The sequence below is a fragment of the Vigna unguiculata genome, chromosome 5, assembly GCF_037176805.1.
Source record: "Vigna unguiculata cultivar grain cowpea cultivar isolate G323 ecotype 2 chromosome 5, ASM3717680v1, whole genome shotgun sequence".
Classification (NCBI taxonomy): Eukaryota; Viridiplantae; Streptophyta; class Magnoliopsida; order Fabales; family Fabaceae; genus Vigna; species Vigna unguiculata.
The window spans coordinates 40,683,511-40,755,599 of NC_140796.1; the positions used below are offsets into that span (position 1 = coordinate 40,683,511).

General features: G+C 33.9%; 4 protein-coding genes and 1 non-coding gene across 6 annotated transcripts; 2 read left to right on the top strand and 3 right to left on the bottom strand.

The window, feature by feature from the left end:
* Window positions 1–7,294: 7,294 nt before the first annotated feature.
* NADK3 (NAD(H) kinase 3) lies at window positions 7,295–11,813 on the top strand. The gene is made up of 5 exons (XM_028070793.2): window positions 7,295–7,503; window positions 8,755–9,000; window positions 9,135–9,215; window positions 10,401–10,552; window positions 10,659–11,813. Exons 1-5 carry the CDS (start codon window positions 7,423–7,425, stop codon window positions 11,017–11,019), a joined length of 921 nt encoding a protein of 306 aa, XP_027926594.2. The 5' UTR covers window positions 7,295–7,422; the 3' UTR covers window positions 11,020–11,813.
* A 10,360-nt stretch (window positions 11,814–22,173) lies between these two features.
* On the top strand, window positions 22,174–25,994 carry LZF1 (light-regulated zinc finger protein 1). The gene is made up of 3 exons (XM_028070072.2): window positions 22,174–22,622; window positions 24,048–24,473; window positions 25,335–25,994. The coding sequence occupies exons 1-3, from the start codon at window positions 22,440–22,442 to the stop codon at window positions 25,602–25,604; spliced, it is 879 nt and encodes a 292-aa protein (XP_027925873.1). The 5' UTR covers window positions 22,174–22,439; the 3' UTR covers window positions 25,605–25,994.
* A 16,606-nt stretch (window positions 25,995–42,600) lies between these two features.
* On the bottom strand, window positions 42,601–47,460 carry LOC114186233 (integral membrane protein (Protein of unknown function DUF92, transmembrane)). 2 transcript variants are annotated; one of them, XM_028074270.2, is made up of 5 exons: window positions 46,908–47,458; window positions 46,185–46,438; window positions 45,428–45,551; window positions 43,625–43,729; window positions 42,601–43,298 (listed from the first exon to the last, which is right to left on the bottom strand). In XM_028074270.2, the coding sequence occupies exons 1-5, from the start codon at window positions 47,397–47,399 to the stop codon at window positions 43,206–43,208; spliced, it is 1,068 nt and encodes a 355-aa protein (XP_027930071.1). In that variant the 5' UTR covers window positions 47,400–47,458; the 3' UTR covers window positions 42,601–43,205. The 2 variants fall into 2 exon arrangements, with proteins under 2 accessions (XP_027930071.1, XP_085530235.1); XM_085674109.1 differs by lacking the exons at window positions 42,601–43,298; window positions 43,625–43,729 and adding an exon at window positions 43,740–43,885 and having other exon boundaries at window positions 46,908–47,460.
* A 9,975-nt stretch (window positions 47,461–57,435) lies between these two features.
* LOC146886435 (uncharacterized) lies at window positions 57,436–61,777 on the bottom strand. Its single transcript, XM_085672900.1, has 2 exons — window positions 61,291–61,777; window positions 57,436–58,476 (listed from the first exon to the last, which is right to left on the bottom strand). Exon 2 carries the CDS (start codon window positions 58,418–58,420, stop codon window positions 57,611–57,613), a length of 810 nt encoding a protein of 269 aa, XP_085529026.1. The 5' UTR covers window positions 58,421–58,476; window positions 61,291–61,777; the 3' UTR covers window positions 57,436–57,610.
* Window positions 61,778–62,818: 1,041 nt separating this feature from the next.
* LOC114186424 (small nucleolar RNA R71) lies at window positions 62,819–62,925 on the bottom strand. Its single transcript, XR_003605081.1, has one exon. It is a non-coding gene; the product is annotated as a small nucleolar RNA R71 (small nucleolar RNA).
* Window positions 62,926–72,089: the final 9,164 nt, after the last annotated feature.

Sequence of the window (72,089 nt, forward strand, 5' to 3'; positions counted from 1 at the left end):
TCTTGTATGTATATATATAGTACCCTATTCTTTGAAATAATACATCATAATTATTCTTTAAATCTTTTCTATATGGTATTAGAGCCAAACACAGACATCCTCTGCAATATAGGAAGCAGTGCTTCTTTATTTGAATATATCTGATGGCTCATTCCGGCAAAAATCAATCGGAGAAACTTGATTTTGGGACTTCCACTGCTACCCATATGCAAGAAGCTATTCCCAAGAGTCATAGTTCTACTATTGTCGAATTTGTGATCAAGTCAGGTATATCTAACTTTGCTCTTAATCTTTCTGTTCTTACTAGGGGTGGTGATTGGATAATTGATTCAGGTGTTGTCGATCATATGACTTGTGATCCACATAAATTTATTAATTTTTTCCCTAATTGTTCTAAAACTGCTATTATTAATGCCAATGGGATCTCATCTCCTATTGAAGGTGTAGATACTATATCCCTCTCTCCCTCCTTATCAATCTCTGATGTTTTATTTATTCCTACATTGAATTGTAATCTTCTCTCTGTCAGCAAGTTAACCAAATCACATTCTTGTGTTGCCTTATTTTATCCAACCCATTATTTTTTCTAGAACATCCATTCCGAGGAGAAGATTGGCAGTGGTAAAGAGAGAGAAGGACTGTATTATCTTGAAAATGTCTCACAACAAACCCATAAAGGAACGTTGGCTTGTCTTGCAAATGACCACATACACGATAAAAACAAAAAGGAAATTTAGTTATGGCATAGAAGATTGGGACATCCCTCTTTTGGTTATCTAAAAAAATTATTTCCATCACTATTTCATAAATGCAATATTTCTGATTTTATTTGTGAAACTTGTGTAATGGCAAAGAGTCACCGTGTTGTGTTTCCTTTAAGCAATAAAAAAACAGATTTTCCTTTTTCCTTAATCCACACAGATGTTTGGGGCCCTGCCCCACAATCTACACATAATGGGAAAAAATGGTTTATCAGTTTTGTTGATGATTGTACTCGAGTAACTTGGGTGTATTTGCTTTCATCATATGTGTGTAATGTGTTTCGTTCCTTTCATCATATGATAGTTACTCAATTTAATACACACATTAAGGTCATTCGATCAGACAATGAAGGAGAATATTTTAAGACTGAGTTAATTGAGTTCATGAACTCCAAAGGCATCTTACATCAAACTACATGTCCTTATTCACCACAACAAAATGGGGTGGCTGAGAGAAAAAATAGACATATATTAGAGGTGACAAGATCACTTTTGATAGATGGTAATGTCCCATCTCATTTATGGAGTGAGGCCGTGAGATCTGCAGTTTATTTGATTAATCGAACACCTTCTAGTGTGCTTAACTTTCGTAGGCCTTTAGATGTGTTGTCTGATCATTGTATCCTTCCTTCCATAGTCTCTTTATCGCCTCATATTTTTGGATGTGTTATATATGTTCACTTACACCCATATCAACGTACAAAACTTGAACAACGAGCTTTAAAATGTGTTTTTGTTAGGTATAGATCAACTAAAAAAGGCTATTGTGCTTACCATCCACCATCAAAGAAATTTTATATTTCTATGGATGTGACATTTAATGAGCATAGTTTTTTTTATATTGATTCTACACTTTAGGGAGGCAATGAAAGTGAAGTGCATAATCATGATGTTAGTATATTTGATATCCTAGATACAAAATTATACTGTAAAGATAAATTATCGTATGAGGATCATTCTGTAAGAAGTGAGCCAATCCTAAATATGGAAACTTCTCCTTTGGATAATACAGTGTCTTCTGATCCTAACCAATTGGCTCAATCTTCTTCACAGGTTCGGCTTGACTCTTTAGAGGTACCTTCTGATCCTATCTCTGATAATACTAATGTACTTGAAACTAATCATGAAATTGTTTCTCTTGATTATACCCTTGATAATACTAATTTAGATGAAACCGATCATGAAATTGATCATTGTCTGCATGAGACCACCAACACACCAAACATTGAGTCTACTATTGTCCAGTATAATCTTCCACCCCGTTCTAACCGTGGTCAACCTCCAACTAAATATGAACCAGACCTCCAAGCCAAAGTTAAATATCCCATTAGTAAATATGTGTCATCTCATAGGTTATCCCAGTCATATGCATCATCCTATCATTGATAATACTAATTTAGACAAAATCGATCATGAAATTGATCCTTGTCTGCATGAGACCACCAACACACCAAACATTGAGTTTACTACTGTCCAGTATAATCTTCCACCTCGTTCTAACCGTGGTCAATCTCCAGCTAAATATGAACCAGACCTCCAAGCCAAAGTTAAATATCCCACTAGTAAATATGTGTCATCTCACAGGTTATCCCAGTCATATGCACCATTTGTATCTCAATTATCTTCAATTTCTATTCCTAGTAATATACAGGAAGCTTTAGCAGATCCTAGATGGACCAAAGCAATGGTTGATGAGATGGCAGCTTTAGAAAAAAATAACACTTGGGATATTGTGTCCTTACCAAGAAGGAAGAAGATTGTGGGCTGCAAATGGGTATTTACAATTAAGCATAGAGCTGATGGAACTATTGAGAGATATAAAGCACGACTTGTGGCTAAAGGTTACACTCAATCTTATGGTGTAGATTACCAAGAAACGTTCGCACCAGTAGCCAAGCTCAGTACTGTGAGAATACATCGGTCACTAGCAGCAAACCAAGATTGGCCTCTTCTACCATTTGATGTGAAAAATGCTTTCCTACATGGAGAAATTTCAGAAGAAATTTATATGGATTCTCCACCAGGTATGACAGATTCAATTGGAATGAAGGTTTACAAATTAAAGAAGGCTCTATATGGATTAAAACAATCCCCAAAAGCATGGTTTGGAAGGTTTACCAAGTTTATGAAGGCTTTGGCTATAGAGCTAGTAACTCTAATCACACCTTATTTTTGAAGAGAGGAAAAGGAAGAATTACAGCTTTGATTATATATGTAGATGACATGATTGTTACAGGAAATGACCAAGATGAGATTTCTATTTTACAACAATACCTTGCATCTGAATTTGAGATGAAACAACTTGGAAACCTCAAATACTTTTTGGGTATTGAAGTAGCTAGATCAAAACATGATATTTTTCTATGTCAAAGAAAATATACTATTGATTTACTATCAGAAACTAGACTGCTTGGGAGTAAACCAGTTGATTGATACACCAATTGAATAGAATCATAAACTTTTTCAATGCTCAAATTCAGCAAACATAGACAAAGGGAGATACCAAAGGCTGGTAGGAAAATTAATTTATTTGTCTCATACACGTCCAGATATTACCTATGCAGTGAATGTTGTTAGCCAATTTATGCATGACCCACGAAAGCTTCATGTGGATGCTGTTGAGAGGATTTTGAGATATTTAAAGTCCGCTCCTGGAAAAGGAATTTTGTTCTCAAATCATGGAAACTTAAAACTAGAAGGGTACACTGATGCAGATTGGGCAGGTTCAAAAGATGATAGAAGATCTACCTCTGGATACTTTACTTTTGTAGGAGGGAATCTTGTAACTTGGAGGAGTAAAAAGCAACCTGTAGTAGCAAGATCTAGTGCTGAAACAGAATTCAGAGGCATGGCACTAAGTGTATGTGAACTTTTGTGGATTAAAAATGTGCTATCAGATTTGGGCTTTAAACAAAATGAAACTATGAGTTTGTAATGTGATAATACGTCGGCTATAGCAATTGCTCACAATCTGGTGCAACATGATAGAACAAAGCATGTGGAGATTAATAGACATTTCATCAAAGAGAAACTTGAAGCTGGAATAATTTTCTTTCCTTTTGTAAGATCAGAATTGCAGTTGGCTGATGTTCTCACTAAAGGAGTGTCAAGCAGAGTGTTTAATGAGTCTCTATTCAAGTTAGAAATGTGTGATATCCATGCACCAACTTGAGTGGAGGTGTTAAGATATGTCAAATATTGTATTAGCTATAATTTAGGCATTGTTATCTCTTTGAGCAAATATGTGCACTCATTCCTTTAATAGATGAAGAATTATAGCAGTGTTATATATATATATATATATATATATATATATATGGTACCCTATTATTTGAAATAATACGTTAGAATTATTCTTTAAATCTTTTCTATAGAATATAAATACAAAATTAGTTGATAAAATTAAAGTAAATAAACTTTAAAAACTTTACCTCTTTTTGGAAGATTAATCCATAGTTTTCTCATCAAATGAAATGAATCGAAGAGGAAGTTTACTTCACTTGCGAGTAAATTTGATAAATTTATCTAAAGAAAACTTGCAAAATAAATTTCAGGAAAATGGGCTCATTCTTCGTGTAGAACCATCAATACATTCTAAAATTTAAGTTTTTTTTTTTTAAGAATTATACAAAATGAACAGTACGAAATTAGAACTAAAATCACTTCAGCCAGGAAAGGAGAGTAGAGATGGCAAATAAACCCGTCCCCGTGGGTATTATCCGAACCCGTCCCCGTTTTGACGGGGAATCCCCGCATTGATTGGGTATGGGTATGGGTATGGAGAATTCCCGACTTTTTCAGTTGGGTATGGGGATGGGTATGGGGATGTACATATCCCCGCCATAATACCCGTCCCCGCCATATCTCTATTCTTGTTTAAATTATTAAAATATCTACAATTAATTAAGTAACCATATATATATATATATATATATATATATATATATATTCTATTTTTTATTTCTTTTAATTATTTGGTTTGTCATGAAACTTATTCGCATTTCCAAAATAATTTTTATCTTATCATAACTTTTATGTAATTATGTTAAAATGATGTATATTAATTAAAAAAATTTATGCTCACATTTGAATATTTCTATTATTTTTTTAATATTTTTATTTATTATATATTTTCCTTTCACATGAGAATGTTTATACTCTCAATTTAAGGTAATATAAAAAAAATCTTTACTTATTATTATTATTATTATTAATTTTTGTTTAATTTGAATAACTCTTTTGTTTCATTAAAATAATTTTCGTTATTTTTCAACCACTGAGTATATATGTTGATATTTGAAAAGTTTTCTTAGTTCTCTAAGATATTTTTCATCTTATCATACCTTAATTATACATTTGATTTCCTTTGTGCGATTTCTTTCGATAGTCTCTCAAATTATTTCTAAAACACATATTTGTTAGTTTTTTAATATTTTAATTTATTGTTTATTATTTTCATCATGGAGAATAATATTTCGATATATTCTATCTAATTATTTTTTATTTTATAACTCGTTATTAATCATACTGTATTTCTTTCACTTTAAATTATGTTTGAAGTGGTTAAAATTATAAATATATATATATATATATATATATATATATATATATATATATATATAATGATATTTGGGAATAGTATATGATAATTCACTACAAGAAAAACATGAAATAGTGACTGATTTAGTCATTAACCCATATCAGTCACTATTTTTCGTCATTGGTGGTAGTAGTTGATTTATTGTCTGAATTAGTGATTAAATTAGTGACCGATTCAATGATCGAATTGCTACTTGATTTAGTGACCAATTTAATTACTAATTTATTTGTAATTTGATGACAACTTCTTTGGTCACTAATGATATTTCTATTTAATTTTAACCACTTCAAACATAATTTAATAATTAGTTCTCTAAGGTATTTTTCATCTTATCACATCTTAATTATACATTTGATTTCCTTTGTGCGATTTCTTTCAATAGTCTCTCAAATTATTTCTAAAACACACATTTGTTAGTTTTTTAATATTTTTATTTATTGTTTATTTTCATCATGTAGAATAATATTTCGATATATTCTATCTAATTATTTTTATTTTATAACTCATTATTAATCATACTGTAATTTTTTCACTTTAAATTATGTTTGAAGTGGTTAAAATTATATATATATATATATATATATATATATATATATATATAATGATATTTAGGAATAGTATATGATAATTCACTACAAGAAAAATATGAAATAGTGACTAATTTAGTCATTAACCCATATCAGTCACTATTTTTCGTCATTGGTGGTAGTAGTTGATTTATTATCTGAATTAGTTATTAAATTAGTGACCTATTATTCAATGATCGAATCAGTACTTGATTTAGTGACCAATTTAATTACTAATTTATTTGTAATTTGATAACAATTTTTTTGGTCACTAATGATATTTATATTTAATTTTAACCACTTCAAACATAATTTAATAATTAGTTCTCTAAGGTATTTTTCATCTTATCATATCTTAATTATACATTTGATTTCCTTTGTGCGATTTCTTTCAATAGTCTCTCAAATTATTTCTAAAACACACATTTGTTAGTTTTTTTATATTTTTATTTATTGTTTATTTTCATCATGTAGAATAATATTTCGATATATTTTATCTAATTATTTGTTATTTTATAACTCATTATTAATCATACTATAATTTTTTCACTTTAATTGTATAAATAACTTTTATTTACTACAATATAAAAATTTAATGTAATTGCTATGAATATTTTTTTGTCACTATCCAACATATATTGAAGTTCAAAAGATACAAAATCTATGTCAAAATTTTATTATTATATTTATTATTTGTTTTTTGTGTCATTTTGATCAAGTGACGTATTATAACTTTTATTAGTGTATAAAAAAGAGATTCATTAGAATTTAAATAATTGAAGTAAACAAACATTTAAAATATATTTTAATTTGAATTTTTTTTCCTTTTATATTTTTTTGAAATATTTTTTAATTTTATCAACTAAGTTCATCAATGTTGTAGTTTACAAATTTAATAAATGTTTTGGTTCTTATCAAATTTTATTTGGTATTCTAATAAAAAATGTAGACAATTATAATTTATTTTAAAGTATTTGATATGGAAGAAACAATCATTCTCCTAATATTAAATATTTGATAATATTATGTTTTCTTTATCGTAATTTTTGTTCTTTTATAAAAATTAATATTAGTTAGAACACGGGTACGGGTATGGGTACGAGATTATATCCGTTACCCGGTGGGGATGGAGATGGGACAAAAGTTTGATACCCGTTGGGTTTGGGTATGGGGATGATGATGAATTTTTGATGCAGAGATGAATATGGGATAACGAAACCCGTCCCCGTCCCGTCCCGCCCCGCCCCGTTGCCCCTAAAGGAGAGTCTTAAATTAAGAAAAATAAAAACACAAACTATTAAAATAAGAAAAATTAAAATCAAAAGTAATCTGAGATATGATAATTAAGCGTTATTTAATAACAGGTAATAAAAATTACATGGATTTAGAAAAACGACCTAGGCGAAGAAAAGGTGTTGCGCCTGTGTCGTGTGCCCCTGCAATTGCAAGTTAGCAACGTTTTAAGGAGAATTGAGAGAGCTAAAAGCAAAAGCAAATGGTGATGAAGATGACGAGACTCTTACTGCTGCTAAAACCCTTCACTGTATCTCCACCACGGTCCCACACCCCCCCTCAGGTAACATTGCCTCCACCCACCATCTTCCCTTTTCGTTTCATTACCACTTCCTCATGTTTGTATAATTCCCTGTGATGGTTTTGTCTGCTTGTTTGATGATTCGTTCAGGAAACAATGGATGAAGGGTTGGTTGCACACTTTCCCTTATGCACGCATACTGCTTGATGAAATGTTAATGTGGTGTTTGTTTGTTGTGCTTGGTTGGAAACTTGTATTCTAAAATGGGTAGATGGGAAGTAAAAAAGTTCCAACATTTTTGCGTACATTCTTGCTACATTGCCATTTCCCTGCTGCCCACTTTCATTTTAACCTAGAAAATGCTTTAGTTGAATGCTCAACGCTTCTTTATACGTCCTACATCGTGTTGGTAAAGTATTGGGGTAATACTAGTAATTTAGTTTCTTAAGAATGAATTAGAACAATAAAAATAGCTGTTTTTGTGTGTGAAGTGTATTAGGTGCGAGCTTTTGTCAGAAGAGTTAATTTTGACCATTTAATAATAAGATTGTTCTTATTGGGAAAAACAAGAACCAGAAATGTAGAATATAAGTTCATATTTGAAAAGTTAAGAATAAAATTGCGTGAATTTTTTATGTGATCATGTAAGCACTAGCTTTTAATCTTAACTATTCTTGTATGGCTCTATGACTCAGATTTATAGCCCACCTATTTCACAATAAGAAGAGTTGTCACTTGGTACACCCTATATAATGAAGAAGGGATAAGATACCAATAAGCCGATGTTTGTGCTTTCATTACTGAGGAAGTATCTAATAACTTAACCTTTATAAATATGTGTGTTTGATGGTATGGTACACAAATACGTGACATGTATTAGATATGATGTGTGTTTGTCGTGCTTATTTTTAAAATAACAGGATAGATACACAATTTAAAATGTATAACAATTCTTAAAAGATAATAAATATATAATTTCAGTTATGCGGCCCAAAGATCACATTTCTTAAACATTGTCAAAATAAAGAAAATAAAATAAATTACTATCATCATGATAGTACGAGTACTTCAAAGATTGAGTACTTCATAAATAAGCATCTTGGAGTATAGGATGTAGATAAGTATTGGTTGATACGTGAAACAAATTGCAATATCGATGCATTTGATATGATGTCTTACATCCTTATGGGTGCTTCGAGGATTTTTGGCTTATATTTATTACATGGATGTTTGGCATGATTGTAGATGTTTATAGAGCAATTTGAAATTTGAATTCTGTCAGGAAAATTGCAGATCGTACAGTTCTTGGAGAATAGGCGTAAGGTCCACCATGATGCAATAAACTTTTGTCAAGCTATTCTGCAAAAAAAGTCAGTTGAATGGAAAGCTGTACTGCGTAACAATTTGTCACCACCCATCAATGATGTGGATCTAGTTGTTACAGTTGGTGGTGATGGAACTCTTCTACAGGCTAGCCATTCATTGGATGACAAAATTCCTGTTCTTGGAGTGAATTCTGACCCTACACGTATTGATGAGGTATATATACATATAGTTTTGGCTTTGCTATTGATATAGCGGCTATGTTCATATATTTCATTTGATCATCCTTTGATTATGCAAATAAAGAAGCAAACTGACCAGGTTATTTGATAAAATTCCATTTGCAATAGGTGGAGCAATTCAGCAGTGAATTTGATGCTACCAGAAGCACAGGCCATCTTTGTGCTGCTACTGTTGAAAACTTTGAACAAGTAAGCTTAGCTCTTGTCACCCATATGGGAAAGATTATGAGTAATCATTTTTCTTCCTTGCTACTCCTTGAGGTGTGACAACAAGCATGTATGGAATGAAGTTTTATTATTCAGTAACTTGAAATATTGAAATTTTTTTGATGACATTTTTGTTAAGTTATCACAATGATGAACCAGTAATTACTCCTCTGAAGCCAATTTAATCATTATACTGTGATTTGACTAACAGCTCAAAGCTAGTTTAGCATTGAGTAGAGATAGGATTAATTTGAGGTTCAGAATGTACTTCTAATCAATTGTGAGAAATGAGACAAGCTTGCGGTGATGTCTGTTCAACGTCCATTCCCTCCTTTATAAGTACGGTTTGATGGAGGTTTCAATTTTATTACAAAACCTGTAATTTGATACCATTGTAGTCCATAAGTTGATGAGCTGCAAGCCTGCACAGCACAAGTGGCAATAGCAATATCTTTTGAAAGGGAATCCATTCATAGAAAAAGAAGTTCTTAAATATCTAATTTGTCTATCTTAAGCATAACAATTTATTGTTTCCTTCCCCATATTAAAGTTTTGGTATATGACCAATTTGTTTCTTCAACGTGTGACACTTTGCCAATTTAATCTTTGGAAAAATGAAAAAAATCTAATTTAGTCCCTGAATGTGTAAATTATCTTCTACTTTTAAGTTTTGTGAGAATATTATCATTAAAATATAATTTTGAGGATCAATTTGATACTAAATCATAGATTGTTTTGTCATTAAATTATAATATTCAGGGACCAATTTGTATTTTTTACACATTTAGAGATTAAACCTTTTTGTCCTTTCAAGAACTAATTTTTCAGCGTCATATTCAAGGATGAAATTGGTCATTTAACCTAGAGGTTTCTTGTTAATAATGTTACTCTATATTTTGTGACTTCTTCAACTTTTGGATAAATGTTCAGCTTCAAATGCTTATTTCTTGTGAAAAAACATTCATATTATTGTATGTATATGATATATGCAAATTAAGGGATTTTCTCTGGACATGAAATCTAAACATTCTGCTTGCATGGGCAATTGAAAGGTGAAAAAGTGGGACAAAGTGTAACATACAAATTAGGAATTAGAAATGATTTTCTTTGAATTTTTTTGTTTTCAGTATAATATTTCATCTATCTAGTTTTTAAAATCTTTTTCAGGTTTTAGATGCTGTACTTGAAGGTCAATTTCTTCCTTCCGAATTAACAAGGTCCATGATATCTGTTAACGCACGACACTTGTCAACTTATGCTCTCAATGATATCTTAGTTGCACATCCATGTCCTGCCTCGGTTTCCAGGTTCTCATTCAGGTATGATCTTTCCAGTGAGAAATTAAAACTCAACTAACATTTTCTTAATTTCGTCTCAGAGATTTTATTCTCGGAAATGAAGCCAACTAAGCATATATTTTTGCAGAATCAAAGAGGGTGACAAGCCATGTTCCCCTCTCGTTAACTGCAGATCAAGTGGTCTACGTGTTTCAACAGCTGCTGGTTCAACTGCTGCAATGCATTCAGCAGGTGGATTTCCAATGCCAATTTTATCTCGGGATCTCCAGTACATGACAAGGGAGCCTATTTCACCCAGGGCAGCCTCAGATCTTATGCATGGATCGATCAAACATGATCAGACATTAGTTTCTACATGGACCTGTAGAAAAGGTCTGATATATATTGATGGTTCTCATATCTATCATACCATCCAAGATGGGGATATCATTGAGATATCTTCCAGAGCACCAGTTCTGAAAGTTCTATTGCCTCGTCATCTGTTATAGTTAGAGAAGATGACAACTAAATTTCACGGCATATGCTCATCGGGAGAATAAGCAAATTTTGCTGGAGTATTAGTGCTTTTAGTGAAAAATATAGGCCAAATGAGCTGACATAAGCTTGCAATGTTCCCATTCGTTAGTAAGGGTTGGGCTACAAATGCAATTCAGAATCTCATGCATTAATATCATGGCCTTACATTTGAAGCTGACTTGACTTTAGATTTTGGAGGTTAAAGTATCCTATGTAAGCATCACTCATAAGCTCCAAGGGGAGTGTATATTTCATAATGGAATGTCTTGTGGTTCATGGGGCATTTTTCTACTCAGTGCGTCTCAACTTTTATCTTTTATAGTGGATGAGAGAGCCTTGTTACACCCTTCCCCTTTATTAAAGCTAAAAACAGGCCCAGCTTGGAGATGCTATTGTATTTTGTTACTGATAGCTTCCTGTAAAGAATGTTCTTGCAATGGATATGCACGACCAAATATGCCAGTCCACTACCAACCAGATTATGTGCTGCCACTGCCTATTGATTTGGATCTTACATAATACATAGTAACATTTTTTTATGCAATTTCTGGGCTGATGTAGGAATATATCACAATCAAACCTTACACACCATTGGAATTCTAGAGTCAATGCAATCTTTACCCTTATTTTGTTAACTGAGAATGTGCGATCTTTTACGGATTGGATCTGGTTTCTGTAACATCAGGTTCAATACAGCACAGCCTTGGAGCTTTAGTGTAACGTCTCTTTATTTGGACCCTATTTGATAGTATGTCTTTTAATGTGATTTTATTCTCTCAAAATATAGCCTTTGGTTTCTTGTTTTAGTTTCATGTTACTCGTTATTATTTACTGGTGGGAAAGTATAATGTTATCATTTTGTTAGAATTTAAGTATTAGTTGGACAAGTTTCTCTACAAGTTCGTTCAGAAAAGAAAAAAAAAAGCGAAGAAAAAAATTCTGGGGAGTTAAAAGTTTTCTCTTCTAAAAGTATTTAGAAAAAAGTTGTCTAGACATCGCTGGTAAAAAAGAAAAAACTAGGGTCATTTGTACAATAGGAAAAGAGGCTAACTGGTAGAAGCTAAAACATGCAAATAAGCATCCAAGTGAAGTGGTACGACAAATTTGCCGATATGTAACTCTTAAGCCGAAAAGAGGGTCTTCCTCGACATGCATACCTAGAAAGATGCAAAATGGCCCTCCAATTCCTCTGCATGATGCCGCATACTTCCCAAAGAATATCATCGTTCACATGCATATTCACTCGGTTCTCGGTCCAATTGGTCAGCAACGGAGGAACGATTATCTCTCGTAAAGAATATTTTGACGTTTTGTTTGGATCATGGATTTCAATAATTTTAAGAAATCGAAATATATAGTATTTAAATTATTTATAATTGAATTCTTTTCATTTATTAAATAGTTTGTTTGAATAGAGTGGTTGAAATATTTTATATTTTAATTTTCTTGTTTTGATAAAGTAATTTAATTTCTATTTTAAGTTAAACTCAACTTTATTTTTGAGTCTAAGTTGAGTTAGCTCGACCTGTTATCCGAAACGACTTGTCACGACTTTCAATTTGGGTCAACTAAAAAAGATTTCATCTGGGCCAACTAGTTTAACCCAAGTTGACTCGTTTCGACTATCAAATAGACTCGATTGATTTCAACATTCATTCCAAGCTGACTTGGCTCGACCTTCAGTGTGAGCCAACTCAACTCAAACTTCGACACAAGCTAACTTGGTTCGACCTTCGATCCAAGCAAACTCAACTCGACCTTCAGTCCAAGCCGGCTCGAATCGATCATTGACCTAACTTGACTCAGCTCCACACTCAGCCTAAGTTGGCTCAGTTCGACTCTCGGGCCAAACTGACTAGACTCAACCCTCGGCTCGGCCCTCAACCCAACTAGACCATCAACTTGGGTTGGCCTAACTTGACCCCCAACCCGAGTCAGCCCGATTCAACCCTTGACCCGGGACAAAATCCTTTGTCCAAGAAAAAACACAAAGAATGTCAGGAGATAAATTCTAAGTTCCAATAGCCAAAAACCTTCACATGTATTTTAAAGAAGAAAAAGCAAATTCATAGAACTCTTTGCTAAGTGGAATTTCCTTCCATTGACCTAAATGTTTCCAAGCCACATCCATTTTTTTACAAAGGTCTAAATGTGCAAGCATTTTATCCCCTTTTGTTAACAAAATACATGCATACAAGTGATTTTTTTTCACTCCTTTAGACCAACACGATAAACTTTTTCATAAATATGAACAAAGACCATATCACCCTTCATACAAGGAGAAGGTAATTGGTACAAAGGAATATCAAATATTATTAAGAACCTAGACATATGTACTTTTTTATGTCTACACATTTGAAGGAGATTTAGAAAAAGATAATCCAAACCTCCCTCCAACTAGCCACTCGCACCAAAGGGGCCAAATCTGCACCCACAAGCATCCCATGTGATGCACGATCAACGCTTCACACTTTTGGATGCGAACCGCAAAGCTTGTACCTCTACACGCCATCATCGGTTAAGGTTAGTGTTGGCGATTATACTCCTTGTATTTCAATATACATTAAGGTTTGTTATCAAGACATCTTCAATAATTCAACTTGTTTGATCTTAATCTTCTTGACCAACAATCTTCCCCTATTTTCAACCTGTTGTTCCTTGCGCATTTTTTTGATAGGTTGAAAATAATCGATAATATTGTTTTTTTGTGTTTCAATATGACACATAGAACAAAAATAATTGATTGCTTCTATATATAATTGATTAAGTTTTTTTCTCAAAATTATTCTCTAAAAATAAACTTTAGTATTCTTTTATTAACTATCAATTACTTTCAATATTTCTCGTTTCATATTTTCAAGAAACGCTTCAAGAAGCTAAAATGTTTTTAATTTCATATCTTTTGAGGAAATCATTAATCAAGGATTTGGTGATATTACTTCCTTACTTAGTTTCAATCTTTGGACATTCATAACATACATGTATATTCTTCTAAAAAATTTTGTGCAAATTTTGCAACCTCTTATGAAGTGTATTAAGTTTATGTCATACACTACAAAATGTGGCATATTTTAAACTTCCACATAAAATGAGGCGATATTAACTGTCACTTATTGATGTTAGAGAATTGCCACATTTTACACGTAAAATGTGGCAGTTTAAATTGACATTTTAATAAGTTGAAACCAATACATTTTTCTCAGGTCAAATTCCCTTTAAGTTACTTTCCCAGTATTCTCTTAATCTTTCCCAGCTTCATTTCGACTCAAGTATCCCAACATTTCATCCCTTACTTTTACAAGCTCACATTTTGAATTCTCGGGCTCACTTTTCATCCCTCACTTGTTCAGCTCGATGCTCCAGACAATCTTGTTGGGATCTCTCGCATACCAAGTTCTAGTCGATTGGTAAGTTTAAGAAAAAAAATGATTTATGGGCATTGTGATGTTTCTGAAGTGATAAAGCTTAACATAATTTCGTTGATTGTTTTAATTCGTAGTGAATTCATCCACGTTCACGAGCATTTGCATTGAATTCATCTCAGTTGAGCAAAGGTACAAACCTATTGATTATGTATTTCGACCTTTCTTCGTTTCTCTTGTTAAAGTTGGACAAGGTTAGAGATGATGGGAAAGAGATAAGAAATTGAAGTCTAGAATCCGAAATTGAACTCATCTTTTCATTTTCCTTCGAAACCCGAAATCTATAAGCTTTGAAAAATTTCTAGAATTGAAAGCAAAAAAACAAGACATAAAGAAGTTTTCGTCTCTCTCATTGCTACCAGCTTGCATTTCACTGAACTAAAATTTGTGTTTACACTTGTATTGGGGATTTAGGGGTTGTTGAGTTGGAGAAAGAAAAAAGATTGATCTCATTGAAATTGAAAGAGTAGGTCTAGAAAAAGGAAGGCAATCAAACTACTATTGGTTTGTGGAGGCTATAGATAAATTTAATAGTGTTTTCTCTTTTCTTCATATATTAAGTTCCAACTAATGTATTTAACTTTTACATATGAGCATGGACTTAGTCAAAATTTGAAGCTCAAGATTAATGATATTATAACTTGCCTAGTGGACTACGTGTGGTTGTGACTTATGATGATACATATCAATTGATTGGAGAAGCATCTTCTTTACTTACAAGAGTGTGTGGCTTGCTAGCAATAAATCATGCTTTGTTACCTATAAGTTTTGAAAGACGGTCAGCTATGCCATATACTTACAAGGATCATATTTGGGAACGTGCCCTAAAGGTAATGGAACCTACATTAAACATTTGTAGTGTTATTTCTTTTATTCAATGTAGATTTCGATTAACATTTATATTATTTGAAGACTCAATTTATTTTCAAGACAAATGAAGATTTGGTAAGAAGAGATGTTATGTTTAAAATTGGAAAACTCTGGAGGGAGGATAGATTCAAGCTGTGGAATGTATTTATGACCCAATTCTCATAAGAAATGAACTCATCGAGAATGTTTTAGAAGGTCTTAACATGGAACAATGAGTTGTTTTTGTTGATTATCACCTTAAGTCTTCCACAATGGTACAAGTTCTTAAGTTGGTATATTTACATAAGCTTCAGTTTAAATTTGCAATATCTAACTGATTTTCATTTTGTAGTTGTTGTGTAATATAAATACAAATATTTGGAAAAGAAAAACAATTCGTCACACTAGTGGTGTTATGTTTATGTTAAGAAGAAAGGATAATTTGGTAGTCTTTTATTGATATTTTGTTTTCAATTCTGAGTTATATATTCTGTTTTCTTTTTCTTACAATATTTTCTTTAAATATATAAAAAATAGAGACTGGTAGGAATGTTGGTTGAGCTGGATTATGGAAGCTAACTTACACGAGAAAGAATGAAACCTATGTGAATGACGAGACTATGGAGATTGGGGTAATTTCTTTGTGGACTTCTTTTATGTGGGAACAATTTTGATGTAATTGCAATTTGAGTAACAACCATATTAAGTGTGTGATCAATTAGTAATATGTGATCAATCTGCACAACAGGCATATAAATTCACTTCTCTATTAATTTCTTTTGTGTTGCATATGCATTTCAATTCTATGTTTCTTGGGTGATTTGGATGCTTGGGAGAATTCACTTTTTAGATTCTAGACAATATTTTGCAATGAGTGAGTTTTGTACTCTACCTTTTGTTGGCATAAGCAAGCTTGAAGCAAAAAATTGATAAAGCCATGTGCATGAAGATCTTAAGTGTTTAATGAAGATTAATGAAGATCCATTTGAAGATTATGTTTTTAGTGTGTTAAATCTGAAAATAACATGTTAAATGTAATGTCTTAGTGTTATACATTGTTGATATGCTATATGACATAGGTTAGATGTCTTGTGTGCCTTAGTGTCTCTCCTTTAATATGTTAAAATAGGTTTTAACAGGTTAAAAGGCTTGTTGTATATAGTTTTTGGTATGAATGCATTCAGTCATTTGAATTATTTTTCAATCGACTGATTTCACTTAAGTCAGATGAAATCAACTGACTGTACAGAAAATTCAATCGACTGTTTTCACTTAAACCAGACTATATAAGTTGTGTTTTCGTGAGCAGAGGTGCGAATCTGAGTTTTTCTGAACGAAACCTTGTCATTCATCTCTAAGAAGCATTCTCTCTCTGTAATACACAGTTGGAATTCGTATTTTGAAGATCTTGGTTGAATTTGGTTGATCTTGGAGGTATTTTGGCTTGTGAGTAGCTTGAAGAACACATGTATGGTTGGCTAGGGACAACCACCATCAAGTTTGGATGTTCTTATGCCTCTGGATGATTTGCCTGATGTGATTTCAGGTCTGCAAGTGTGATTCTTGTAGGTTGTGTGTCTAGATTTTTGTGTGAGTCAAAAATCTTGCGTGTTTTGTTGTTCAAAAGTGTAATCTTAGTTTGTGATTTGTAAAACTTTTGAATATAGTGAAAACTAGGCTCAGGTTGTCCTGGTAAACTAGATGTAGCTCTGTGATTGAGTGAACCAGTATAAAAATAGTTGTGCATTTCTCTTTCCCTTATCTCACTTTCTTTGAAACTCTTTAAAAACTCAAGAAAACCAAGTAATTTGATCTTTGGTGTGATTTAATGCCTTCTTGTGTAATATGAGGCTTTATACTTGTTATAAATACTGATTGGAACAAGTCTTGTATGTAAAAGATTGTTGTTTGAGTTGAATTCGCAAATTCTGCATTCTGCATAATTCTCCAGTATTTTAGCCGATTGGTCTTTTTAATCGACTGCTTCATAGCATCAAGAACAATTTAGTCTGTTGTTTTATATTTTAATCGACTGAAAGTGTACTGGTCTGCTACATTTACATCCAAACTTTCCAGTCCATTAGATTCAATTGAAAAGAGGTTTAAGCTTTCGAAAAAGTTTTATAAAGCCAATTCAACACCCCCCCCTTCTTGGCTAAACTCACCATTTCAAAACTAACACCTTTTAGGTGAGAACTCCACTTTCTTGTGTGTGAATAGTTAGTGAAGTTGTTTAAAATTGGATAGCAGCCATATAAAGTTAGTCCTATGTTTTTGGGACTTCTGTGCTGAATATAAAGTTAGATTCTAATTTCTTTGTCAATTTTCTCGACCTTTTTAACTCTAAAGTCGTTTCCAATTACTTCAACCCCAAATGCCAAACTTGAGTCCATGGTCACAAGAATTGGTTCATTCAAAATTAGTTAATCATGAAAAAAAAGAACTTCTCTTGTTTCTATTGTGAGACTAGTGTAGAAATTAAATCACTCCATTACATGGTTAAAATTGAACAAAAACCATATAAAGTCACTTATCTGAATTTGAACACACCTGAACAATTTTGATGTAATTGGAATCTAAGCAACATCTATATAAAGTGTCTAAACAGCTAGTCATGTTAGTGAAGATGTTTAAAATTGGGCAACAGACATATAAAGTCATTTCTCTATAATTTCTTCTCTTTTGTATATGCATTTCAATTCTATGTTTCTGCAAAATTAATGTGATTTAGATTCTTAGGACAATTCACTTTTTATATTCTAGACAATATTTTGCAATGAGTGAGTTTTGTACTCTGCCCTTTAGGTGAGAACTCCACTTTCTTGTGTGTTAATAGTTAGTGAAGTTGTTTAAAATTGGATAGCATCCATATAAAGTATGTTCTATGTTTCATCAAATTATGTGCTGAATATAAAGTTAGATATCAATTTCTCTGTTAATTTTCCCGACCTTCTTAACTCCAAAGTTGTTTCCAATTACTTCAGCTCCAAATGCCCAACTTGGGTCCTTAGTCACAAGAATTGGTTCATTCAAAATTAGTCAATAATGAAAAAAAAACTTCTCTTGTTTCCATTGTGAGACTAATGCAGAAATTAAACCATCCCATTACACAATTATAATTGAACAACAACCATATAAAGTCACTTATCTGAATCTGAACATACCTCAACAATTTTGATGTAATTGGAATCTGAACAGCAGCCATGCCATATAAAGTGTGTGAATAACTAGCCATGTTAACGAAGTTATTTAAAATATGATAGTAGACATATAAAGACACTTCTTTAGTAATTTCTTTTGTGTTGTATATGCATTTCAATTCTATGTTTTTGCAAAATTAATGTTATTTAGATGCTTGAGACATTTCATTATTAACATTCTAGACTATATTTTGCAATGAGTTAGTTTTGTACTACGTCCTTCAGGTAAGAACCCCACTTTTTTGTGTGTGAATAGTTAGTGAAGTTGTTTAAAGTTGGACAACAACCATATAATGTTAGTTCTATGTTTCAAATTATGTGCTGAATATAAAGTTACATTCCAATTTCTCTATTAATTTTCTCAACCTTCTTAACACCAAAGTGGTCCCAAGATTTGGTTTATTCAAACTTAGTCAATCATAGTCAATCTATTAATTTTTGTTATGTTTAATGAAATATAATGTTTGTTAATTTTTTTTGTATTATCATTTTTTCTATATATTTTAAATTTCTATTATTAAAATAGGTGGGTAATAATAAATAATAAAAGGCTCAAATCATGACATTGATAATAGTGACAATTATAAATGTTGTAATATAATGTGAATTGTGGCATTTATAAGTGTCACTCTTTCCAAAACATTTATTTTTTTTAAGAAAATTACGACGGTTTTAACTATCACAATTTATTCCAAGCAACCGCCACTTTATACAATATAAAAAGTGGCGGTTGTAGCAGCGGTTCGCTTGAAATTGTCATATTATACTTTGTGACGTTACGAATTGCAACGATTTTTTAAACTATCACAAACGTAAATTGTGGTAGTTAAAACCGTCATATTTTACAAAAATAATTGTTATAATTTACACTATTTTTGATAGTGATATAAGTGATATCATTTTACAGTTATTAAAGAGATTTAAATTCATATCTCGTGTGATTACATATGTAGTGAAGTTTTAATATAATCTAAACTAACAAGATAATAAAATCAATCTCTTTAATGTTGAGTATATTCGAAAACTAGTCAAAAATCCAGTGTACATATCTTTTTTATGTATCTCTTATAATTTTCATCATTTTTTTGTAAACTCAATATTTCAACTTAATTACTTAAAAAAATGTAGATAAAAGGAAAATTTAAACCAAGATTTTATTTTATTTTTATAATTCAAAAAATATTTTTATTTACATATTTTTTTTGCCAGTATCGATCAAATCTTAAAAAGCAAACATTGATTAAAGTTTAAATAGCTTTTACAACAATATTGGAAAACATTAATTAAACTTTAAATAGCTTTTACAACAATATTGGAAAACCGAATGTAAGAATTGCTTTGATTTAAACTAATCTAAAATCCAATTGTGCATCTCTTCTTTTAATATCTCTTGTATTTTTCTTCATTTTCTTTTGAAACTTAATATTTCAACTTAATTACTTAAAAAAAGTTTTCAAATATTATTAATAGATAAAAGAAAAATTTAAACCACCATTTATTTTTCTCTAAATAAAAATTATTTTTATTCACATATTTTTTGCCAATTTATGGATTAAACCTTAAAAGCAAACATTAATTAAAGCTTAAATAGCTTTTACCACAATATTGGAAAACAGAATGTAGAATTGTTTTGATTTAAATTAATATAAAATTCACATATCTTCTTTTCGTATCTCTTTTATATATATATATATATATATATATATATATATATATATATATATATATATATATATATATATATATATATTTGGAAACTCAATATTTCAACTTAATTACTTAAAAAAAAGTTTTCAGATATTATTTTAAACCAACATTTTATTTATTTTTAATTCAAAAAATATTTTTATTTAAAGATTTTTTGTCACTTTATTGATTGAACCTTAAAAAGCAAACATTAATTAAAGCTTAAATAGCTTTTACCCCCAATATTGGAAAACCCAATATAGAACTGCTTTGATTTAAACTGATCTAAAATCCATTGTGCATCTCTTTTTTTATTTTTCTATTTTTTTAACTCAATATTTCAACTTAAATACTTAAAAAAAGTTTTCAATTATTATTAATGGATATAAGAAAAAATTAAACCAACATTTTAATTTTTTTCTAATTCGAAAATTACTTTTATTTACAGATTTTCTGTCAATTTATTGATCATATTCTAAAAAGCACTTTAATTAAAGCTTAAATAACTGTTACCACAAGACTATCACTAATTTAACTTAACCATAACAAAAAAAAAAAATTACACATTTGGCAAACTTTCACATGAATTTTGCATTATTTATGATATGTTACTCTTATTTTTGTTGTTGGATTTGTAATTTCATTCACACACATGCATATTTTGTTTTCAAATTAATTATAAAAAAATGCGTTTTTGTTTTTTGTATCATCTTTTAATATCACAAAACCAGGTTTCCATTTTTGTAAAATGTTCTTAATCCAAAACGCAAATTTGTTTTGTAATATTTTACAAAATGAAAATTTATTTTCGTTTTTTATTGAAAATTGATACGATGCATTTTCTAATGGGAGCCCACCCCACTACAAAACATAAACACATTTTTTTCAATGTTTTATGAGCAACAAAATCACTTTTTTTGTGAATAGTATTTTTTTAAAAAATAAAATAAAATACTAAGTCAATAAGATACATTTCGAAAAAAGAAACGTGGTTCATTAACAAAGCCCAAATTAAGAAGCCATCATATAGGCATTTTGAGATCAAATTCCTAATGAAAAATAAGAAATTGATGCGTAGTCTAAGCTAGATTTAGAACAGGTGACTAGATAGAAAATAGCATCATCAATCTATGCGTTTAATCCCTCTTTTTTTCTTGCCTTTCTATTCAATTTCTCTATACTAATAATCTCAGTAAAAGATAAATAATGATAAAAATACGTGCTAATAGCTCTTAACTCTTCAAGAAGCATTAGATTAAATTATCTTCTTTTTGTGGTACAAAATAAGTTTAACTCCATTTAACTATTAAAACATTGAATTTTCACTATCAATGTAACAAAATATCCTACTTTTGCCACAACCAACTCCACCCATTAAGATCCAAGTTTTGAACTTCAATTTCTTTCCCTCCCTTTCGCCTAAAACCATGGTGTATCTCTTCTTATGCTACAAAATATCCACTCATGTCAGAGCAAATTTCCACCCTCATCTTCCCTTTTGTCTCAACAATGGGGCCTCTCTTCACGCTCTGCAAACTCCTCAAAACTCCATTCCCTTTTCTTAGGGTACAATGGGACATGACACAACCCTTTACTCTCTCATTTTGTTCACATAAATCAAAGCATTTCTCATAATTAGTGGATGTGTATCCTCCACCGGTTAGCAAAAATATAAAGCTCAAAAGTCCCCATACAGAAAAAATTAAAAAATATCCAAAACTATAGTTACTCTATCCAAAAATTTTCAGCCAAAAATTTCCCCAAGTGCTGCACTTGGGAAATTAAAAAATAAAAAATCCTAGATTTTTGTTCTTTTTAAGATTTTGATTTCTTACTGTAACATTATAAAAGCCAGCACAGTTGGTCTCCTGTGCCACGACACTACCAGTTTGCTGCCACGTGTACATGAACATCGTGGCCGCAAAAAATATCCTCATTTTTTTCCTTTCTTTCTCTTCTATTCTCCCCACTTCTTAAACCCTGCTCCTCTGCTTCTTGGTGTCCCCCAAACCTCTCCTTCTGTTTATTTTTTCTTTCTCAATTTCAAGTGGGGCTATCTTAATTTCTTAAACTTTAATTTTTTAAACTCTGGTTTTACCTTAATTTTATTATTTTCTGAAGAATAATAGAGGGTGGAGTTTGATACCCTTTTGGGGAGGGAGTGTTTTCTGAGGGAAAGGTAAGGACTTTTGGTGTGGGGGAGGGGAAACTGGAATTGGGTTTGGGGTAGACAGGATGAAGATTCAGTGCAACGTTTGTGAGGCTGCGGAGGCTAAGGTTCTGTGTTGTGCTGATGAGGCTGCTCTGTGTTGGGAATGTGATGAAAAGGTTCATGCGGCTAACAAGCTTGCTAACAAGCACCAGAGAGTTCCTCTTTCTACCTCTTCTTCTCATATGCCCAAATGTGACATTTGCCAGGTGTGTTGCTTTTCTGGTTTTTATTTTGTTTTAGTTTTGTAGAAGGGGGGTTTCTGTTCTTTGGAATCAGTTTCTTGTGCTTAATACTTGGGAGAGGTTTTGGGTTTGATCAATTCACTGTCTTTGATTCTGTTTAAGGTTTATGTGGGGATTGTAATTGCTGTTTCTGCTGATTTTGGACTCAGTATATGAGATGCTAATTATGCTTCTTCTTTATCCTTGATGGAATTACAAGCATGTGATGGGGTTTTAAGGTTGAGGTTTAGTGAAAAATCTATTCTCCCCGGTTTCGTTAAAGTTGTTTTCTTTTTCCCTTTCAAATTTGATTAAATTGAATATAAATGTTATCCATTGAGGGACAGTTTGGCTGTTTGGTAAGGATGATGAAAAATAGAAGTTATCATATCTTATTTAGTATATTGGTTGTTGAGTTGCTGAATAGGATAAGCTTAACTTGTTTACTTATCATATATTGTTCATTAGTTTAAAAGTTATCCTAAAGAGGAATTGGTTTAGGAATAAATAGGACAGCATAAAGAAAATTTCCCTCTTTCACTTTCACCCCACCTCACATAAAACAACTTTGTTTTACACCATCACTAACTCTATCACAATTATTGTTGGGGTTGTCACTACTTTTATTACCACTATGATCACAACCACCACTATTTTCATTATCACCACCATCCTTGCTGCCACTATGTAGGCCATTACAATAGTGTTCACTAATATCACCACCGCTACAACAACCACCATAACCACCACCGGCCATTACCACTACAACATTGAACACTATTCACCATTTGTGCATTACTGAGACAACTATCAGTGTTGTCATTGTCGCCATCACCATTGTCATTGTTGTCTTTGCCTCATCATTACCATTACTGTCGTTGTCAGTGGCCCCACTGGCACTAACACCGACCCCGTCACTACCATTACCTTTTGTAATGATATTGTTCATTTACATACAATTTATGCTGCTATTTTCTAGTTATCTAGTGTGCATCCAACACATGATAGGATGATAGCTTATCATGATCATGTCCTTTTCTACTGTTTCCTGTTCTCATATTTACCCATTTTTAGCCTATTTTGACCACCAAATGAACCATAATTTCATTTGAGAACATTCACAAGAATGAGTTCTTTTTTACATTTTTAGGATTTATATTCAATTTTGATTTTATTCTTATTGAAAAAAAGTCTGTTTGGTTTGATAAACGTTCTGTTCTCCTTTTATGCTTTATTGTTACAGGAAAAATTGGCTTGTACATTAACAAATATATCTGTTACTGAAACCATGGTCAACATTTAATCATATCCTTATTTTGTTGTTTTATCTTGGTTCAGTTTAAATGAATTAAAACTGGTTGGGGTTTTAGATTAGCTTGTGATGATGGTAGAGTCTGCTACCCTTTACAGGAAGCATTAGGCTACTTTTTCTGTCTAGAGGATCGAGCTCTGTTCTGCAGAAAATGTGATTTGGCAATACATACAGCAAATGCTTATGTCTCTGGTCATCAGAGGTTTCTTCTCACCGGTGTAAGAGTAGGCCTTGAAGCTACAGAGCCTGGTGCATCCTCATCGTCTTTGAAGTCAGATTCTGGGGAGAAAATTTCTGATACAAAGTCCTCTTCTATCTCTAGAAAGGTTTCCACAGTGCCTCAGAACTCAGATTACAATGAATTGTTGCCTATCGAAGGTGGAGGAGTTGAGGGGTTTCCACCAGCTAAGGAGTCTTTTGGTGGTGGTTCTACAGTTGGAAATATCTCACAGTGGACAATAGATGAATTTATTGGCCTAAACGAGTTCAGTCAGAATTATGATTACATGGAAGAATCAACAAGGGTATGTTCATAGTTGTTGAATCATAGGCATAACCTTGTATTCCCTGCTTATTGGTTTTGTAGAGTTTCCATCTCTTAAGGTTTGAATTTTTTGACTCGGTTAGCATTCCAGAGCTTAGATTCATCTTTGGCCATAGATTAATTATATATGTGGTAGTGCCTTTAACATGTGCTGGTGAAAATAGAACAGGAATGGGGCCAATCATGTCTTCCAAAGGTATATGCTCTATTAACATGTTGGTCACATCACCAAACAACTGGCAAATATAGTATAGCTTTTATAAATATGTTGCATATTTGTGGTCAGAAAAGGTTACATTCAAGCATTGGAATCTGACAGATTGATTGATTGAAATGCATGTTGGTTTCTTTCTCTCCCATATTTGTAGATCCATTTTAACATTTGAAAAATTGACCTTTCAGAAGTGCAATACACAGTTGGCTTTCACTTGAAACACAAATCCTAAAGATTAATAAAAATCAACATCTTTAGAGGTTACAAAGAGCTATTACCATGACACTGATGGTGATCAATTAACAAAAAACACTATTGAGTCCTTAAAAACATGATATTGTTTGATGAGAATGTGGAAAGGAATGATTGTACATAATTTACTGATACACTCATATATCAAAGAATTTTTTCCCTTGTGACTATTCTCATTCAATTGATTATGTTCACATTCATAGAGACTTTGAGTGCTTACCATCTATTAATAGTTAGGCAAAATACCTTAGGTATATACATCATGTGTTTTTGCCTAACTTTCATCAACTTTCCATTTAGGTTGCTCTTTGTTTGTGTTATAGTCTTATCTGTATGGTTCTGTAATTTTCTTTGTTTCTTGACGAGTATTTTCAGGCTGACGGTGGTAAGTTAGGGGATTCCGATTCTCCGGTTTTAAGATCCGGCGACGAGGAAATGGAGGAGGAGGAGTATTTGGAACATGTTCCAGATTCTTCATGGACAGTTCCACAGATCCCTTCACCACCAACAGCTTCTGGGTTACACTGGCCAAAACACCCTCAATATTCATCTGATAGTCTTCTGTTTGTTCCTGACATAAGCTTTTCTCACATGCAACACTCTCAGATCAGTAGTATTTTTTCTAGACGCCGGAGGCACCTTTAATAATTGTTTACTCTTTGCCAATAACTTAGAGTCATTGATTCCATTGTTTTCTGGTATGATTCTAAGTTCTCATTTCATATGTTACATGTTTCTATTCTTGGCTGTCTCAGTTTCTTCTAGGGACTAGGGAGTAATCTCTAACTCTCTCTACATGTCATTGGAATTTGCCTACCGAAGCAGCAACAAATAATTGGAGTGTAGAAGGCTTTCTACTGTTGAGTTTGGTCTTTGTAACATTCTTATTTCTGCTCTGGAATCTTATACAGATGCACTATTGGATTATTATAGAGCTCTCATTCAATATTGGTTTGTTGTGACAAGAGTTTTCTCCTTCACCAAATTTGTTGTGACAATATGTATATCTAATTAACTTGTTTGTTACCTTTGTGATCTTGGTTTTTACATTGAGTTATTTAAGATTTCGTTGACATTAATGTTACTTTAAATAAATGTTTATATTGGTCGTGTTCAAAAAATAATGGTGTAATGTTGGGTAAATTTTTGTGTTAAATAAAAAAATGTCAAAATTTTACTGATAATTTGTTATTAGAATGAAACACTCAAGTAAACATTGTATTTTAACATTAGTTGTGGCAAGAATTAATTTTTGAAAACATTTTAATTCAAAATTAGTTCGGTAGAAAGTTCTTTAAACGCACACTTAAGGGTGCGATAAAAAAGCATCGAGTTTGTTGAGTGATATTATTGATTAAAAGCCAAGAATGATTAAAGATGCGAGTGATATTAATGATTAGAACTTGCATGAATTAATAAATAATGTTATAAATGAAATTATAATAATTCTAAATTAAATATAATAATAATAATAATAATAATAATAATAATAATAATAATTGTATTGATTCCACTATAAGGAAAATGTCTTCACTGAAAAGTTAATCTATTTAATCTAGAGATACTTTGCTTAAAATGGGCAACCAAGCGAAAAAAGTTAAAATAACGTTGATGCACGTAAAATGTGCTTCATATAAGTCTTAAGTCTTAATTATTTATTATTATTATTTTCATAAAGTTTTTGAAAGACTTATGGTTAAGTTAGATACGAACTTAGAGCTCATTATTTGTGGAAAGTGATGCCTTGTCTGTTTATAACCTCTTTTGATTGCTCATTGCACATTGGGACTGATAAAGGTAACTCAAGTTTGTCACGAGTCGCCAACTACATGACAAACTCTACTTTTGGATTACTTTTTTTTGAAAAAAATTATTTTTTTATTTTTTATATAAACTATATTGAAAATTATTTTAAAATACTTAAAAATATTATATTATTTAAAATAATTAAAATGCCACACATTCATAATTTAACTCTCAAGAAAAAAATAATATCACTTAAAATTAGCTTAAATTACTTTGTCTCGTATTGTTAAGGTTAATTATGACATTCAAAGTAATATCTCTTTTAAAACTTAAAGTTTTGTTGCAGTTTTATTTTTAAAATACGTATTATTAAAAGAAAAATATATATCTAAAAGGTTGTGGTTCAAGTAAAATTATTATATATATCAGAATACATATATTAAAATAGGTATCGGTTAAGATATCATATGTAGTTTGGTGTTGTTTTATTAATTAAATTTGTAGTTGGACCAAAAATAGAGTGAGTATATTTTTGTTTTGTGATCTTAGTAGTTGTTTTTTCTTTTTTATTTGGTGTAGTGATCCACGTGAAAGAGAGAAAAAGGAAGAATCAAACAAAAAGCCTAATGAAAGACCTGAAATTGAATGTGCAGTGGTGAATCTGAGTGTAGAGGACCTACAAGAACGATATTCCTCAGAATAATTATTGTAAGGTCATTGGTATGATAACGTTATTTCACCTAAAAAATCTCCTTGGATAAATGCTGACACTACACACCGTACATGTCTCAGAACAAAAAAAATCCTTAACAGTGTGAACTGTATTTATATAAGATGAAAATTGTAGCCACATATTATGCTATTCTTACATCGAATTGGAGTGATTGAGAATGAAACAGCAAGACAAATACTGTGCTAGCTGTACAAATCATATTCCACATGAGTGGAGCAAAAAGTAACTAATTAATCATGGAAACCCTTTGTGTCTTCAATCATCTTTCCATGCATGTTGAAATGCTACTTATAACTAAAATTCTTTCTTTTTAATTTTACAAAAAAAATTAAATGTTTTTAGTTAATTAAATATGGTTACCTTTAACTTTTAGGTTATTTATTTATTTATCATTTACTAAAGAATTATTTATATCTAACGGAATCATGTCATTAAGAAAATTAGTAACTAAAAGTATGTTTAGAAATTAATTTAAAGACCGGTTTTTTAACTAAATTAATTTAGAGACGAATTTTTTTTATAGTTAATGATTAATTTAGAAATCAATTCATAATAAAATAATTACTAATTTAAAAATTAATTATAAATTTTTATTTATAATAAAACTATTTTAGTTACCAATAATTTTTAATTTATAAATTAATATATAAATTGATCACTAGTGACTACTTATTTTTGTTCAGAAAATTAATTATTATTTATGAATTATTTTTAGTAATGTATCAAGAAGAAGTTTAAATTTTACATAAAAAAAATATTTATTGTATTAGTAGGACATCAAGTCTTTTAAAATAATATGATTAAGGTTGATCATCAATATCTTATTTAAAATTAGTTTTGTGGTATCAGTGACATAGTGCTTAAACCATATTACTTACAAATTTTAAAGCCATAACAATATACTTTGAAATAATAAGCGATATTGCATGTAAATACATGCCAAATATGAACAAAATTTTAAATTTTTTTAAAACATCATAAACTCTAAAATCAATAAAAAAAAATAGAAAAAATAAGGTTCAAGATTGAGTATATGTATTTAGACTAAAATACAACTCAAAAAGTTAACTTAATAATTAGAACACTATGCTCATGTTATTGAATGATCAAATAGACTCACGTTTAATATTTATTGAACTTGTGACTATAATATTGTAAGTAAGATTAATTCTGCTCCATAGACTTATTTTATTATAAATATATTTGAAAAGAAAAATAGCTGTCATGCATAGAGTATTACAGTTTGTATTTGGAATTGAAATAAATTGGAAAGTGAGAGGTGAGATTTTAAACACATAGACCTGGAGGCTATAAAATCTTGATAAATTTTCATGGTGGTGTTCAAATCTTGATCATAAACATGGATATGGCTGACTGGACCAGTTTCATATCCATAATCAATAATGTTTAGGATTCTTTGACAAAGACAAATCCAATCATGATATGGACCTTACTAATGCAGTGTAATATCTAACAACTTGAGCATAAAATTGTACTTTCTTTCAGATAATGGAGCTTTAAAATCCATGGATCAAGCTAAATAGTGGGATAGAGTTTCACATGAATCAAAGTCATTTGACAAAGGAAAATGAATAATAGACGCAAAGGATCTCAATGGTAGAAGAGTTTATAGAAATATCATGAAGCAAGTACTAGAATTTTGACCTTGGTGTGGGGAGTTCACTTTTGCATTGGTGTTTGAAGAAGAACTTGTGTCAATAGTTCCTAATTGGATGGTTCCTACTGATAGTTTGAAGTAAATATGGAAGTGGAGGAGATGTTGGAGAAGTAGTAGCTTATACTAAGCATAATCACAAGGATAACTGCAAGTTTGGTGAATCTTAGAGGAGAGGTAGTAGTAGGATAGACTGTTCAAGGGTAAACGTTGGATAAGGGAGGATTGGCTTTTCGGGCCTATAGTTTTAAAGAGTGGAAACATGATGAAGGTAAGGAATTTCAAACAGGTTGACGATATCATCAAGGTTTAGCGGCATGTTTCCCTAGTGCAAAGAGAGTCTTCAAAATGTTCAAGAAGAGTATTGACTAAGGTTAGAGTGACTAGTAGGACATATGGTTTTACAAAGGGTGGATACGATGTTTAGAAAATGGGATGCTAAAACTATAAAAAGGGGAGTTTAAAAAGTTTTGCAAGTTTCATAGAGGTTTTGAGAAAGGTTTCCCGACGACGTTTGCTTCCTGGTCATGGCAGACATGAAGGATCATCATTGGACAAAACAAACAAGTGACCTTGTGTACGAATCAGAGTAGCGCAGCGGGATAGTGGCAAGTGATGCTTCTGAATGGTAAGAGGTGCGTGAGAAGAACTATCTTACTCATGACCTAGTGGTTACTACGAAGACCCGTTCTTTAAAAACATCAAAGTTTTGTTCTTGTGAGTATCAATTAAGAGTGTTCAATAATCATTCAGAGTTGGAAGAGTAGAGTTGCATCAAGGAAGTTGGACAAGAGAAATAGGAAATGGTTGAGCTATGGTTTCATGTTAGGGTGCCAACCTAGAAGTAAGGAAGTAAGAGTAGGTGCTTAGCCAAGGAATAGAACTCCAAATCTAGGCTTGTCAAGGTAAGAGTAAGAGTTGGTGGAGAAGTAAGTGTCTAAGTTGGGAGGAGAATATGTGAAGAGATTTCATTGGTCTAGTCATTCAACTAGGACGAGTGAGTTTCTCAAAAAGGTTGGGGAAAAGCCAAATCGGGCAATCTTAGTTTGAGGTGTATCGTAGAGTTGCTTGGTACAAACCAAACTAGAAATTTGAAGTCAATGAAAGTTATGGTTCTGAGGTTTTGTGGAGTGATGCCTATAAGTTAAGGGATCAAAGATGAAGATAGGATATCAAAACGATATGGTGATGGAAATAGTGGAAAGTTTTAAAGTTGGAAATGGAATAACTCGGTAGTGAAATTTGTTGCCTTGGTTGAAGCCAACAAAGGAAGCAAGATGTATGAGTGTCGTTATATATAAAGTGGTCAAGAGTGTTGATGGTGGGGCAGTAGGCCAGAAGTCAAGTGTGATCAGGTCAGTGGAGTGATGTTTAAAGGAGAGAACAAGGTGATGTGAAGTGATAACTGACATGTTTTTGTTTGAGACCTGAGGTTAACTGAGATGTTGGTAAAAACCTACTAGAGGTAGTGGGGAGCAGATGGAAGAGGAGTCGGTATATCAGATACAAGTTGGTTGGTCAGGTATAAAAGAGCATTCCAGTTTTAGGTTGGAGGTTGGGAATTGCTTTGAGAGTAGTGACTAAACCAATCTACACCGTTGAACACATATCACTTAGCACAGATGAAAGTTTCTAGTGACTATAGGTGTTGGAGTCATCAAATCTGTCATGTCTAGGTGGTGGTTGTTACAAAAAATAGGGAAAACATAGTTTTCTTCCTACCTCATCAGTGAATTTTCGAGGTCAAAAATTTTTGTTGTTGGGGAGAATGTAAGACCCACTTTTTCTGGTCTTATGTTAAAGGGCCTGGCTTTAACTTTTGGGCCTAAGAGTTGACCCATAAGGTGCCCAAAACCCCTAAACCAGCCCTAACCCTCTCATTTTCTGTCACTTTCAGAAAACAACTCTTTTTCCCTTTTCAGAACTGCAGCCGCAAGCTCTGCTAGGGTTTGGCCTCTACTATTTGTCAAGCTAGCTCAACTTTGTTTCCCCTTCCACCTCTCGAATCTGCTCCTAGAAGTGCAGTGCTCGTTGGCTTAGGTGTTGGTGTCTTTGGCTAGCATTTTTCAGGTAAGGGAAGTTAGGGTTCCTCGTATTTTCTGAATGTTTGTCTATTTTTGGCTTTGCTCTATGTTCGTATGGCTTGTGTGCTACTGTGATTATATGGAATGCCTTGTTATGTTGTTTTGGTTTGCATGTATGGCCGATGCAGGTGGGAACAATGGCGAGAACTGGTACTCTCGCCCAAGCGAGCTCGTCTCGCCTAGGCGAGAATAGTAGAAACTAACCTAGGTTTCTACTCGAGCTCTAGCTCAGGTGGAGAGCTCTCGTTTGAGCGACGAATCATCTCGTTTAGGCGAGAGGGGCTCCCCTAAGCGAGAACTCATGGGAATCTGATGTGTTTCACTTCAGTGGTGGCTCAGGCGAGAGGTCTCTCTTTTGGGCGAAGGGCAGTCTCACTCAAGCGAGGAGATCTCGCCCAAGCGAGAATTTGCGAAACCTGTAGTGCTCTCTGAACGCAGTCTCACCTAAGCGAGAGCCTGTAACTTGACCGAAAAGCCTCTTTCGCCTGAGCGAGGCTCGTGGCTTGAGCGAGACTGGTGCATGCTCTAATGTTATTTTCTTCTTTGTTTTTAATGATTGGTTGCATGACTGAGTGGTTTCCCAAATTGAAGTATGAACCATGTGAATATGCATGCATTATCTACTGGTATGGGTTGGAATGGATAAGATGGTATGATTATGCGTATGACCCATGATTGGAGGGTTGGTTATAAATTGGTATGAGATTAGTATGCATGATAATTCTAGGTTTGGTTGGTGAGACATGATTCTGGTATGGTCAGGACGTAATTTCATGAATCCCTTGGTGAGATCTCATGGTGGCGCCTCATGGTCAAGACGTAATTCCACGAAGGTTTCGTGATATTGCCTCACAGTCAGGACATAATTCCACGAAGGTTTCGTGGAGGTGCCTTATAGTCAGGACGTAATTCCACGAAGGTTTCGTGGTGGTGCCTCATGGTCAGGACGTAATTCCATGAAGGTTTTGTGGTGGTGCCTTATGGTTAGGGCATAATTTCACGAAGGTTTCATGGTGGCGCCTCATTATATAATTTAGTAAGGATTCAAGTAAGGATTGCATTCTAAAACTCTAAAGAGTCAGTGGGTCTCACGTAGAACGTACTGACTCAAGTAGTGAAGGTAGCAGGATGCCCTAGTCTTTGGCAAGATAATGGCCTTAGATGTTTGAAGGCTAATCTTGTGAGTGGTAGGGTGAAACCCATTGGCAATAACTCTGCAAAACAGTAGAGGCCACCACAAGTGCAAGCATCCAATGAATCCGACTAATTATTTGTATCCGGATAATTGAGTCTTAGAGTCTTAAATTGTCTACTATCACATGTTTGGACGATTCGTGTATCTTTGGCTTTTAAATGGTATGCTCAATTGTATGATAAAACCTTTTTACTCTAGCTTACACTTTGTTTGCTTATGTGTCTCTTGTGTGGTTTTCTCCTTCTGCGATGATCATCAATTTATTGATGTGAGCAGATGTGGGAACTCCTGGTGATCATAGTGACGACGGAATGCTGCAACTTAGTTGGACGTGGTTTAGTGTTGGGCCATTGTTGAGCCCACATTGAAAAGTTATTATTATATTGTAATCCCTTGTTCATGAGCAAAAAATAAATTTTATTAAATTTTATCAAAATAAAATTTGTCAATGGACTGTGACATGATATTTACAGTGGGCCGAAAGAGAGTCACGTCACTATTTTAATATGATAAAAGTACGCACATTTTTTACCGTTACTATAATAAATAAACAATTTTTTAATATAACAAATGTATGTACTTTTTTACCATTACTATAATAAATAAACAATTTTAATATATGTACTTTTTTTACCGTTACTGATATACTATATAACTGGGTTTGTTTTATGGATCTGGAACTCAGAAAGTAGATGAGATTTGCGTTTTGTTATCAAAATCCGTTTTGGCTTTGCAGAGTTACGGGTAAACCCTAAATTCTAAATTTCTTCATCTTACTCTACAATGTTTGGTGAGCAAGCTTTTGGTCAGTTGTTGAATCTTTCCGTTTATTAAAGGGACAATGGTCTACCTTAGTTTTCCTTTATTGAATATCTTGTATGACTGCAAAATCCTTATACTTTAAGTCTAGTACCCTTGAATATTATAATGTGTACAATGTTTTATTTGAATAGATTTATCTATTAAAATGAGATGTTACGGTATCAGTAATTTGTAATGACATTATAATTGGAAAATGAAATATATAAAAGAGTGCAATTTAATGAAGTGATTTTTAGTAATCTACTTAATTAAATAGAATTCGCTTTAATTTAACTTTCATATATTTTGTATTCAATAATGGCAACGGAACTCTTTTGGTGATGTAACTCTTGATATATGCCATTAGGGGTGGCAAACGGGCCAGCCCGGCCCGTTTTGGCCCGGCCCGTATGTGGCCCGTCAAAAAACGGGCCGGGACGGGCCAGCCCGTTAAATAGAAACGGGCCAATAATCACAACCCGTCCCGTATAGGACGGGCTAACGGGCCGGGCCGGGCTGGCCCGTCTAGTTTTTTTTTTAATTTTTAAAATTTTTTTAATTAGTTTTCAAATTTTTTAATTTGTTTTATTTTTTAAATTTGTTTATATATACATATAAATTATTATTAAAGTCATATTTAATCAAATAAAATATTATTTTAAATTTTAATTGATTAGTTAATGTTTTTAATTAGATAAGTTAAAATAATTATTAAATTTACATATTAAATTATTCAATTATAACTAATAATTCAAACTTAATTTGTAGGTGTTGATGATTTAAATTACAATACTATTATATATTTCTACATTTAAAATATATAATCTAAAAAGTTAATCTTTTTAATTATTTTTATTTTATTTTATTTTTTTAAAACGGGCCAACGGGTCAGGACGGGCCAGCCCGTACTTTGGCCCGTCAAGTTGACGGGCTGGACGGGACGGGCCAGAACGGACCGACGGGTTGAAATCTTCAACCCAGCCCGTTCCTTTTAGCACGGGCTGACGGGCTGGCCCGTTGGGCCCAGCCCGTTTTGCCACCCCTATATGCCATATACAATTATTTGTTCTTGCGAAAGTAAAGAAAATGTTATTGATATTTTGTCATTCTAATTATGAAATTTAGATAATACTACCATTGCCCCAGTTGTCTCAATAATTACTTAGTGATTTTGAAAATATTATATTTTACTTTCTATTTTATTTTAAACTGTAGTTTATGGGTTTTGTGTAAAAATTAAATAGTCTAATGATTTTCTAAATTTAAATAGAATAGTTTAAATACTCTGTTGTATTTCTAAGACATAATGGATAAATATTTAATTAATTTATCTTGAATTTTAAAACCCCACAAGAAAATAGAAATTGTTTGAGTTTTTGATAGGTGTTCTTTGAGTAAATTACAACTTGGTATAAATTCTAATACCCTCACAAAATTATATATACTTTTTCAAGATACAATTTCAGAATCTAATATATATATATATATATATATATATATATATATAACTATAATTAATTTAAGAAAATACAACAAATAAACTTTATACCTATAGAACTACATAGTTAAAGAAATACAATTTTTTTTTTCTTAAGCAAACCAATAATCATGTACCGACATAGTGATCGGCAAGCCAACAATTGGGGACCGACTATTAGGAAGTTCCTTGTAAGTCCTCAACATGTGTCATGCTAAACACCAGGGGTTGGTCTATTGTATATGACTAACTTATCCTCGGACCCAGCAATAACTATCCCAGACTAAGTACATGTCGATCTACTAAGTCGATACATGTCCGGTCTCAATCCATTTCACTAGGATGGCACTACACCAGTTATACACAATAAACCACAAATAATTCGGCCTCATGACCCAGACCCAACCAGGTAAGGGCCCATAAACATCAACATAAATAACACATTTTATGAGGTATGTTAATTATGTTTTCATTAATTACTGCATTTATTGCTTGTTGACGCATTTGACCAACTTAAGCGTCTGAGTGTATTTTGCAGGCACAACCAATGGCGGGCCATCTTAATAAATTAGCGGAGCCATGACTCTCGCAAAAATTTTTTATTTAGTTTTTCATATATATTTTAAAATTATATCTACATATTATTATATTATTTATATTAACTTTAAAAAAAAATCTTACAACCTCATGCATAGTCTCTCCTCTCCTCTCCTCTCTTTCTTCTTTAATTCGTTTTTCTCTTTTATATACCTTGATCTCTTTCTTACCTTTCTCTTTTTATCTCAATTTTGACCTTTAATCTCTCATCCTTTTCAAAATAAAATTGCATCATAGTTAAATTGAGGAGTTAAGGAACATTTTCGACCGATCAATCTCTTCTTTTGAATAAGTTCATTTTCTACCTTTTTTTTATTTTTTGAAGCAATCTATTTTCTTCTTGCATGTGATAAATTTGTCTATTGTGTACCATTAAGCGGTGATAAATTTATCTTTTTTTAAATAGGTGAAAGGTGATAAATTTATATTAAAAAAATTATGATAAAAAGCAAAATAATTGATTTACTTTTTCAAGAGGAAGGCTTGTGATGAAGATGAAAAAAAATGCATCTACGTCAATTAAACTTGAGAAATTTCATGAGAATCAAGAATTAAAGAGAATGAAAAAAAAACTTTATAGGTTTTAAAGTTACATATAATGAATTTGAAAAAAAAATGATTTGGCACCCTGAATATTTTGTCCAAGTTCCGCCACTAGGCACAACCCCTACCCGACTTAAGGAAGACGAGTATATAGAAGGAGGACGAGTACCCTTGGAGTTGAAAGTTGAAAGTGTTTGAAGTGCTTTGGAGTCTCTATAAGATATATTTAGTTTTGCAAGAACAAACGTTAATCCTTATAAAGCTTTAGCATATGTAATTTATATATATATATATATATATATATATATATATATATATATATATATATATATATATATATAAAAGTATGCTTCTATTAAAAGTTATATACTATTGAGTGATTCCTAAAAAAAAATGCATACATTTGATTACTTGAAGATAATTCTCCCAATCCTTATCTGGAAGGAACCATGGAATATTGACATGTGAAGGCTTTTTGCATAATTAGGAAGTCATACACTTCAACTATTTTTGCATTCATCCTTTATTGTGGGAAGCTTCAATGGCCAAAACTAAAATTATGATTTTAGTTGACAACATAAGAGCAACAAAGCAATTAATCATAATATCCAAGTATTATTTTAATGTCACTATAAGCATATAGCCCAAAGGATCCCTTTATTGCTCCTTTACTATAGTTCACCTAAATGATTTTAATCAGTTTTACAGTTGCAACAAAAGATTTTATGGTAGTAAATTCCTCAATGTTTGAGATCATGATGTTTGCACAAGTGTTACTAGTAAGGCTAACATTGAAAATAAATCTATTGATTATATACTTATAATTGTTTAATTTTGTTATACAAATAATTATTATAATTTAATGTTCAAATGAATATAAATTATAATCTAATTTTTCAATTTGGATCATATAACTTTGTACAAATCATCAAGCAATTTGGGTTGCGGTCAAAAAAAGCCTACATGATAAAAAAACTCTTGTTGGAAAAGCCCACAAAGCCAAAATGTCCATAGTGCATCTTGGCCTTTGTCTCGAGTCAACCTATCTCAACTTTCCATCCTAAAAGACTTGTCCCAACCTTCGATCGAAATTGCCTGTCTCAACATTCGGCTCGAGCTGGCTAATCTTGGCTTTTAACCCGGAGCGACTAATCTCGGCCTACAGATCATAATGCCCTATCTCGACCTTCGGTTCGAGACAATGTGGCTAGGTCGTTAGTCCAACCAACTTGTCTCGACCTTTGGTTCGAACCGGCCTATCTCAACCATTTACCTAGTGTCGCAACCGAAATCGTGACAAGACGGTGAACCAAAAAAGAAACGGGTTTGAAAAGAGATTTGGGAATTGCCACAATAGTTTATTATGGAAAAACTATGGAAAACCGTAAAATAAGACATGGTTTGCATAGGAAAAGTATTAACACCCTACAACGTCCGTCCAAGGGCAGTACCTTTAATTAGACATGCAAAATTGATGTGATTTTCAAAATGTTAATTTTCCCCAAAAATAATAAGACAATAATACTAAAAAGAAAAAAAAAAGTCTTTTTTTTTGGTTTTCTGGGCCCGACAAGGATTGACCTTGGTCCTACGTATTCTCATTCAAAATGAAAAATTAGGGTTACATAGTTCTTTGAAAAATATTTGGAAAACTCTTTGGAAAATGATTTGATCTTTTGAAGGTGAATCTAACAAGGGCTAACCTTGCTCCCATGTATCTCCATTCATAATGGAGAATCAAGGATCACGTAGTTCTTAAAAGATTGTTCGTTTGAAAGTATTGATATTTTTATATTTTTGAAATTATATTTTTTGGTATTTTTAAATTATTTAAAAATTAGTGTCACATGACGTGAGCAACCGAATAGACACCAAAAGAGTAAAAAGAAAATATTTTTCACTTTTAATTTTATTTTCAGTTTTTTGTATTTTTGTAAAAATGGTGAGTATGTGAAAAAGGGGATGCAATTAGAAATGGAGGCAAAAATTCGAAAATCAAAATAAATGGGTGCGTGAGAAATGTGTGAGGTGCATGAAGTAAGTGAGGTGTGTATAGTAAAGGTAAATGTGCAATGAGTAAACTCAATCAGATCCAAAATAACACATTGCAAGTGCAGGGCTAGTGAAAATCAAGGTTACACAAAACATAATAATGAAACAGGCCCAACACAAATAAGAGACACAATAGTGGCATTAACAAACTATGAGAGTGCACAGAGTAAAAATGAAACAATTGTGGTAAGGGTGCAATCAGTGAAACTTTGTGGTGTTTGCAAGCATTAAAGCCCAAAACTAAAATAACAAAGCAAAGGGAGTGGGAATAACATGAAGGGGGTGTAGAAAAAAAATGGAAAGAGCCGAATACAATGAGAAGTGTGGCAGCACAAAAAATGGTCAGTTGTCAGCCCCAACTCCTTTTTCTTCAAAACAGAAATCACTTAGGTTCCTTATTCTCCTTTCACATGTGGAACAAACCAAAACCAACAACAACCATCATCAACACCATACCTATTCTGGCAGGCCAGGGATGTTAGTGACGACACTAATCACCACCGGAAGTTTCATCGAGGATAAGACATCTATTTCTTCCTTCTTCCCCAATGCATGAGACCCCAACCACTATAATCACAATTCGCCCTTGTGCATCCCCACTGCTTGTTGTCGTTGTCGCGACCACCTTGTCAGGACCCTCGTCGGCAAAGTCGATGCCATCATAACTTGTAAGGTTGCACACACTCAATAGTAGAAAAAAGAAAGACCCATAGAAGAATAGCCAAAATTATGAATACTGAATATGCCTTTTCCTTCCACAACAACAAGGAAAAGCTAACAAGAGTGTGACAGAGTATGATAGTAAAAGCAACAATGGTGAAAGATCCTCAAAAGAATGGATCGTAACATATTCCTCTTCCCCCCCTCCCTCTATCTCTTCTAACAATGTATATTTAACTTACTCTTTCTGCCAATAAAAATCCTTCATTCTTGAATTAGTTATTTTGGGCCTTGAGCTCCTCCTTGGTTCCACTAGTCCTTGCCTCACATGTGATGACTCTTTTGAGCCATCATAGCCCTTGCAACCAGAGCCATCGTTAACACTATTCGAAAACCAAACCCGTTGGCAGCTTAGGTGAAGACGTGAATGTAGGTTGGATTTGTATATGGGTGTGGTAATGGAGGTTAGGTGTGATGTTTGTGTTCAATGCAGGTTATATAGAGTGTTGAGGAAGAGAATGAAGTTGTTGGCATAGGATTTGATGGTGATGATGATAAGATATTGTGTGAGTTGGATGGAGAATGAGTAAGGGTTGAAGAAAAGGTAGGTGATGATGGGTTCATGTTTTCTAACCAAGAAGGAAAAAAGTTAAGGTAGAATGAAAAAAGAATAGTGGTTATATGAGTGGAAAATGAAGGATGATGGAGGATAGTGTGAATGGTGAGGAGGCGTGTGAGCGTGAGTTTCTTTTTTATATTCTTTGTTATGACGGTTTTATGCAGAAAAATGCAAAAGACTTTGGTGTGCAGTGAAATTTGTGAGAAGTTTGATGAGCATAGATAAATGTGGATGACCTTGGAATTCTGTTTTCAAGCACTTAGGCAACAACATCTCAAGCCACAACAACTCACGTATGATCATGAATCCACAACAAGTAAAACATAGCAACTCCAACAAAAACAACATCATGTTCCTTCAAGTACCAACCAATTTCATGTTCATCCAATCCTTCAAGTATCTACGCTACTTACCTCTTGTAGCTTCCTTGTGCTGTTGAACTATTGGTTCCCTCCTTCGCTTCTTTGATGGGTTCTCCTTCTCCTTTCGATTCTTGTTGCCTTTGTTCCTTTCCTTCTACTGGATGTATATTTGGAATTTCCAATTTTTATGAGTCTGGTGAATGATGTGTCGATTGTTTTTTTGGTGCAGGTCCAAGAAAGTTGTGTCCTTTTCCTTTTGTGATCTTAGTGTGTTATAAAACCCCATTTTCTTCTTTGATTTTGGCTTTATTTTATCTACGCTCAAAAACAGTCTCTACTGGAATTGTGTGAGGGCCCCTACTGCTAGTACCATGCCATCTTTCCCATTTAATGCATATCCTATTTAAACTTTTGCCAATGATCAAAATCATGAGGCAGAAGGTTACCTTCCAACCACTCCACCATAGTTGCGTTGCAATGACTGCCATAAGAGCAACAATGATTCAGATACCCAAACATTTCCTTTTCCATGCCAAGAACCAAAAGAGGGCAAAACATGAAGATTTTACAATTTTTCCTTGCACGAAGGATGAAGAGATAGCAAGAGCACCTACTGTAGATTCGTTGACATGTCAATATTCCATGGTGAAGGGGAGAATTGCCTTCAAGTAATCAAATGTATGCATTTTTTTTATAGGAATCACTAAATAGTATATAACTTTTAATAGAAGCATACTTATAAATAAGAGCACAAATTATATATATATATATATATATATATATATATATATATATATATATAAATTAAAAAGGATAAAAAAAATAAAAAAAATAAGATTAAAATTACAATTACAATTAAAATAAAATAAAATTAAAGTTAAAATAAGATAGAAATACATATTCATACTCAAATCAGTGTTCACTTTTTTTTTGTATTTTTTCCTCTTCTTCTCAATTATTTCTAAGTCAATTTTTCTTGTTATCCGGACGAAATTGGGTGTTGACACCTAGTCTGAACCATCTCGACCTTTAGTCATGCCTCAACTTTAGGGCTCAACTTGACCTGTCCTAACCATCGAGTCTGAGTAGGATGTTATGTCCTTTAGCCTGGTCCATCCCATCTCAACATTAGACCTGGGTTGACCCATCTCGACCTTTGACACAAGCTTGCTCATCTCTATCTTCGGACCTAGGTTGGGCCTGTCTCTACCTTCTGCTTGGGTCAGCTCGTCTTAACCTTTGTTCCAAACTCGAATTGTCTCGACCTTAGGGCCCCACTCGACCTCTCTCGACCCTCGGCCTAGGTCGATCTTTCTTGACCTTTAACTGGTTGATCAGTTTATACCTTTGTGCAGGTCAACCCATCTCGATCTTCATTCTTTGATAGACCATCTCAAGCTTTTGCTTGAGTTAGCTCATCTCGAACTTTGTCCTAACCAACTTGACTTGATCTTCATCACGGTTGGCTCAACAATAACTTTTGCTCTGGCTAACTCAATTCAACCTTCGATTTGGACTGACTCAACTCAAACTTCAGCTTGGGTGGACTTAGGCTGACCTTCAAACTGAGACGATTCAGCTTGACCTTTGACCTATATTAAAGGTGTTGTTTTTAAGAGTTAATTAAAGTCTTATAGTGAGATCAAATTTATTTTGGCCTTGACCCTAACTCACTTTGAAAAGAGACTTTGGGACTAAGACTTTTTTTACCCCTGAATTGGTAGACTTTTAAAATGGAGATTATCCATGGGTCATGGATGAAATTGACAGTTCTAATTAGCAGTCACATTCCTACTTAAAGAAAAACATGCATATATATCTCAATTTGGATGACACAAATCTCGGGTACCATAATCCTTTCCTAGCATAATGGGCAGCTTGGAAGTTGCATAATAATTGTTTGAAACATTAGATTGATGAAATTCTGGGATTATATGTTCTCAAGCTAATTTGATATCGGTTTTGTAAATTATTTTGTCTATTAAATATGCTTCAATTATATTTGTAAGATCGTGCTGAAGTGCCTTGACCGGCTTTAGCTGGGACAAGTGAATAATTGGCTGAAATTCTAAGTTTGCAATATGATTGGACATTAAGTAACTTGGCTTACCTCTGGTTTGCTTGCAACTTGTCATGATCCTGGGCCTTGAACTGCAACAAGGAAGGATATATATTTTGAACATCTACTCTGCAATGCTAAGTGAGACTATGACTGGTTGCTTTTGTACGTGGATGTTTGATTTGCCAACTGATAGACTTCCTGTTTTTAAGCACACAGCTAAGTAGTCGCCTTATTGTGATTGGTTGAATGTAAGGTACAACATTGGGTTAATAATCCTTTTGGTATGTTTTTTAACTCATTAAATAGAAAAATTGGGAGAGTGTTGGTGCTATACAATAGAAACTTATAAATTACTTGTATCTTAGTCTTCTAATGTTATTTAGTCCCTTTTTTTTCATTTTTATTCTTTTATCTCCTTTTATAGCTTCAAGTCACTCATTTTATCCATTCCACTCCTCAGTCATCTAATAGAATTTTATGAAAAGTGTAAAGTAACGGTGTTCGATTTGCTAGTCAGAAACGATTACTTTTTCCAAAACTAGTTTAATATAATAAAAGCATATACAACTTTCACGTAATTGAATTTTGTACTAAAACTTATCAAACCAATTTTGGAGATGAAAGGCCTCCAAACATAAATATTTTCACTTCAAACTAAACTTTAATCAAAATTAATTTTTAAAACATTAATTCATTTTATCAAATCATCCGCCATTAACAAATGCAACAATACATTGGCGGCATGCGAGCAATTTATTATGGTCGTCACTGGTGTGATTGTTTGCAAAGGCAATAATAGGCTGGAGAAAGGAGTGTTCATAAAAATGACAACTGAAGCCAATACTAACGCTTTTATCAAAAGGTGTAAAACTTATATGTAAAAAGTATTAGTAATACCGTCTAATAAAAATCTGCAAAATATCTCATCAATTGCTACCAATGTTAATTAGCAAGACAACTAGCGACTGCTGCCAAGATGAAATGCCAACTTAGATTAAAAAGAAACACTAATAGTTCCTTTAATAATACATATAATTTAGTCCACTAAGAGAGCAAGAGAAGATTTCATAATTCAATTCTTAAATAGCAGCGTTGGTCGAGGTAATGCACACGACGTGCACTTAGTATATATAACAGCATTAAAAGAAATCTTGCACACAAGAATGCAATGTGTGACATCTACGGCTATGGATAAGTAGAAGAGTCCATCTGCAAAATTACCTATACAACAACTAAAGTCTAAACTACTCAACCAAGGACTGTATTTGAAATGCTCTAAAGTGAGCGCTATAAAAGACAATGGACTGAGGCAAAACACAAAGAAACCCCCAATAGCCAGAAATAAAAGGGAAAAAAAGACAGAATGATAGACAGAAATATTCAAGAGAGAACGGTTAAATTTCTTGATAGTAAGGCTGGATCAAGAAATGGAAGTTCACACCTACATTTTGAAAGAACCACAGCTTCTCGTAAATGAGACTTGACTTGAATCGTGGCAACAGCTTAATTAAGTTTTCTGGTTCAATTGCCACTGCTATTAAGCTTTGTAACAACCAAAGTCATCTGAGTATGACCACTGATCAGAAGGACAGTCTTCTGTCCATGTTAATGTCATTGAGCTTCTCAAAAACTCATCAACTTTAAGAACACCAGATCTGGAGTGCTTGCTGCATGAAGACGGCTATGATGCTGCCCATTAATATGTTGATGACATTGACTGCGTCATTGTTGAGCTGAAAAAATTGAAAAGTAATCATAAATAACTAGTGAAAAAGTACATCTGCATACTGCTACCACATATACAAGTTAAGCTGGTGAATGTAAAAAATGAAATCCAGCTTTGGCCGTGCAGCTGTATCATGTATGTGTATACAAACTAACCAAGCTCAAGCATTCTGTTTGAGTTTGGACCAACATTTAATCTTATTAGCAAATTGGTATTCAAGAATTCTATATCTCAGAATAAACTAGAACACATGTACGCAAATTTAATGGGCAAGATCTAACAGACTTTTGTCATAGATCTGAAAATAAAATATTAGTGTTTCTGTGAACCCACCCATTTAAATCCTTCCTTCTCTTGAAGTGCAGCACCAATTACACTCTCGCCAAGATTAGCAATCTGAGCAGCAAGGACACATATAATTGCTTCATGTGAACCAACCTGTTTAACAATAAAAATACAGACGCAAGTCAGAAACATAATTTAAATTCATAAAGTCATCAGCTACTGGCCATAAAATAATAACTTCATATGTAAAGATTCTTCTATACTGACTTCGCAGTAGAGATGATTTAAATGCGAGTCAAGCTGTGTTCCCTGAACTTGTAGGGCCAATGATGTTTAGTCCATAATTTGAACGAAATTTCACATTTTAATCCAATGAAAAAGTTCTAATTAAAAAACATAAGAAGGCGTCCACATAGTTCTGCTCCAATAATTTATATTCTATCCCTCACAACAACCCCAACAGCCAATTGTAAAATTATTGAAGTAGTTTATTTTCTTTTCCATTCCCTTTCTCAATACCAAATTGCTTTCTCTATTAAACCAAACCTAGGCGCATAGGACCACTTTCCCAATTTCATACGCATGTCTACAACAATAAAGTGTTGTTGAGGTCCCTGCTTCAGATCTAAAAATAAAACTATGTTTTATGATATATGTCAAATGAATCCCATTTATCGAGTTCAAAGTTATGAAACAACAAATGAGAAAAATTACCCATTAGAAGGATGCATGGATAAATTTCAGGAAAAGTACCTCAACTCTTTGCTGATATGTTGCATTTCATACTATATTAGGTGTCATTTTAGTTAGGAAGGATAGCATTAATTCATGCTTAGGACTTAGTTTTGTAAATTAGGTGGGTCCCATCTTTCATTTCTGAGTATTAACATGTGCAGTATATCCTATTTAGTTTGTATTATAACAAATAAAACAGCAGTCGTCCCTTTTCCTGCTATAGCAATTTCAGAATTTGACGGGATATGCTAAGCTCAAATAAGCTAATGTTAGACATTACTATGAACTTTGACATCTCAATTTAGTTATGCTGACACCTCAAAGTTTATCTATCATTTGCTATCACTGGACCTGCTAAGAACCACTATCTATGATTTATAACTATGGTTGTACAATATTTTGGTGTTCAATGATCAGAAAGCTGATCTGTTCATACTAAACCTACCTCTAAGGTGTTCTTTCAACAAATGGGTGCAACACCAACATCTTACAAACACAAATCAATTGGATAGAAATGCACTCCCACCTTCAAAAGCCCTAATGCAACCATTATTAGCCTTGCAAAAGTTAGAACTTTACCTCACACAAAACCCTAACACAACCACAACAGATCCTAAAAAGGTTGCCCTTAATTCAACCTAACCCATTTCCACAAGTATGTATATTTAACCTTATAGTGACATAGTATTTACTATTTCAAAATCAATTTATCAGACCCTAAACACAGCTTCTTGAATGCCAAAAACAGTAATATTGTAGGTTTTACAAGCCATCGAGGGGAGGACATGAGAAGCCTACTGGCTATCATGAAGTAAATTATAAGAGCGCAATTCAAAATTAATGTAACAGAAGCTCTAAAAAATTATAAATTACTCTTCATGTATATACTAAGAAAACACTACATTGCTCAAATAATCAAAATTGAAGTAATTAATAGTATTGTGATCTACAGATAAGTGGTTGTTTATTTTTTTGGCATAAAAGATGGAAATGAATTGTTTCAATCCCAAAATGATAGTGGTTGCTTGGTTTTGGGAAGTCTATTCTCTATTTAGTTTTTCTGTTTAAGAATTTGTGATTAGGATAGATGTTAAGAGACAGGAATTACTGAAGTACCTCACCCACGAGAAAACTGATAAAAGCAAGAACTACGGAAGCTACAATTCCAGCCAAGGTTCCTTCAACACTGACAGCCCCTTCTGTGCCTCTTGGAACTACCTTAAATGTCGTAACTAGGTACCTGGATATTGTGCCAGAAAATGTTCAGAATTGATAATCATAATTCACATTTCACAATTAATGAGAAACTACGGTAATAAATTCAAAAAATACTAGTAGTGGCAATAAAGAAAAATGTACAAAAAAAATATTACATCTGGTTATGTTATAGATTGAATTCCAATGAAATAGATATTGCCAGTATAATCCATGCACCACAACATGAGTTGCACCAGGGTAGCTTCCAGTTGGAAAATGTATCAAAAGAAATTACAGAATAGTTTAGAAGATCTCTGCATCAATAGGGAATCATGATTCTTTGAGGGATTTCCTCAGTTCATGGAACAAAACAAATATTAGGGGAAGGGGCAAGGTTCCAAGGTTTTAAAAAACAGTTTGCAATTGCAGCTGTAAGTTAACTGCAAGGTTATGGTTTTTGGGGTCTCTTGTGATCACATTGCATCCACAATCGTGGCCACACCAACTGCACTCATCCACAATTTTCCACAATATCAAGATAGCAGCAAAACAGTATTTGCAATTTCAAACCTTGGGGTTCTATAAAAGCTAAAATATAAAAATGCATGACAATTCTTCATAAGTAGAGATTGATAATAAAATAACACAAACAACATACACAGAGTTCACTACTCACGTTGTTTTTCCATATGCCTTCCCAATCTCACTTGAGACAGTGTCACTCAACTTGGTACAGAAACTGGCAACAAACCCGAGCCTCCAAAGCCTAGAAAATGTCTCTCCCCCAACACCGAAAATAGTAAGGAAAGCGCAAATGCAACCAGCAGCACTAGATCCAATAACACTACCGGGACCCCTTCTTCCTCTTCTTTTCTCAGCAACACCCTGAGCCACTTTCTGCGCCATTTTGACCTTTGTAGCAGCTGTACCCTAACAAACCCAAACATATCAAATCCAAAGAACACAGCCTCAAACCCAGCAGCAAAAGAAAGGAAAATTCTCACGCCCATTCTCGAAATTGCACAGAACTCCATGAATAAGCAATCCCTCTTCTCTAAAAAAAGTTCATCATTTTCGCCATACACTAAATCTAGAAAAACCTCCCCACCCACCTTCAGAATTGCATATAATTCCAAGCAAAACCATTTATTCCTTCAAAACTAATCTCTTTCAAATAAAGTAGAGGAACATCTCCCACACTATTTGATCTCCTTAGTTGTCATTCTCAAAATAAGGAAAAACCACCACCCAATTTCACATCACAGTTCAACTAATACCAAAATTTTCAACATTCATCACTCTCAAAGACCCCACATTCCCCAGTTCCCAAACCCCAACTTTAAACTGAGAAAAGCACCACTTTGAAAACAAGCTTAGCAAGTGAGAAAATTGAACTCACAATAACAAAGTAGACAGCAACAAGGAAGAACCCAGAAGGCCCAAAAGCGCGCCAAGTAAGCGTTCCGAGCAGAAAAGCAGCAACGATGCCGGAGAGAGACAGCCCAGTGACCAAAATCGGAGAACCCAAAAGAAATATCATGGCATTGCTGAAAAGCGCAGAGTGCCATGTAGCGGGAGACGATTGGACGAGGGAAATTGCCCCTCCAATGGCATCTTGGATGGACGAGGCGTGCATGGCGCGAGGGAAAGAGCGAAGAGGACGAGGGTTGAGGAGTAGAGTGGTGGGTTTTGGAAAGGAAGAAGAGGGTTTGAGGTGGGAAGAAGAAGAAGAAGAAGAAGAAGAAAAAGAAGAAGAAAAAGTAAAAGAAAAGGAAGGTACTGGGAAGGTTTGGAGAGTTGAAAAGGCCATAAATTTGTATTGGGAGGGATGGCGTGAATGGGAATTGAAAAATGAAAATGAGAGAGGGTTACTCCATGTCGCTGATTCCATGGGGTGGTTGCGTGTTGGGAAGTCTCTTCAGTACACACCACCAAAAATCACGGTGGCAAATGCCGTTGAATACATATCATGGTAATTTTACTCATATCAACATCTAAACCCTGAATTTTTAATTAAAAATACTTTTGGGAAAAATTAATTTGTTATAATAATAATATATAATATAATCATATTCATTAATTTTTTCAATATTGTTGTTACTTAAAAAGATATAGTCGCTTGAAGTATATTTGTTTGTTAAAAAGGATTGAATATGAACTTTTATTTTTAATCTAGAACATTATATGCGATATTTATACTGTTAATAAGGAAATTATATTTATAATAATTGTCATATTCATTAGTTTGGGTATCTCAAAATATGAAGTAAATAATTATATAAATAATGATTTTAAATTTTTAACTTGAAATTTAAACAATTATTTCAAATAAATAGGTCATTTTTTTGGTTTATAAAGTATTAAGCGACTTTAGTTCATCTTTCAAACTTTGCTTTAGTTAGGTTTAATTCTTTCAAAATTCATGAAATTAGTTCTTAATAATAGAGTGCCAAGTCACCCATTTAATTTTTGACATATCATTCTTAAATTACATGTATGGGTGTTTTTTATTTATATGTTTTTGTTTTTACGACTTTCTCAGTTGATACTAGGATCATCGTCGTTCGCTTCTTCATGTTTGCATGTTCCTGACCTGGATTCACCGTGGGAGGCCGGTGAAGTTGTGCTGCTCATTACTACATCGTTCGTTGAGGTCATCATCGACAACCTCATTTTCTCCTCCCACGTGAATTGCGAGAGGGTTTCCCCATACTTTTTAACCTTACATGAGCACTAGTAAGCCCCAACATTTTCTCACATCGATGTAGTTAGGAGAGGTTGTCAGAGCGTGACATCGACCATAAATGTTAGTTTTGAAAATGGTGATTTAAGCCAAGAAGGGAGGGGGGTTGAATTGGTTGTTTAAAACTTTTTCGAAAGCATAAAACCCCTTTCAATTGAATCAAATAGACTGGAGAATTGGAATGTAAAAGTTGCACAATAGTACACTCTCAATCAGTCAAAAAATAAAATAGTAGACTAATTTGTTCTTGAGCTATGAAACAGTTGATTAAAATTTCAAATCAGTCGGCTAAAATCCTGGGAATTTATGTAGAATGCAAAATTCGCATATTCAACTAAAACAACAAACTTTTACATACAAGACTTGTTCCAAACAACATTTCTAACAAGTATACAGCCTCAGATTACACAAGAACGCATTAAAGCACAACAAAGAGTGGATTCCTTGGTTTTCTTGAGTTTTTAGAATGATTCAAAGTGAGGGAGATGAAGGAAAGAGAATTGCACAGTTGTTTTTATACTGGTTCACTGAATCACAGAGCTACATCTAGTTTACGAGGACAACCTGAGCCCGGTTTTCACTATATTCAAAAGTTTTACAAATCACACACCAAGATTACACTTTTGAACAAAGAAACTCACAAGATTTTTGACTCACAAAAATCTAGACACACCCCCTACAAGAATCACACTTACTAACTTGAAATCACATCAGACAAACAACTAAAGGCATAAGAACATCCAAACCCGATGATGGTTTTCCCTAGCCAACCATACATGTGTTCTTCAAGCTACTCATAAGCCAAAATGCCTCAAAGATCAATCAAGATCTTCAATCAACACGTTGCACCTATGTATTGTAGAAAGGTAGAGTTTTCCAGAGGAGAATGACAAGTTTTCATGCTCTAAAACTAAGAAACTTAGCTTTGTTCTCGAAAACACAGCATATATAGTCTGGTTTAAGTCAAATTAGTCCGTTGAATTTTATGTATAGTCAGTTGATTTTACTTGACTTAAGTGAAATCAGTCAATTAAAAAATAATTCAACTGATTGAATACATTCATACCAGAAACTATATATTGTATGCCTTTCAACGTTAAAACCCATTTTAACATATTAAAAGACACACTAAGGCTTACAAGACATTTAACCTATGTCATATAACCTACCAACATGATATAACACCTAATCATTACATTTAACATATTATTTCAAGATTTAATACACTAGAAACATAATCTTCAAGTGAATCTTCATCAAACACATGTGATCTTCATGCATATGGCTTTATCAATTCTTTGCTTCAAGCTTGCTTGTGACAACAATAAATACCACATGCGTTACCGTTCTTCTTTTTCCCCGCTTACAATTAGGGTTTTGGTTGGGTTATTTGTGAGTGATGAGCGTGTTGATAGTGATTGTAGCTTTTCTTAGAATCAGAGTTGCATAACATTGCTTCCTCCCTTTATTTATGTGTTTTTGCATTTGATTCTATTAGGTTAAGGATATAAGAGAATGAAAGTGATAACGTGTTCTCTCATTGTGTCTCTGGATGAAGAAAATTCAAGCAGAAGGGAAAAAGAATATGATTTTGATGGCGTGGTGGCCTTTATGTCTGATGAATAAATATAAATTTCCTTGGGTCCTTTGTAAATTTTTTTCCTCTATGAAAATTTTTTTTGGGGTTTTTGGTAGTTAGAAGATGGAGTTAAAGCTCGGTGGAAAATAATGGAATGGTTGGGTTTTCTATCCTTTTCTTCTTGGCTTTTTTTCATCAACCTTTCAAATGAGTTCAATGTTGAAAGGTGTCTTACCTGGTCAAACAAACAAATAACATAATTTGTTATTAATGAGTAATGATGTGTAAATGTTGTCTGGTGAGGAAGCCAGAAAATAAGTTCTTCAGAAAATAATTTTCATTTTTTTAGTTATAAAAATGTTACTTTTATCATTTGAGAATACTGTAATTAAAAAAATGAAATACTTATTTTAATGTTAAAAATGTAGTAACTAAAGTGATTTTATGTTTTTACTAGGTTCGTACATACCACCCATGAATTATAGCAAGACAAAATATAGTTGGAATTGGTTTGGGAATGATCAATCAAATTTAGTGTGGTCCTTTGAATTAATGAGTTTTCATGAGCATCAATTGGACTTCCTTTCCTTTGAAAATTGGTTGTGGTACCCATTTAGTACTATGTGAATGTGATGTTGAGATCCTATAATTTGTGATTTTCTCTTATTTTTGGCGTTTTTGTAGTTGGATGAACTTAAAGTTGGGTGGAAAATGATTTAATGGTTGGGTCGAAAAGGTTGTGAGGTTGATAATGGAGAATAAATGTTGAAGGTAGAAATGGAAAAATAGATTATGTGTGTTGTTGTGGTTGTGTGTTTGGAAAATGAATATCATGAAGTTGGATAATGAAGATATCCACTAACAAAGAAGAAGAAGATGATGATGAAGTTGAAATTTAATTTAATTTTTTAAATTAAATAATCTGCCATGTGTCACAAAGGAGTAGTTGATGTAACACTTTGTTTGCCATGTCTAACAAAATACTAACTTCGTTAGCTATTGAGGACTAATTCCATGAATTTCGAAAAGATTTCTTTGTGGTGATATCAATAGAGGAGTAATCTTTTTATAATTTCTTTCCATTTATGTTGTCTTAGATTTTTATGCTTTTCTTTGATTTGGTTCATGCTTAATTCTTGTCTCGGGGTACGCCTTAGAGCATGATCTAGTTGTTGAAAGGTCCTAGGAATGGGATTTCAGCAACAAAACTAACTAATTCAAAACAAGATTAAACTAGTAACCAGGGATGGAACTGTGCGTTTGGCCTCCAATGTTCTGACTCTTAATGCAGGTATTAGGAAAATCTTATGCCAAGGAATTGAGCATGTTGTTTAAAACTTAGATAGGCACGACCAAAGGGATTTATGTGTTCTTGGCCTTAGAGAACATGGAAAGTAATATCTAGGTTAAATTACTCTTTTGGTCTCTTTATTTGTTATGAAATTTCAGTTTGGTCCTAAAGTTTTTCGTTGTCTCAATTTGGTCCTCATTTTCTTAAAAATGACTCAATTTGCTCATCACCGTTAACTTTGACCAAACAGTGTTAAAGTCAACGCCACGTGTCAAGTTTTGGTTTTTTTGAATTTTTTTTTATATTTTTTGAATTTTTTAAATTTTTTTAATACGTGTCACTTCACAGTTGTGCTACGTGTCACTTTACAAAAATTAGGACTAAATTGAAACTAAAAACAAATATAAGGACCAAATTGACTCACTTTGACATGTGGCACAACTGTGAAGTGACACGTGTTAAAAATAAAAAATAAATAAATAAAAAATTTAAAAAATTATTAAAAAAATTCAAAAAAACCAAAAATTGACACGTGGCGTTGACTTTAACACCGTCCGGTCAAAGTTAACGGTGATAACCAAATTGAGTCATTTTTAAGAAAATGAGGACGAAATTGAGACAACGAAAAACTTAAGAACCAAACTGAAATTTCATGACAAATAGAGGGACCAAAAGAGTAGATTATCTTCAAACGTGAGGATATATCTGGTTAAGTTGAACAAAGATCCACAGCCCTGAAGCAAGTCTTTGAGATTGAACCTCCATAAAGTTACTAATTAATCTTGATATAAGAGGAATATGTGTAAGGTTACTTAGAACTTTATCTTGGATCAATTAATTCTATGTATCTGAATTTGAAGTATTTGAAGGTTGTTGTATTCATTGAATCTATCATATTTGCTTCTAGACATATAAATTCAATCTAACCTCCAATCCACTCAATCTATATAATTACTACTATCTATAGTTTCTTGCACTATTTATTAAAATCCAAAAACCCAAAAAGCAAACAACCAATATATTTCATAATCCCTATGGATACGACACTTGTTGATACTGTAAGTATTGAAATGGTTGAAATGCTAAGAAGCGGGGTTAAATTGGCTAGTTAAAAAATATGTTAACTATTAAAGCCTAAATTTTTTTAACTTGAATCAAATCAACCACGAAATGAGGATGCAAAAGTTACTGAACTACACATTTTCAATTGATAAAAAATAGAGACAGTCGATTGATTTCATTACACAGATACAGTATCGATGAATAAACAGATTACATCAGAAAAATAGTCAACTGAAAAGCTGGGAAAATTGTAGAAATGCAAATTTGTGATTCAAACCAAAACCAGCATGGAAGATCAAACAAGATTGATTCCTATGAGTTATACAAGCATGAGCAAAGTTTCAGATCATGCTAGAATAAACAAGAATGTCAAAAATATGGTTCAATTCAAATTTATTTAAACTTTAAAGTGCAATACAAAGTAAAAAGGGTTAGAGAGAAGAACAATGCACAAGATTTTTATACTAGTTCACTCAAACCTGAGCTACATCTAGTTAGTCAAGGCAACCCAAGCCTGACTTTTTACTATTTAAAAAGGTTTACAAAATTTACAACATTACACTTTCAAAATATGCATAAACACCGCACAATGACTCTTGAATCACACAAGAATCACACCAGCACAACAAGACAACCCTTGCAGACTTGGAAAACCACCAAGTACAACCCAGAAGCCTGAGAAACACCAAACTTAAGCGGTAACATCCTCGCCTACCAAACCTCTTCCTCTAAGCTTCAAAAACCAAGCAAAAAGCTCCAAAAATGATCCAAGATCAATCTTCAACAGTTGCACATCCATATGATCATGAAAGAGAGAGAGAGTTTCACTAATTCTAGACAATTTTTGTGCTAAAATATTGTTGTCTTTGCTCTCTTTCGAGAAAACAAACTTTAAAGTCAAACTATTACAAAATTCAACAGGTTTATTTTCAAATCAATCGGTTGATTTCACTTAACTTAAGTGAAATCAGTCGATTCTAAAATAAATCAACTAATTGAATATGTATCCTGATATTATACATAGCACAATTTGTTTACATAAACACACAACATATACCCCAATCACAAATTGTTAATATATATATATATATATATATATATATATATATATATATATATATATATATATATATATATACACTACACAAGTTGCAACCACGCCAAGCCTTAATTCCAATCAAGGATAGCTCACGCACATAACACTGTGAAACAACATCCCTCATAATGTAGAATTAATTCTCTTACTTTAATGCATTATTTACCCTATACTCTAGTAACACATCCCCACGTACATACAGGTAAACCTAACTGCATTTCCCTTGCAACTAACACCTATTCTTAAAATGCATGCTCATGCTTGTGGTAGAGACACCTAAACTAGTATCTAAAATTTCCATATTTCACACCAAACATTATACTTGTTCCTAGACCACACAAGCATAAATCATGCATCCACCACTCCCATTTAATTCCATTTACACAACCATATCTAATGCCTTGACCCACATATTACAGTTATCCAATTTTCACTCCATTACCTCAAGTAAACTTTCATTTAACTTCACAAAAACCTCACTCACAACCAATTTAACAGAATCAAAAAACTGCACATTTTTCGCTGCCCGTCGCCTGGCGGCAAATAAGGTGCCGCCAGGCAGTGCATCAGTACTTGGGTAAAGACCCATATTTTCTACACCTACGAGGAACTCAGTTTTATCCAAAATTTCATCAAGCTGCCCAATTGCGCCATAATTCACATGTAATTTATTTAATCCAGTGCATAGAATATTTTACGATTCATACAACCATTAAGCTCTAGAAATCATATTCCCAATCACTCCCTTCCAAAACCCTAAGTTATGTTCATGGCGAATCATGCATGATTTCTCCTAGGCATCCCCGGACCAAACAATTTCATCAATTTTATAGCATTAATCACACAATATAAAGCATAGAAATATATTCCAGGAGTCGCGAAGACTCCTGCCCAAACAACACTAAAAAAACAAGCCAAAAGGGATGCATCCCTAGCGGGCCTTCAACGTCGCCAGACGGTTTCTAGGTAGAAACCTATAAACATACGAAAAACAACACGAAAAAGATGAGATTTCATGCATTTAGGTCATGGCAAAGCACAACAAGTCATACACCAATAAAAACATGTAGGAGCATCTCCCCTTACCTGGATTTTCCTACTTCAAACGCGATTTTATTATTCCTCCCAACAAGACTTGGCTCCAACTTTGCCTCTACCAGAATTTTGGTTTAGACCTAGATCCCTTACTCAAACTCAAAATATTTTTCTCTTTCCTTTGCCTAATTCCTAGCTTTTTCCTCATTTAATTAAATAAATTAATAATAAAAATAAATTTATTAATTGTGTGTTAATGGCCATTCAATTTCCATTAACAAGAGCTTTCCTAGTTCTTCCATATGCTTCTCCAGACGACTAAGGTTTCTGATCCTTCTCATTCATGCCAAAAAGAAATTTGGCAAAAAAAAAAATTATTTCGCGTAAGTCAAGGTCTAAACACAAAAACGACACAATTACAAATCAAGTGCACAACCAATTTAACCAATTTATGTTTCGTGATAACTCCTACACATCTAGGAATATAATATCACGCACCATGGTCAAACATATTATTAAAATAATAAGTAATTAAATCAACACAATAATGGCATCCATAGGACTCAAACTCAATTCTCTCACACAATCAAGTACTCTCAACCACTTGAGCTAGTACTATTCCTTATCCCAACTCCCTGCATTAAATGTCATAAATATTCCATTACCCGCATTTATATCAAATAATTATTTAATTATTTAATTTTCTCAAGTTGTACATTCCCCCCAACTTATAAAATTTTTCGTCCTCGAAAATTTTTGTCACTCAAACTTGAGCTACATCCAGTTAGTTAAGGCAACCCGAGCCTGACTTTTCACTATTTCAAAAGATTTAAAAAGTTTACAACATTAAACATTCAAAATTTGCAAAAAACACAACACAATGACTCTTGAATCACACAAGAATCACACCAATACAACAAGACAACTAAACTTGAGTGGTAATACAACCTTGCCTACCAAACCTCTTCCTCCAAGCTTCAAAAACCAAGCAAAAAGCTACAAGAATGATCAAAGATCAATCTTCAACAGTTGCACATTTGTATGATCACGAAAGAGAGAAAGTTCCATTGATTCTAGACAATTTTGTGCTAAAAAATTGTTGTCTTCGCTCTCTTTCGCGAAAACAGACTTTATAGTCAAACTATTACAAAATTCAATAGGTTAATTTTCAAATCAATCGGTTGATTCCACTTAACTTAAGTGAAATCAGTCGATTCCATAATAAATCAACTAATTGAATATGTAATAATAAAAACTATTGCAACAAACCTTTTAATGTGTTAAAAAGTCACTGAACAGATTAAAAGACACCATTTAACCTGTTGAAATACATTTCAATAGATTAAAAGACACAACAAAGACCCTATATATCTATACAATGCTAAATGGTCAACAAAATGAACTCCAATCTTCAAGCTTGTTTTCTTCATGAGTAATCCAGATAGAGACCACACACATAAGGCTTGATCAACATTTCTAACATCAAATCTTCACATCTTAATCAATTTAAGCATGGTTCCAACATGTTCCAAGGCAATGGCTTCATTTCTCTTCATCAAATCTTCAAGCACCAAATCATCAAGGATATTTGTGCTAACAGATACTACTACGCACTAGTGACCTTGTTGGGAAATGGTTGTTGAGATACAATCATCAAGTTTTTTGCGTAGTTGTCAGGGATTTAGTTCAAGTGTTTGGTAGTTCTAACCATTCTTTTTGTGGATATGTATATACTTTGTAGAAACCATATCTATATAGTTTGAGTTTTGCATTTGGTAAAATGTTAATTTTTCATTGTGATTTGCTTTTACATAGATCTCAAACAAGAGGTAAGTTTAAGATATACATATTCCTTTTTCTTGTTTGAAAATCTATGTTTTGTGCCATTGGAATAAGATCTCATAGAGAAGACAATAGATCCATCAATCCTTTGAAATTATGCAAAACAATTATGTTGTCATTGCTACTAATTGAAGGAAAAAAATTTCTATATAAAATATGTTGATTGGTGTAAAATTCAAATCTGACACCTCTGCCACTTTGTTTGTCTAATGCATAACTTTCACCACAGTTATCCAATTGGGCTGATTCTTATTTCTATACATTCTTGATTTAATTATCTTTAATTTGAATGTAATAACATGATTTTTTTAGGTCCGTGGAAGGTGCACTTTAAATTCAAAATTACTAGATGAACTGTAGAGGACAACTCTGACGTTTGCTACTTGTTTGATGCATAACTTTCTCCATGGTGATCCAATTGAGCTTATTATTTTTGTAGAGTATGGGTAGAAAATTAACTACTTATTTTATGAATTCATGTGTTGCTACTTGTTTTTACTACATAAAAAAGGCCATACATCAAATAAGTGCAATATTAAACATTTTAGTATTCCAAATGGAAAGTATGCTTGGGTGCCTGTCATTAAATAACTATTTTGTTTCTCTAACCCCAAGGAGCCAAACAAGTTATTGGGGACCTAAATAATTTGTTACGTTATTTTGTTCATGTCTTCGAAATCCAAAAAATCAATGTGGTACCTTGATAGTGGTTGCTCAAGGCACATGAGTGGAGATAAGAAGAAGTTTAAGAATTTTAAAAGAAAGGAATAAAGGTTCGTTACATATAGGAATAACAACAAGGGCAAGGTACTTGGAATCAATGAGTGGGGGATATGCTCTAGAGATCAAGGATGTGTTATTTGTTGAAAGGCTAAAGCACAATCTTCTTAGTATTAGTGAAGTGTGCAATAAACGATTAAGGTGATGTTTGAAAGTTACTACTGCACCATTCACCAAAAGGACTCTAAGGAAATTGCTCTAAAAGGTATAAGACATAACAATATCTACTTAATTGATCTTGATCATACATCCTCTAGTAATATAACTTGTTTAGTTGCTAAAGAAGAAAATCATTGTTTGTGGCATAAATGAGCTGCTCATATTCACATGGAACATTTAAACAAATTAATTTATAAGGATTTAATAATTGGATTACCAAGAATAAAGTTTGAAAAGGATAAACTATGTGCTGCCTGTCAAAAAGGTAAACAAGTAAAGTCTTCTTTTCATTCTAAAAGTATGAATACTTCAAAGCCTTTAGAACTTTTTTGCACCTAGAACTCTTCAACAAAATGGAGTTGTAGAAAGGAAAAATAGATCCTTAGAGGAAATAGCTAGAACAATGTTTAATGAATATAATGTTCCAAAATATAATCCCCAGAAAAAATGACATGCGACTTGGGCAGCCCAGGGACACACCATCTAATCTTTCCCCCATTCAAACCTGCACAGAATTAGGCCCATTCTTTCGCCCCTCGAATTTCAACTCTACCATGTGGCAATTCCCCAATCTGACACTCGACATTTACTGCACCCAAGCGGACTCGGGATATAAACCATACATACAATATTTGTACACAACATAACATCTTCTTCCTCTTGAGTGCGTAGCACAAATTCAAACCCCCGTACACATCAGCTAGAACCGTAGTGACTGGGCTTTCTGAATGAATCTTACAAGCGACAAACACATCGATGGCCGCTTGATCAACAAAATTCTCCATGTTAGGGAAGAGCACGACTCCATATAGTGTGAGAGCCAACACATCCATGAATGTCTCCCCTATCTCTTTCTCAGCCAAATGACGCAAGTGCCCTTCTAAATACCTTTGGGGGATCCCCTTCGAGTTGCCCTTGAAGGCCATTTTACTATCTAGCTCAGCAAGGTGTACCTTCAAGATTGCTACCAACGTAGAGATAGATGCTCGTTGCTCGGAATATCTGTAAGGGACTTTATCTTTCACCGACAAACCCAAAATCTGCTCGAACTCTTCTACTACTGGAGCCAACTGAAAATCCTGGAAGGTGAAACATCTGAGCGGCGGATCATAATATTGGGCCAAAGCGGTGACCGCCAACGCTTGGACTTCCACATTCAACAACCTCAATAAGTTCCCATACCGCTTCTTGAAAGCGTTCTTCTGTATAGTCTTCATTTGTTGCACTATTTCCCTTAGACCATTCAGATTGCTATTTATAACCCTGATAGATAACTTCTTCTTCAAGGCATCTAACCCTAAATTCCCTCCGACTTGAAATCCCATGTTAATTTCTTTTGTTTTTTTTTCACAAACTCAATCACAGCCTTAAAATTTCTGACCTAGAATCACAAGAAATGTTATGGCATGGCATGACAAAATACATGTTATGCATGAGTAAATAATCAAAATGCATGTATGATGATGCCACAAAAGAATGTACAGACGCATGACTTCATTGCTAATTCAAATAAAGCGAGAAAAATAAGATGAGAATTAAGATAATGCACATGTCTCCCCTTGTGCCTTATCAGAGGTTCGACGCCTAATGGTCCTAAGGTAAAATATATGTGCTTGCCAGGATGGTTCCCTAATACTTAAGGATCAAGGTCACTAGAGCTATGGTCCACTTCTTGGCATTTCCCATAACAGTTGGTAGACAACAAGATGTGGGAGTACCAACGAAGTAAACAAACTCTAGCTGGGGTTCTCACAATGACCACTTGGGAAGTCCATCCACTGTGGCTGCTACACAATCCCCTCTAACTCTAAGTTACACAAACCCGGGTATAGGGCCCCGCTCATGATATGCATAAAGTGTGTGTGGAGGGAGAATGATGCATACCATAACCCCCCACCTGCAAAACAACCAGAAAACTTCCCAGGCAGATATATAGCAAAATATGCAAAACAATTTACACACAATCACTTCAAGAGACAAATATATACACATGCAAATAAATACAATAATAAACAAAGAAAAAGAAAGAGGAAATAAAACATAAGGAAAAACCACATGAAGTTCGCATAGCTAATTAAATGGCTTGACTTTCTAGCTTCCCCAGTGGAGTCGCCAACTGTCGCAACCGGAATCGCGACGGGAAGGCGAACCGAAAAAAGAAAACGGGTTTAAAAAAGATTTGGGAGTCGCCACCATAGTTATTTTGGAAAACTATGGAAAACCATGAAGATAAGACAAGTCTGCGAAAAACCATATTTTGGATTCGGGAGTCGATTACGCGTAGGGAAGGTGTTAGCACCCTACCGCGCCCGCCTGAGGGCGATACCTTCAATTAAAAATGCAAAGTTGATGTGGTTTTCAAAATATTAATTTTCCCCAAAAATAATAAGACAAAAATACTAAAAAGAAACAAAAATAATTTTTTTTGTTTTTTGGGCCCGACAAGGATTGACCTTGATCCTACGTATTCTCATTAAAAATGAGAAATCAGGGTTACGTAGTTCTTTAAAAAAAACTATTTTCTTGAAAACGTCAATGTTTTTATTTTTTGAATATGAAGTCTTTTGTATTTATTTATTTTTTAAAGAAAGGGTGCTAAGTACTAAGACGACGCAGACAGTCACATGAGTACTTAAACCTTTACTATAAAAGTGTCCAACGACAAACGACCATAGAAACATCAAGATGAAAACACATTTTTTGGAAATTTTTTGAAATAAAACTTTTTAGAAAAAAGGAAAAGTATTAAGTACTAACCACGCGAGTGGCCACATGAGTACTTATACCTTTATTTGTGAGATATTAGACGACGCGAGCGGCCATACAAATACCCCAAAAATGAGAAAAAAACCTATGAAAAATATTCTTTTAGATTTTTTATTTTTTTTCTAAAAAGGGGATATTTACTTAAAAGAGATATGCACAATTATTTTTATTTTTACTACTAGTTTTCAAATATAATTTAAACTGAAATATAAAATAGATTTTAAAAAAACTAACTAGGAAATATAAAAGACAAAGAAAATCAACATATAATATTGGATCCAAGTATAAATTCAAGACGGGACCCACATCATATTCATTATTTAGAAGAAGAAAAACCAAACGTCAAATCAATGCATTTATATATATATATATATATATATATATATATATATATATATATGAATTCTTAATGACCCGTGAGCAACATTGCTAATTGAAGCCAAAGTGATCATGCTATTGAATCTAGTCTAATGTATTAACAAAAACGTGGTCCGTTGGTTTTTAATTGATGGTCTTTTATAGGATGTTTTATAAAAGCAATGGACCCTACCATTAGATCACAATGAAATAATACCTTAGATACATAACACCAAAACAAAGGAAACTCACATTCGAAGGCACCAAGGACATTAAACTAACAATATCAAAAAAATCATAAAATTATGAATATCCATGGAACGAAACACATGAAGAAGAAGTGAAGGGCGCCACTTATGCAGACTAAGCTGGCCAAAAGAGAAATACAGATACTTCTTTAATCATTAAGACAAAGCCAAACATGCGCATAATAGATTATTTTGATTCCATGCATTAAATATGGAATGAGTAGTTCAACTGGCAAGATGATAACTACTTGAGTGCACCATGTAAAAGTAGTTTCAACTTCACATAACTCCCAATGCACCAACTCATTCCATTAAACCCATCATGCAAAAGGTCCCCCAAACGACCAGTACTGACGACGGACACGCGACTCCCTCCACAACATGCATATATAAACAATTATTATATGCTTATGAATGCATAAAAACAGCCCCTCCAACCACAACCATCGAGCAATGCACCCACTGCCCTCAATAAATGCAACAAGAATAAGGATTCCACATGTGCTTTCAACAAACATGCAGATGAAATATGGTATTGTGTATGACTAAACTTTAAGGATGCAAAGCAAACATGTCACTAGCCCAAGAATCCATTTACAGTACCATGTAGAAGGGCATCAAATTTTTTAGCACAAGTTTCATGGATGAACCTTACATTCACAAGGACACTCATCGACATTTAATCATATAAAGTCAAACACGACCCAACGACAAAGAAAACAACATACGTGCAAATAACGAAAATGAGCTTCCATACATGCAAGAACACCACATAAAAAGTTAAGCATAAGATAAAACAAGAATGCGAATGCGAAAAGATGTACCAAAGCTCCTATGAGTCTTGCAGCTGCCACCTACAAAACCGAAGTTGAGCCTTCTTTTATGAACAATGGTTGGTTTGGCAATCAAGAACGTGACAAGGAGGCTTGTTCCTGTCAAGACTGTGGGCCGAGGTTGGTTTGAACCTTTGCCCCTAGAGTTTGCGTTGTTGTGTAGGGATTTAAGGATGGCGGGGTAAACTGAAGAGCTATAAGGAATCAGGGGTTTTCTTTTTTGGAAGAACTAGAATCCTTTTTTTTTCTTCAGATGATGGAGAAAGGGTTTATATTTCTCTATGTTGATATCCCCGACCCTGAATGATGCCCAACATCTATAAGTGCCCTTGAGAATCGAAACGGGAGGTGTGGTCCTCACTCTCCTCCTCCAGCAACCCTTTGAGCTTCCTCCCCATTATGATTATTCCCGAAAAAATAAATGAAGTTTGAATTTTGTCATTATGACGTTGTGGGCAAGTAGTGAAAAATAAAAGATAATGATGGTTTTGCCACTATTCGGTAGAGGAATGGGGTGGAAATCCTTAGGAGTTGGTTGCCTAGGGTGGTGAGTGCATGGAGTGGTGAACCCATAATTAATTATTTATTTCTCCTATAGCCTCGCGTGGGTGAGAAAGAGTTTGTGGGAAGGAAAAGAGAAAAAGGTGACAAGTGTCACCATATGATTGGGAAAAAGTGAGCTTTGGGTGGATTAGTGGTGAGATGGGTCATTAAGATGAGTTATTCTGTAAGCTTAAAGTAGAAAAGGGGTATGAAAGTGAAGTGGAGGAGTATGGATCGTAAAAACAAATGGGCTTGGGTGTTCACTCTCTTTTCTCTTTTTCCTCTCTTTTTTGTTTGTTTTTGTTTTTGTTTTTTTTTTGTTTTTGTTTTTGTTATTTTTTTTTGTTTCCTATTTTTTTATTTATTATTTTTCTAGTCTTTCTTCAAAAAGAAATTCTACAGTCTTATAAATTTTTTTTTATTAACTTAATAAAACTATTCTTCAAGCATTTTTTTTAAATTATTATCTCCGGACGAAATTGGGTGTTGACAGACAGCTAGAAGGAATAAAGGAAAAAGCAAAAAGAAGCAAGGAAAGACAAGGGAAAAATCTTCCTGTATTTCCATCACATCTCAATCAGAAAACATGGAGAATCAAAGACCAGCTCCAACCAGAAAGACACTTGGAGACTATGCTATGCAACAAGGGCCAAGATATTTTTCTAACATAGCAATACCACCCACCACCAAAACTTTGGAGATGAAGCTAGCCTTCCTCAGCTTAATCAGTTCTCATCAATTCACTAGAATGGATAATGAAGATCCATATACTCATCTTTCTACATTTTATGAATTGATAGGAACCATGGGCTTTCAGGAAGGAGATCTTGAGCATGTATACATGCGTTTGTTTCCTTTTTCTTTGGCAGGTAAAGCAAAGGAATGGCTTAAGTCACATCCAAATCAGAGTTTGAATAGCTAGAAGGATGTTGAGGAGAAATTCTTGAACAAATTCTTTCCACCATCTCGCTACATCAAAGCCAAAGCTGATATTTCAACGTTTAGGCAAGGACCAGATGAGCCATTCTGTGAAGCTTGGGAGCGGTTCAATTCCTTATTGAGGAAATGCCCAAATCACGGATTTGAAGATATTGCTTAGCTGAATATATTCTGCAATGGTCTGAGGCCTGACACCAAGATGATATTAGATGTAGCAGCAGGTGGAACAATGATGAGTGTAGATGCGGAGTAAGCAACAAGAATCATTGAGGCATTAGCATCCACAGATCATCAAGCTCAGCATAATAGGTAAAAGAAATTGCATCAAATGATATACAACTTGAGAAATTGCAGCAAGAAAATAGAATTGAAAGTCAGAAGCTGGAGCTAAAGGTATTACCTCCTCATTTAAAATATGTTTTTCTTGCAGATGGAGGTAACAAACCAGTGGTGATCAGTAATGCTTTAACGGCTTCTGAAGAGGAAAAGTTGATTTCAGTTCTTAAGGCCAACGAAGGTGCAATAGGTTGGACTTCATCTGATCTTAAAGGAATTAGTCCATCATACTGTATGCACAAAATTCATATGGAGCAAGATTACAAGTCTGTAGCGCAGCCTCAGCGGCGATTGAATCCAACCATGAAAGAGGTGGTCAAGAAAGAAGTAATGAAGTTATTTGATGCAAGTATGATCTATCCAATCTACGACAGTACTTGGGTCAGCCCGGTCCAGATAGTTCCAAAAAAGGGAGGTATGACTGTTATTTGTAATGATAAAAATGAATTAATTCCTACTAGAACAGTCACAGGTTGAAGAATGTGTATAGATTATAGAAAATTAAATCAGGCCACTAGGAAAGATCATTTTCCTTTACCTTTCATGAATCAAATGCTAGAAAGGTTAGCAAGGCAAGCATTCTATTGTTTTCTGGATGGATATTCTGGTTATAATGAAATTGTAGTGGATCCAGAAGACCAAGAAAAAACTACTTTTACTTGTCCCTTTGGTGTGTTTGCTTACAGGAAAATGCCGTTTGGATTGTATAACGCACGAGCAATTTTTCAACGATGCATGCTTGCAATTTTCTCGGACTTTGTGGAAAAATGCATAGAAGTCTTCATGGATGACTTCTCTGTATTTGGGGCTTCATTTGATCAATGCTTGGAAAACTTAAACACCGTACTGAAGCGGTGTGTTGATACCAATCTGGTTTTGAATTGGGAAAAATGCCATTTTATGGTAACTGAAGGTGTGGTGCTGGGCCACAAAATCTCTACTAAAGGTATTGAAGTCGACAAAGCTAAAGTGGAGATCATTGAAAAGCTGCCACCACCCAAAAATGTGAAGGGTATCAGGAGTTTTCTATGCCATGTTGGGTTCGACAGACGATTCATCAAAGATTTCTCCAAAATTGCAAAACCACTCAGCAATCTGCTCAACAAGGATACACCTTTTAATTTTGATGTCGAATGTTTGCATGCATTTGAATTGTTAAAACAGAAATTGGTTTCAGCTCCTGTGATGATTGCTCCTGATTGGAATTTAGGCTTTGAGTTAATGTGTGATGCAAGTGACTATGCCATAGGAGTAGTTTTAGGACTGAGAAAATCTAAAGTTTTCCATGCTATACACTATGCTAGCAAAGTCCTTAATGAAGCTCAAATTAATTATGCAAAAACTGAAAAGGAATTGCTAGCTATAGTTTATGCATTGGAAAAATTTAGAGCATATTTGATTGGTTCATCTGTCACTGTATATACTGATCATGCTGCAATTAAATATTTGTTAACCAAATCTGATTCAAAACCAAGACTAAATTAGATGGATCTTATTGTTGCAGGAATTTGATTTGGTGATCAAGGACAAAAAGGAAAGTGAAAACTTTATAGCTGATCATTTGTCTAGATTGATGAATACTGAGGTGACCAACACTCAATCAAAGGTGCAGGAGGAGTTTCCTGATGAAAATTTGATGATAGTGCAAGAAAGGCCATGGTTTGCTGACATGGCCAATTTCAAAGCTGCAGGGGTCATACGTGAAGATTTTAATTGGCACCAAAAGAGGAAATTCCTGAGAGATGCATACCAATATGTGTGGGATGATCCTCATTTGTTCAAAATTGGAGATGATCAACTGTTGAGAAGGTGTGTATCCAATGATGAGGTAAAGAGCATTCTGTGGCACTGTCATAGTTCCCCATATGATGGGCATTTTAATGGAGAGAGAACAGTTGAAAAAGTCCTCCAATCTGGATTTTATTGGCCCACCTTATTCAAAGACGCACGCAAATATGTGCAACACTGCAATAGTTGTCAGAGAATAGGGGGAATCTAAAAAAGACATGAAATACCACTGAATATCATTTTAGAGGTTAAGGCCTTTGATTGTTGGGGAATCGACTTTGTGGGATCACTGCCATCTTCTTTCTCAAATGAATACATTTTGGTGGTAGTTGATTATGTGAAAAAGTGGGTTGAAGCAGTAGCAGCTCCTAAGGCTGATGCCAAAACTGTAATCAAATTTCGCAAGCGGAACATCTTTTGCAGGTTTGATACTCCAAGAGTGTTGATTAGTGATGGTGGTTCACACTTTTGCAATGCTCAACTTCAGAAATGTTTGGAACATTATGGAGTGCGGCATAAAATTGTATCACCTTATCATCCACAGACCAATGGACAAGCGAAGGTGTCAAACAGGGAAATCAAGCGTATTCTTGAGAAGACAGTGGCATCTTCAAGAAAAGATTGGTTAATGAAGTTGGATGACGCACTCTGGGCCTACAGAACTGCTTATAAGTCTCCCACAGGTTTATCCCCATTCCAGTTGGTATATGGTAAGTCATGTCACTTACCGGTTGAATTGGAACACAAGGCATTTTGGGCCTTGAAATTTTTGAATTTTGATCTAAAGGCAGCAGCAGAAAATAGAAAACTATAGTTGCAAGAATTGGAGGAAATGAGACTCGGCGCCTATGAGTCCTCTAAGCTCTACAAGGAAAAGATGAAGGCTTATCATGACAAGAAAATTCTCAAAAGAGAATTTTATCCTGACCAATCAGTACTATTGTTCAACTCCAGGTTGAGATTATTCCCTGGAAAGCTAAAATCAAAGTGGTCAGGACCATTCCTTGTCAAAGATGTGAAACCCTATGGAGCCATTGAGCTAGAGGATCCTGAATCCAAAAGGAGCTAGGTTGTAAACGGGAAAAGGTTGAAGCCCTATCTTGGTGGTGAGATTGATAGGCTCGCCACAATCATTCAACTGGATGAACCTTAAATGAAACAGGCGTCAGGCTCATGACGTTAAACAAGCGCTTCCTAGGAGGCAACCCAATGTTTTAATTATGTTCTTGCACTTCAATTTCATCTTTTGTGATTAAATGTGTTTGTGTATGTAATTATGTGTTTGTGTTTATAGCTCTATGTTTGTGTGTAAAAAGGTGAATTTTAGCATCCAATCATCTCAATAAGGCAAACCATGCAATTTTGGTTGTTTTCAAACAAAACTGGTATTTTAAGCATGGGAATGAGTTTTGGTGCCAGAATTGAGATCATCAAATGCTAAAAATTGCCTTGTTTTGGCCAAATTGTGAAATTTGAGTTTGATATCTTGATTTTTAGTTTGTTGATGTGAAACCTTTTGGAATGATAGAGAATTGATTGAAGTATGGTTTGATGTGTGTTTTTGAGTTATTTGGATTGAAAGGATCATGAATCAAGTGAGTGAAAGTTGAGCAAAAAATTGAAAAGTGGGAAAATCAGATTTTTCCAAAACTGCACGAAATCTCGCCCAAGCTAAACATGTCTCGCCTAGGTGAGATATGCAGAACCTGAGCCAACCAATTTTGCTGATATACTCGCTTAGGCGAGTAGTGGCTCGCCTAGGTGAGAATGCCCTGTACTACGGGTGTTTTGGGCGAAACAGTCTCGCCTGCACGAGACTCTTTAATGTTTCTGCATACGCTCATCTCGCTTAAGCGAGGCTGCGTCGCTTAAGCGAGAAATCGCGCTTAAGTGAGGGACAGGGGCAGAACTCACTCACTTTTCTTTCCCCAAACCCTCATTCACAACTCTCGCTCACATTCTCTCTTTCTCATTTTGGGCGCACCTTCACTCACTCAATTCTCTGCATTTTAACTCACAAATTTCGTCTCCCTTTGCTAATTCCTCTTCAAGGTAAGTTCTACTTTTCATTCTCTTCAATTTCACTAAGCATAGTCACATTTTTGTGCTCTTGCAAACCCTAGGTAGTACCCATAATCTGTTTCAATGCGTTTTGTGTTTATACTATGGGTTTTAGTGTGAATTAATGCTAGAACTGAACAATGTGAGTTGCCTATGGATGAATTGCTTCAAAAATTTTCACAGTTTGAAATTGCACTCCATGTGTTTGATGAAATCTCATGCTGAAATTGTTCTTGTTTGTGCTTGGTTGGCTAGTGAATGGATTCTGGAAACTGCTATTGCATTGTAATTAACTGACTTGGCATGTTTTTGGTGGGTTAGTTTTCATCCTTGCAGGTCAATGGCTAGAACAAAGACAACATCTAGACTTCCTGCTACTGAATCCAGCAAAGGGAAGAGGAGAAGACGTGCAAGTAGCCCTTCTCCTGAAAGGCCAAACAACAACCTGTTTAGAGAGCCCGAAAGAGAAGAACGGTATGAGAAGATAAAGAATTGGGTCTTTATCAAAGAAAGAAAGGTGGTCCTGCTCCCAGACGAATATGATCCATTCTTGAATGGACTTATCAGGAGGAATTGGATGAAGTTGGCTGACCCGCTTCCCAAATTTGATCTAGAGATTGTCATAGAGTTCTATGCAAATGCCTATTCTGAGGACAATCTTGGTGAAAAGAGGTCTAAAGTTAGGGGGAGGTGGGTAAATTATGATCAAGCAGCCATCAGTGAATTCCTTGGTAATCCACTACCTCTAGAACCAAGGCAACGCTGTGACTTCACAAGGAGAAGGAGGAGTCATGAACCTTATGATGAAAATGAAGTGGCACTCCTTATATGCGCTGCCAACTGATCTTATCAAGTCAGACCCACTGGAAATCCTCTCAGAATTTCTAAGAGGGGATATGAAAACCTTAGCTGAGCAGATGAGATATCTGAGGTTGCAGATGGAGCACACCCACCAGCAAAATGCTTCCATTTATAGAGGGCAACTCCATCTTCAGGAGTACCTCTATCAGAATGTCCGCGGACCATACCCAGGCATGACTCCACAAGAATTCTTGACTTATCTACAATGGCCTAGGGACAGTCCTATTTTCCCGGGGGGAAGTGGACCTGCTGTAGGTGAGGGACCATCAGGAGCTGCGGACAGAGATGACTTTGCTGCTGACACAGATGGAGCAGACATTGAGGAGGAGATTAATTTTGGAGGGGATTGATTCACAGCACCATTCCACCTTTCAAAACTCTATAAATCCGGTTTCATTATTCTTTTTCTTTTAGTATTTTGCAGTATTTATGTAATTACTACTATTTTGCTTTAGTTGTTTTGGCTAAAATGCTATATTATCTAGTTAATTAACTGTTTAAATTTACCTTTTGGCTTAGTATTTTGTGCATAATACTTAGAGACAGCTAAAATTTTTTGGGAATCATTTTGAAAATCTTTCTTGAGGGAATTGGTTAAAGAGAAATTTGATTTCAGTAAGTATTCTGAGTCTAGAACAACTGAGTGAACTGAACACAAAGGTGAAAAAGGAAAATTTTGGTTGAATTCATAATTAAACAAGATTAGGATATTAGTGTTGGATAGTTAGTCAAGATAATTAGTTGTAACAACAAGTGAGATACCAAGGAAATAAACCAAAAAACCTAGTGAGTGTGTGAATCCTTAAACAGCTTGAGTGTTTCCACTGTTGTTGAAAAGTTGATATTGCTTGAGTTTTCATTTGATAACATCACATTTGAAGCATGGAAATGATTAAGGCAATTTTGTTGAATTTTTAACTAAGTGCCAAATAGCCAACCTGTAAATAATCATCCTTTGTTGATAGCCCATTTGAGCCTAATTGTTTGAATTATGCACCTTAACCTTAACTTGAATTATTATCCTTTCCCTTTGCACACTTAGGGATAGAGAGCATAGGTGCATTTTTCAACTGTAAAGGTAATTGGTTGATAGAATTGCACTTAAGGAAGAAAAGGACTGAGTATCATAATTCACTCTTTAGTATTGTGTAGGAATGTATATATTTACTCAAAAAAAAAAGGAAAGAAAAGAAAAGAACAAAAAGAGATAAGAGTGAATTATGAATGAAAAAGAAACTTGGTGTATTGAGGTCTGAATTGTGAGCAATGGAGAGTAGAATTGAAATTGGGTTTGAATTATAGCTATGCTCTCTTTTCTAAGTAGTGCTTTTGTGATCTTGAAAAATCATTATTCTTGAAAGCCTAGCCTCATTACAACCTTGAAAAGACCTTAAGATCCATGTTGATTGTGTGTTTGTTGTTGAATTGTAAATGACTGGCAATGTTGATTTGTTCAATTTCAGTGGAAAATGAGAAAAACACATGCCTGTGAGATTTAAGAGAGAATTTCCTTGGTTAGAATCATTTGTTCTTACAATTGGTTTTCCTGAAAAATTGGCTACACTCTTATCCTACTGTTGTTTGATAATTGGATTCACCATTTGCTTCTGATTTTGAATCTGTGGTTTGGAATGCAAAAGTTGTCTGGACAGGAATTGTGAAAATGATTTCTCAATAACCAATTTCAGAATTAGAGTTTTGATTGGCTGTTACATCATATTACTTTGCTTGAGGACAAGCAAGATGCTAGGTTGGGGGGAGTTGATAAGTGCCAAAAATGAGTAATTTTCATATGAAATGAGGGCACTTATGTTCTTAATTTGTGTTTATATCATGATTGATTCTCCCTAAATCTAGAAAAGAATGAGCTTCCAAGTTTTTGTTGAAAAGAAGTCACTTGATCCCTGTTTTGTGTAAATTTCAGGTACAATAGAGTAGAGAAAGGAAAGAACTTAAGAAGAGCAAAGGAGAAAGCAAGAAATAGAGAAAATAGGGAAGAAATGCTGTCAAGGTCGCTCAAAACCAAAGCATGCTCGCCTAAGCTAAAGCCACTACCGCCATTCTCGCCTAAGTGACGCAGGACCTCGCTTAAGCGAGCGATCGTGCAGTGGAGACCCTCTCTTGCCGCCATTCTCGCCCAAGCGAGATCAGATGCTGCCAATCTCGCCTAAGCGAGATCCTTTCTTTAGGATGAAGAATGCTGTCTCGCTCAAGCGAGACTCAGGTAGCTTGAGCGAGACCTTCGTGGGTATAAATTCTTCGTGCATCAGGAAGTGAAGGCAGCTTGGAATTTTGGGAGAAGAAACACACTTGAAGATCTGGAGAGCTGCAACCACGAAAGCAGAACACAGTTTCTCATTTTCTTCTTCTTCTTAGCTCATAGGATTTTGTTGGCTACCATGAGTGGCTAATCTCTTTCCTTGGGATTGAATGTAATCTACTCAAACTTGGATGTAATCTGGTGATATTTATATATAGCATTTCTGTTTTACTCAATATTGGTATTATTGTTCTGCTCTTAATGCTTACTTCTATCTGATCAATAGATGTTTTGATTTTGATTTTTAGATCTGACCGGAAGGTATTTTTGAAAATCTGATTTAAACAATGATACTTGATATACTGTGATGCTAGGAATAGATCTCAATATATCAATTGCTTTTAACACTTGACCGTAGTGCTGGATAGTTTGTTGAATATGTGAGGAATCAATATTCAAGGAACTAATCTTATGAATTTTATACGCGAGGGATCGTTATAAATAATTTTTGAGTGTGCATCAATATTGGTATTTTCAGATGTTATATATTCTATTCATCTAGATTATAGACAAGGGAGATAGATGAAATTCAATCCCAGTTTCTTTTACTGATTTTTTATCTAATTTTCTGCTTTTACTGTATTTGTTCATGCAAATTAGTTTAAACGTCAATGATCTATCAAATTAAAATTTCTGTATATATATGTTGATCGAGATAATTAATTATTTTGGTACGCTTGCCAAGAGACCAACAGGCGACAACTCGAAATAAGGAAGGGAGCGAGCTACTGTTATTCTCGCTTAGGCGGGAGCTTCTCGTTTGGGCGAAAGACACACTCGCCTAGGCGAGCTTAGCAGGTCTCTCTTGTTTTCACACGAGCAACATCCAGAAACACAGTCCAAGGCACATCCAGCTTAGTATCATGCAAGCACAACATCAACTAGGCATTTGAAACACGAATCACAAACAAAACAAGCAATATGCTACAAAACTTGAAAACCCTAGCTTCCCTTACCTGGACTGGAGCTAGAACGTAAGCACAACGGTCCTAGGAGAAGATAGGAGTATTATAACTCCAATTAGTGCAGGGAAACTGGAAAAACAGACGCACAAAGGCTAGCATAAGGTTTCAACGTCAACCCGAGGTAGAACCTAGACACTAGAATGGAAAGAAAGGGGTAAAGTTCAAGTTCATCTTACACGGAGAAGATGTTAAAGTGAAATAGTGGGTGCTCCGATTGTGCCCTAGCAGAGCTCACATATGTAGTTCTAAGAGGGATGAGGGAGCTGGTCCGTTTCTAGAAAATGAGACACGAAAAGTGAATTAGGACTGAAATGAAAGGTCCCCTTGCCTTTGGATAAGGACTAATAAGGGATTTTGGGTACCTTATGGGCTAACCTTAGGCCCAACAGACAAGGTTAAGCCCTTATATCATAATGTAGAAAAAAAAGGACCTTACAGGAGATTGATTAATTTCCATTAAGTTATACAATGAAATGCAATTTTATAATTTCTCACAAATCTTTGAATTAATATTTTTTTCCAAAAACTAAATTATCATGCACTTTGGAATAAAGGCAATATTTTTATTTATACTAAATATCTTCAAAACAAAGCGGAATGCAATTTTTTTTTGAAGTAGAAATAACCAAAATGAAGCACTTGAGCCCAAATGTAAAAATCGGTTTTATTATCATTTTCATCCTGTTCAGTCTGGAACAGGATGAAGAAAAAAGTATAAATGTTTCATTGTTATTACTTTACATAATGACACGACTCAATAGGTATTTAGAATATATTTTGATAAAGTTATACATTTTGTTAATCAAATTATAAAAATTTTAAACTTTAGTTTTTTACTCTTCCGCTTTCAACACAACCAAATGAAATATTAAAAGATACGTAATGTTACTATAAGAATGAAGATCGATGAAAGTTAAATAACCATAACTAATGGTGTGTTTATGAACCTCATTGCAGAGGCGGATGATAATGGGGCA

What these genes read in the sequence shown, in the direction of transcription:
- NADK3 (XM_028070793.2), top strand. Translation starts at nt 7,423, where the DNA reads ATGGTGATGAAGATGACGAGACTCTTACTGCTGCTAAAACCCTTCACT. An exon ending in CTGTTGAAAACTTTGAACAA is followed by an intron (nt 9,216 to 10,400) that starts GTAAGCTTAGCT and finishes AATCTTTTTCAG; the next exon opens with GTTTTAGATGCTGTACTTGA. An exon ending in GTTTCCAGGTTCTCATTCAG is followed by an intron (nt 10,553 to 10,658) that starts GTATGATCTTTC and finishes ATATTTTTGCAG; the next exon opens with AATCAAAGAGGGTGACAAGC.
- LZF1 (XM_028070072.2), top strand. Translation starts at nt 22,440, where the DNA reads ATGAAGATTCAGTGCAACGTTTGTGAGGCTGCGGAGGCTAAGGTTCTG. An exon ending in CCAAATGTGACATTTGCCAG is followed by an intron (nt 22,623 to 24,047) that starts GTGTGTTGCTTT and finishes TACCCTTTACAG; the next exon opens with GAAGCATTAGGCTACTTTTT. An exon ending in ACATGGAAGAATCAACAAGG is followed by an intron (nt 24,474 to 25,334) that starts GTATGTTCATAG and finishes GAGTATTTTCAG; the next exon opens with GCTGACGGTGGTAAGTTAGG.
- LOC114186233 (XM_028074270.2), bottom strand. Translation starts at nt 47,399, where the DNA reads ATGGAATCAGCGACATGGAGTAACCCTCTCTCATTTTCATTTTTCAAT. An exon ending in TCAGTTTTCTCGTGGGTGAG is followed by an intron (nt 43,730 to 45,427) that starts GTACTTCAGTAA and finishes ATTGTTAAACAG; the next exon opens with GTTGGTTCACATGAAGCAAT. An exon ending in AGAAGGAAGGATTTAAATGG is followed by an intron (nt 43,299 to 43,624) that starts GTGGGTTCACAG and finishes CAATTTTTTCAG; the next exon opens with CTCAACAATGACGCAGTCAA.
- LOC146886435 (XM_085672900.1), bottom strand. Translation starts at nt 58,420, where the DNA reads ATGGGATTTCAAGTCGGAGGGAATTTAGGGTTAGATGCCTTGAAGAAG.